We start from the raw sequence: 72089 nt of genomic DNA, 5'->3' as shown, positions 1-72089 counted from the left end.
CACTTGCTTTTCTTTTACATATTGAATTTTCAAAGTCACTAATCCCCAGAAGAAATTTCACCGGAATACTCACTTAGTTTACATTTCGTATAGAAATAGCTTTGACCCCTTAACTATTTGAAAAAATAACAGCATTATGCCATGGCAAAACAAAAAAAAATTTTTCTATAAGAGGACCTTTCTTTTTAACCAATGACCTGAGTTAACTGGCTATAAACCCCATAATTGTCACTAATTCATTGACATTAAACAAAGTTTTAACTTTTCACATTGATGGGGGTAATACATGATATGTAAGGGGGAAAAAGTAACAATTTCTTTACTTTCAGTGAGTTAGAAATTCTGGGAGTGAGTGAGACTACGAAGTAAGGTGAATACATAACCTTTTGGTCCCTTAATCGTTAGATTACAATTAGTGCTTTTTCTCTTGGCCTTTAGGGCTAAGAACTACAAGTTCAAAGAGATGTTTGTTTTGAGGAGGGCGTTTCTAATGGATCCAAAGTGTAATCCAGATTGTGGGTATGCTGGTTTAGAGAGTGCCTTGCTAATGCAATGCTTTCAGCTGTGGCAGCAGAATTTCTTTATCTTTGTTGCTCACCGGATTTGCGTTAGACTGACACTTTTAACATTCATCAGACCGATAATACCGCAGTGCACAAGGCACGCTCATCACTGCTCTATTTGCACAGTTACACACTAATAAAGGGCCTTTTCATTCAATTTTTCTGCCTGTTTAGCTAAAAGTCACTGTTAATGTTTTTTTTTCTTTTTTATCAGTAGCACATCTCCTAACTAACGTTCCTTAGCCTATAATAACTAATGGTTCTGGCCAAAATCCTGGTTGAATGGTCTTTCAAATTCAGACTCATAAACGGGTCAAGTTGGATTAGGAAACAAAGCCCGATACATTCTGAAGACGGACAGAACAGCCCCACTCTTAGTTGTAACTGAATTCCTAGCACAGCGCCTGCCACATAGATCCTCACAGATATTTACGGAATGCATGCCTGGATAAATAAACAAAACTACCAGCGTGGCATGACCTCCAAATGCACAACAGAATGAGACAGCTCAGAACTAAAAGCACAAAAGCACAAAATTTACCTTTACTAGATTCTATTTTTAAAAAAAGAAAAAGAAAAGGGTCTTCTTGAAATTTGAACTTCCCCCAAAGCAATTGGTGAATGCTATCTGGCCACATTTCTCTTATTGTGGCCAGACCTTATTCACTTTTCCTAGTTGTAGTTCTATTGGAATAGATTTTATGTCTCTTTGGTAACTATTAAGGGGGGAATCTTCTTTGTACCCGTAAGCCCACACTGGAGGGTACATCTGTCCTTTCGGGGCTAGCTCGAGGGCAGACACTCAATATGATTCTCATTCTGGATGTTCGGAAACATAGCCAAGGCTGTCTTCACTAATTATGGGGCATTTGGAAGGTTAAGTAACTCAGCTGTGTGCTTTTTCCATTCATGCATTGTTGGAATGGAAGGAAAAATAATTGAAATACTTACGGACATATTCCCCCATCATTTCCTTTCCCCATTTAGTCAGCTACTCTTTCTCCACTCATTGCCTCAAAGAAGGAATATGACAGGGGAAAGCAGAGAAAAGACACCTTTTTTTTTTTTTTTCCCCAGCAATTGAGCTTTGAAGGAACACAGAAAATTATGTGAGGGAATATAGCTGAATAAGAGCAAGGGCTTCCCAGGCTGCAAGAGAAGGCAGGTCTGAGGGGACCTGACAGATCTGTGGGAATCATTTTGGTGGATCTCAAAGAAAGGAAGCCCTGCGCCAGCGCCTGGGCTCAGCCTGGACGGGGGAGCAGTGCCGGGAAGGAAGCTGGACAAAACCCCAACCAGGTGTGTCGGTGCCAAAGAAGAGATCAGCACCTCATCTCTCAGGTAGAGCCTCAGAAAGCAGGGAAACCCCAGAGAAGAAGTGGCTTTGGAGAGTCTCGCAGCGTCTCCCACTGTGGTGGGGGCTGCAGTCTGAACGAGTCCCAGGGGCCAGAGGTTGACCTACAAGCAGGTTAGAGACCAATTCAACTTGAAGGTGGAGAAAAGAGAGAACACACAGGAGAGGGGACCATATGGAACGATGGGTGTCTCAGCAGATGGTAAGTGTGGGAAAAAAGACATTGAGGATCAGATAAACTGTCCCTGCCCCCCCCCCCCCGCCCAAACACACACCTCCCCCCCCCCCCCAACTCTAGTGCTTGGATCTCTAAACACCTCTGCAACTTAGAAACAATTACAGGTAAAACTTAGGGAGGATCTTAGAATCGCCTAGCGTTTGTTCTACCACCCTTCTAGAAAATGGGTTTAAAAAAGAGATGCTCAGTTGTAGAAAAATAAAGCTGTTTCTTACACACTTGCATTTGTAGGCTAAGATTTAGACCCACTGCATTTAAGGAAACATGAACTGGTGAGCCTTTACTGAACACTCATCATGTGTACACCCAACATCGTTTTAAATGCTTTATGTGTATTAATTCATTTAGAATAAAAGCCTCTATGTTTATGAACTTTGGTTTTACTTTTACAGTGCCTTTATATAAGAACATTAGAAGTACTATAGTGTATATCTGACAAGAATAATTTCTGTGTTATTATTCAGAGCCTGCTCATTATTATGGATAAATTCTAACATACAGAAAAGTATAGAGCATAATATAAAGAATTCTCAAGTATCAACCTCTCCACCTTAATAATTATTAACCATGGAGAATCAATCATGTCTCCTATTTTGAAACACATTTTAGACAACACATCATTTCATTTATATGTATTCATTATGTATCTCTAAAAAGCAAGGCTTCATTTCATCAAATATGTAGTGTTCCAATATTTCCAATTGTCTCATAGATTTAAAAAAAAACCACATTTGTTTACTTAAATCGAGACCCAAACAATGTTCACACATTGCATTTGGTTGGTATGTCTCTTTTACTGTTTAGGTTTTCCTTTCCTCTTTTTACTTTCCTCCTTGAATTTTATTTATTGGAAAATCCATGTCTCATCTATCCTGTAGATTTTTCACATTCTGGGTTTTGCAGACCTTCACCTAATCATTTAGCCTGTTCCCCTGACCACTGCTGATTCCTGTGGTTATTGCTCATCTTCAGTCTCATTTTTTGTCTGTTGACTCCATCCTTTAAGCCATACATGTACCTACATATAATAGAGCCCTGGACAAAAACAAAACAGCTATGTAACAAATTTTGAAGAAAGGACAAAGTCATCTTTGTTGTGAACGATTCTAAAGCTTTCACCTGTGAAATTTTAATCTCACTGTTCTATTGAATGAGCATTGCCCCCTTTCACCCCCATGCTGTAGTCTAACCAGACATTTATTCACCAAAGACTCACCACTTGTCTCCAAAATTTGTATTTAAACAAAGGTAAACATTACCACACATAAAGCATTAATTTGTCTTGGCTTTTGTGTCCCGCTCCTGTGTTTCTAATTTCGTTTTGTTTACCAGACAATGCCTGGTGCCCTGGGATCTGCGATATGCTAATCTGTTCCCCACTCGCTGTGGGATTGAGGTCACCCTCAGGGAGCAGGCTTTCGTCTGATTAGACATATTGAATGGCTGGTTTATTTCCATTCAGGCCGCTGTAGAGAAGACAGACAGTGGCCACTCCCCTGGGAGAAGGTGGGCCTGATACTAGTCAGCATTTGATACACTCACAGCTGAGAACTCCTGAGAACAAAGAGGGAGGGAGGGACGGAGAAGGGAGGGCACTGTGTGGGATTCAGAGCAGGTAGTTGCAGTTTAACAATCAGATAAACCATCCACACGCAGACATCTTGTGCATGAATGCCTAATGGTACAATTGTTATTTTAGATTTGGCCTTTTGGGTGAAAGTAGTATTGACTTAAATCCACTCATTTGGCCTCAACATTCTGTCATCTCTCATGCTCTTTAAAGCCTCTCCAAACTCGGTTATGTGAGACGTGTATATACTAGACAGCTAAACGCATCCTTAAACTGGCTTTGTTATAAATAATTCCCAGTTGCATGTAGCTTCACATGTATTTTATCTTTAGGGAGAGTACAGTTATTTTTATTGCTTCTGAGTTCCAGTTTATGACATGAATTTGCAAGCAGAAAAAAAAAAAAAAAAACTTGAAGAAATGAAAACCCAGAACCATACGACTGGAGAAAGTGCATTTTGTGTTTGAATGTCAACTTCTGAAGGAAAAATTTGATGTGCTCAGAAGTACAAAATGGTGAGCATTACTGGATCCACTATCCAGACGGGCATCTCAGAGGTTGTCACTCAGTCTAAAACCCTTGTGGGAAAAAATGAATTAGCTCAACAATTAAAAATAAGCATGCCCCATGCCTTTTAAAGGGAATGGAAAGTAGATGCTGGGGAGGGAGGGCATAATAATATCTAAATTTATAGTCTTGGCAATTTACAAAATGCTCTATCATTTTAAGACATCCTTTCGGAGTGTGACATTATGCTCATTTTTGAGAGAAATAAATGAGATAAAGGGAGATTAAATGACTTGGCCAAAAGTCACATAGTCAAAAAGTAATAGGTTGGAAAGCAGGTGTTTGGATCTCCTAGGTGGCAGACAAATCCTAGAAGACATGATTGTAGTATATTCAGATTAGAATTTATTCCATAACCAATGTGGAGTCCGTGAAATAAATTTCAATGGACTTAAGGCATGCCCCTCCCCCATTATCCCACCACAGAGTCTACGTATCTCACTGCATCAGCCTCCCCATGCCCTTCCCATTGCTTCCCAGTGAGCTCCGAGCTGCCTTTTCTGGTTCCTGTAAGGACAATAGGAAGTGGCTCTTCCTCCTCTCGTCCCTTTGGTGCACAGCTTGATATCTGTGTGCTAACTTACAGGGTAGCCTTCCATAAGTGGCTTCTCTTCACCGGGCTTCATTTTCTTAATCCTTAAGATTTAGACTACTATTTACATGTTCTATTTTTTTTTTTTTTACTATTATATAAAATTATTTAACAAAAACGTTTGTTTGGCTCAGTGGATAGAGCGTTGGCCTGCGGACTAAAGGGTCCCAGGTTCGATTCCGGTCAAGGGCACATGCCTGAGTTTCGGGCTTGTGTAGGGGGTGTGCAGGAGGCAGCCCATCAATGATTCTTTCTCATTATTGATATTTCTCTCTCTCACACTCTCCCTTCCTCTCTGAAATCAATAAAAGAGTAAATATTAAAAATGTTCAATATAAAAATGTACACGACCGATTCTTGTATTGTAGTCAAGCAGGCGATGTAGACAGGGCACACGTGGAGGCAGCTGACTTCTCTGGTGAACACAGCCATTTCTCATACCTGTTCCGGAGCTTCTAACATGATGGTACTATTTCCTCGTATCATCACCACTCTAATATTGTTCTGCTGCCCACTAGTTACCATCTCCACACATTCATCTATCACAGATTCATAAAGGGATCAAAACCCTGCAATAGTCCTTGGACATGTCTGCCATCATTTGGGTTGGGGTTCAATTCCCAGTCTGGGCACAAACCTAGGTTGTGGGTTCCATCCCTGGTTTGGGGCGCATATGGGAGACAACTGATCTATGTTTCTCACATCAATGTTTCTCTTTTTCTCTGCCCCCCTTCCTCTCTCTCTAAAATCAATAAACATATTTAAAAAACAACTTCAAAGGATAATGGAAACAATAGCTACCATTGCTTGAGCACTATTTGCAGTTAAGAATTGCACTGAAATCTTTTGCATGCATTGTTGCTACCTCAACACAGCCTATAGCAGTGGTTCTCAACCTTTCTAATGCCGTGACCCTTTAATACAGTTCCTCTTGTTGTGGTGACCCCCAACCATAAAATTATTTTCGTTGCTACTTCATAACTGTAATTTTGCTACTGTTATGAATCGTAATGTAAATATCTGTGTTTTCCGATGGTCTTAGGCTCTACAGCAGCAGTTCTCAACCTGTGGGTCAAGAATGGAAGTAGCAGAACTCAAGTCACTACTCTTAAATATTTGTAATGCTCAGCCATCTCCCCTCACTCTGTAGGTGGCTTTGTCTGGAGCCGTGGCAGATTTGGAAATGGGGGAGACGTGAAATATGTTCAGAGGAATAACTTTGCCATGCCTTTGTCCTCACTGTTGGCATTTTGTTAGTCACCGTGGAAGTCATCTAAGAACAGAAGAGAATGGATCCATTTTAGAGGTCCTTTTGACTATAACACTCTAAGACCTTTACAATATCTGGGATAGCTTTACTGTATATGCAGTAATCTCAATATTTATATTCCATTTTTGTAATTAGAAAAACTTGAATATCCATTTAACTTCACTCTAAGAAGCCAGATCCAAAGAAGAAAATTCAAGTGATTTCTTACAAATGGATATCTGCCTTTTTTTCCCTCTCATATGAATATTAGCATTCCCGTTGCAGGAAAAATCCTGCAATAGGGTTTCCTGCTGCACTCTACCCCGCCCCACCTGCTCTCCTCCTTTGACCCCCGCCCCGCCTCCGCTCCTCCCTTCTCCTCCCCCCAGCTTGCTTGCTTCTCCGCAGCTTTGCTCCCTTCTGCAGCTCTTGGCTTCTTTCTATGCTGTCTTGATATGCAAATTAGCCGCCATCTTTGTTGGGGTAATTTGCATGCTCATCCTGATTGGTTGGTGGGCGTGGTTTGGCTGGTGGGCGTGGCTTGGTTGTAGCAAAGGTGTGGTCAATTTGCATATTTGTCTATTATTAGGTAGGATTGGCAGTAATGTTAATACCACATATTTACATAGGTTAACCTGGTTCTCCTAGAACATGTGTTTTGGGATTTGTGTGGAAAATATTGAAGTTGGTACTTAATAGACATCATTAAAATCATTCTAGAGTACCTCAAAGCACTGGAAAATGTCAACAAGGAACAGGATTGGTTGGCTTTGAGGGCCCCGGGCAGGATCTGCAAAGGCATTCCGAAATCCCAGCACTACAGTGGTTGGTCTAAGTAAGAGTAGAGGGAGGCGGGGAAGAGAAGGGGAGTGGCCCCAGGCGCCCTAACTCAGTGTTAGCTTCCCAGGGGGAGGAGTATTGTCTCTTTCTTGCTCCCTCCATTCAAAATCCCAGGAATGAATCTCCTTGGTTATATGTCTGTCCCTAAACCAATTTCTATGGCCAGAGGGATGTAGTATTCTGCATGGTCAAGACTGGGTCTCAGACCACCTCCAAATTTAGGGTAGGAATCAACTCCATTTAACAGCTTCAGAGAGAGTTGGGGAGAGGCACTTTCCTACGGAACCTGTTGTGGGGTCGAACCCTGGAGTCAGAATAAGACCACCAGAGGCTGCTGATTGATTAAAAAAAGCAGGCAAGGATTTATTGAACTGGCCAGGACGGCCGCGAGAGCACCACACGCAGGTGGCCACACTCACGACCACCCCGTTTCAGGTGTAGGCAGTCTTTTTAAAGGTCCAAACCACAAAAATTTTCCTTTGTTCTAAATTCTAAATTCTAAATGTTGGGAACAGCCTGCAGGGCCGCTCCCAGCCACATCCTGCTGGACATTGGAATGTGGCCCTATCTTGCGAAAGCAGGTTTTTACAGCAGCAGAACCAAGCGGAGTCAGTAATCTCTAAAGGTTATCTACAGTTTCTACTCCTGGAGCTACTGAGTCAGTGGGAATCAATCTCCTGTAGTCCTGGTCCACAGGCACAGGAAAATTACCTCTGTGAGTCTCCAGGTCTCAGTCTGGAAGCTGAGGTAGCTACCCTATTGTTTAAGCAAGTAAGTGGGTGCAGCAGCCAGAATAGCAGGGTTAACATTCAAACAGCAGTTTTTACCCAAGTATGGTTGCTACCATGCTTCAGAAACCAGGATGTTATTACCAGAAGGAGAAGTAGATGCTGAGCAAGCAAGAGCAAGACGTCTTCTACCTTCCCCGGGTGGTAAAGGTGGAATTTCAGGCACCAAGACTCTTGGATAAGGGAGATATTTTTGAAGTGCTTTTTTTGGGTCCTCCGATAACAGCATGTTACCACCAGCCTACTTAAAGAGCCATCTGGTCTGGGTTTGACTGTTCTATCCATATGCTTACAGTTCTAACTGAAATCCCTTGGCTTGTAACATCAGGTAGCAGCATTTAAATATGCTGAATTCTAAAAATGTTGAGATTATAAATAGTGCATCATATTTTATAAATGCAAACAGCAGTTCGAAGAACTTCAGCATCTCAATCCCTCCAGCAGGGTTTATGGCTTTTCCTGTTTTTTTGTGTGTGTGTGTGTGTGTTAATTTTGTAAAGTTGAAAAAAGAGCATATTTTATGATCAACAATTATTCTTACACAAAACAAATGACATAACAAAACATTTTGTACAGATAAAAACTTCAAAACGCTTGTTTTTGTTTATTTTATTGTTGACACTATTACAGATGTCCCCCATTCCTCCCCGTCTTACCCACCTCCATCCAGCCCCTGCCCCTCCCCTCCCTCTCTAGCTATCACCACACTGTTGTCTGTGTCCATGGGCTATGTTTTTGAGCTAATCTCTTCATCTTCTTTCATTGAGTTCCCCCAGACCCCTCCCCTCTTCCAAATCTTTTTGCTCCTTAAGGCTATGTTTGTTTGAATATTTTAGAAAGTCTTTGTGTGTTATTTCCTGCACTAGGTTGGCAGAAAGTGTGTGATATTTAAAGTGAGTTAAGTTAAAGCTCTTAAGAAAATGAAAAGTGAAGGGTATTAATTGTGTTGCTCTGATTTGAATATATGTCTTGTGTTGCCGATTTGCAACATTTAAATTATATTCCTTTTATACTTTCTGAAGTTTTACTTTATAGGGCTTTGCTTAATATTATTTTTTAAAAACGTTTTATGTATTATTTTATTTTTATTTTTAATGTTTTTTAGATGATTGAACCAGGCATTGAAATTTATTTCACGGACTCCACATTGGTTATGGAATAAATTCTAATCTGAATATACTACAATCATGTCTTCTAGGATTTGTCTGCCTCCTACTTTTCCAGGTGCCTATTCCCCCTTTGGTGTTTTATGAGGGGTATCTGTTATCATTTATCCTGCATTCCTTTATCTTTGGTGAGAGCACCAGTCTCTTAACTGCTCCTCCCTTACTCCACGTGGTCCTGGTGGGAATAATTGTGTTAGCGCTGCCTTTGGCAGAGGACTTGAGTAGTTAATCCAGGCTAGGCTGGGAATAAAGAGGCTGAGGAATGGAGAAGCCATGAGATTGGATGGACCATTCATGTAGATATTGAAATCACCAAGAATGATGACAGGAGGATGGAGGAGAGAAAGACAGGAAACCTGGGAGTGGCCCAGAGGACAGGGGAGAACACAGCAGGGAGGCCTGCAGGGAGGTGCAGTCTGATGACAGGAGCTTCAAGGCAGCTGATGGGGGAGCAAGAAAGGGACAATGGTTTGGAAGTGGAAGTGAGGAGCGAGAAGGACATCTGTACCACCTTCTGGCCCATGATACGTGAGCGAGACTGGCCACCACTCATGGGGCTGCAGGGAATTCCGTGTCCTCAAGGGAAAGCCAGGTTTCCCCCAGAACTAGAAGGTGCAGGGACTGGTCAGAGAAGAGTGTGGATAGAGGGGATTTTTGTGAGGACAGAGCAGTATGGGGATAAGGATTTGAGTGATGAAATTGACCCGGGAAGCTTGGACATCTTGAGGTCACTGGAATAAACATCAAAGACAAGATGAGGTGCCCTGAGGGCAGCATAAAGAGAGGAGATCATTAATTCTTGGAACTTGACTTAGGCACTTCTTAGGTGAGGAGAGAATCCAGTTGATCCAACAATGCTGTGCATCCTTCCTTCATAACTCGTGTTGGCCCCCTTTTCAATCCCCACTGCTTCTGTCTGTGTTGACTTAGGTACTCATTAGTTCTTCCCTGGATTATTACAGTTGCCTGCTAACTGGTCTCCCTCATTGATGTCGCCTCTCCATGCTCCACATTTCTGCCAGAGTGCTCTTCCTAAATCATGCATTTAATCAGGTACCTTCCCACTCTAAGCTCTAAACCCATCGATGACTGTCCTATCGTTTCAAAATAAAATCCAAACTCCTTGCCCTGGAAAGGCCCCTCACGGAGCTGAGCCTCGTTCTGTCTTGCAGCCCAGGGGACCCCACTCCTCCACAGGCTGAGGCTGTTCCCTTTGTCTGCAATGCTCAGTCCCTCTTTTCCCCTGATTATCTTCTATTCCTTCTTTACAGATATAATTCAAATCTTTGGTGGAATGGACAAAAAACTGGCAGTCCTGGTTATTCCAGAGAAGGGACACAGGGCGGCCTGGGAGAGCTGTGGGAGACAGGGGTAGAAGGGAAACTCTCACAGCGTGCCCTTTTTTTATATTTTGAATTTTATATTATGTGAATGTATTGCCTCATCTTTAAACGTAATGAAAACTTAGAAAAAATTTTAAAGCATCAAATGGACAAAAAAGATACACTTAAGATTCTCTGTGGAAAGTCTTCCCTAACTTGACACTTCCTGCCACTGTGCCTTCCACATTTCTCTGTGTAACATGTATCACTCGGTGGGTAATTACCTGTAAGCAAGTTAACAGTCTTAACTTGAAGTCTCAAAGCTCCTTGAGGAAAGGGACTTTGTCTCCTTCACCTTTGACTCTCCAGCACCCTGCACAGCACAGGTACATAGTGGGTGCTCAGTACAGGTTCGTTGAATTAATGAATGAATAGAACTTCTGCCCCAAAGAGACACAAAAGACATGTAAGTAATCCCACTTGCTTTACAGATGAAGAAAATGAAGCCCAGAAACCTTTTTTTGTTAAAGATTAGTAGCAGAGCAAAATGAGAACCCCAGCTTTCTAGAGTCCAAGCTTGGGTCTAGAGTAAGTCAGACTTTCAATCAAAGGCAGTGATTTTTCAACCAGTGTGCCACAAGAATTTTTAAAACATGCAATACCTGACTAGTTAAGGTCCCTGACCTCTTCTTCTTTAGATTGTCAAGTCAAAAAATGACAACAGCCAACACAACAGTAGCTGTCGGGTGTGAGTGAGTCAAAAGCATGTATACCTTTTTTTTGGTCAAAATATTTTGGTAAAAAAAATATATGTTTTGGTGTGCTGCAGAACTTCAGTAATTAGTTTATGGGTGGCATGAAATGAAAAAGGTTGAGAATTGCTGATCTAAAGTAACAGAGTGGAATGGAGTATACCCACTTATTTTGACTTAAGTCCCTGGATTTTCAGGAATTTTCTAATTTCCAGTAAACTACCCATTTAACCTCCAAAGGGTTAAATTTGAGTTTGAGAAGTATATGTCCTAAGTAGCTCATAGACCAGGTTTATATTGACAGAGAAATCACAGGAAAATCTTCTGGCACGTTTATTTCTCTTAAAAGGTGTATTTTGTGTTATTGTTTTCCTGAAACACACACTGTGTGGTAGACACAGCTACATACAGTGTCTTTAGAGATAAAAGAATAGCATAGGAAAAAGTGGTCTACTCGGTTCTTGTTTGTTAGCATTTGCTGAGCATCCAGGGCATAGAGAGCACTGATCAAGGGCATTTTATTTTGCATGTCGGCCTTGTTTGTATAGTATGTGTGAAATGGTAGTGTTCCTGAGTATCTGGACCAGATTGTAAGTACACCAAGGAGATCTGTGGTCAAGATCCATGGTCTTCAAACTTTTGCTCACATACCTCCCTGAAAGAATTTTGAAAAACTTATATTTTTATGTTGCTACCTATAATTTTTCATCATAAGTTTGCAAAGGGTGCAATTTCCAGAATATTGCAATTCATGATATTTTAAAATAAAGCTGTTAGCTCACTCTTTTAGATTTATCCCAAAGAATCTAAATCTCACATAATTTATTACCCTACATTATTTATTTTAAATATAGATGAACTACTCATTAACAGAAAATTTACATTGCTCTTTCTCCTTTTTGAACTCATATTTTCACTTCATTTCCCTCCTAGGATGCTATCTTACTGCATATTTTCATGTTTGACAAATGTTTATTGATCATTATATCATTCTTTACAACAGATATTATAACTACACTAGAGACCAGGTGCACAAAATTCGTGCACGGAGTGGGGGGGTCTCCTCAGCCCAGCCTGCACCTTCTCCAATCCAGAACCCCTTGGGGGATGTCCAACTGCCAGTTTAGGCCCGATCCCTGGGGATCGGGCCTAAACTGGCAGTCGAACATCCTTCTCATAATCCTGGACCGCTGGATCCTAATCGCTCACCTGCCTGCCTGCCTGCCTGGTTGCCCCTAACTGCCCCTCCTGCTGGCATGATCGGCCCCTTACTGCTCCCCTGCTGGCCTGGTCGCCCCTAACTGCCCCACCCTGCCAGCCTAGTCACCCCTCACTGCTCCCCTGCCTGCCTAATCACCCCAACTGCCCCCCCCGCCGCCCGCCCCCCCCTCCCCCCCCCGCCAGCCTGGTCGCCTCTTACTGTGCCCCCCGCCGACCTGGTCGCCCCCAACTGCCCCCCTCTGCTGGCCTGGTCGCCCCATGCAGCTTGCTTGTTCAGCCTGCTTGTTTGGTCATCCCTTACTAACCCCCCCTACTGGCCTGGTCGTAGGCAGCCATCTGTGAAGGTGTGAGGGTCAATTTGTATATTACCTCTTTATTAGATAGGATATTTGCATAATTTTTACTTTCCTGTGACTGTGAGGTTTTAGGTGTTAAAAATGGCTCTGGTGGAAGTTATCCTTAAAATTGTTAGTAATACACAATTGATGAAACAGTAGCTATATTGCCAATTGATAACTGTATTTTTAAACATAAAAATAAGATTTTATTGAAAATACATCTGTTAATGAAATGGAAAGGGCTTTTTCATTCCCAGTGGATTGATGGGTGAATATTATTTATAGCTAGTATGGGACTGAGTTCTGCCCCAATTCTATCCATGCATTTGTTCTTATAGATGTAAATGCTGAGACACTTTGTTTACAGAAAGAAGTAGAATGGAATGGGAGGAATTTGTTGTGGCAGTGTTACTCAATTCCTCAAACTCCCTTCAATTATATGCCAAAAATCATGTGATAATCTATCATTTAAATTATTTTTGATACTTTGTCAAGTGACAGTTTTGTTTCCAGCCATCATAGTCATTCCTTTTCTCAACATTAAGAATGGCTTCTAATTTTCTGTGTTTTGTGCACCTGGGGTCAAAGCACCATGGTAAGATGTGGGATCTGTGAGAAGAATGCCTTTCTTTTGTTAAATGGAAAAATGACAATTGTGAAAAGGGGTGGAAAAGAGACCACGAGCATGTTCTCAGGCAGATATGCTTTAGGAAAATGTAGAAATGAACTTGAGGATGTGAAATTGATTCCCTTAAAGTCAGCCAGGCTCTGGACCACCCAGAGAGTCTTCATGTGTGTGGGCAGAGGGAGCTATCCCAGTTTGAAGATTTCTCTTAATTAATCAGCAGGCATTTGAACAAAAATGGTTGGAGAGCAACAGAGATTAAGGCAGTCCTGAACAGATTGGTGATGACATGGAGGTTAAGAGAAGAGCTCTGAAATTTACTAGCTGGGTAATCTTGGGCAGATTATTTACTAGTAACCTTGCCTTCTTAATTCTTAATCAGGAAGTAAAGGCAATAATGACACCTACCTCATAGGTTGTTGTGAAGACTAAATGAATTAATACGTAAAGCACTTAGAACAGTGCTTGACAAGAAGTAGTCACTCAATAAGTTTTTCGTATTAATACTAGGAAATAATTATATGTGACGTAAAGATGAAGATAACTCCTAAATAAGTTAAAGTTCCATATATACTTTGCCATTGCTGAAGCTATTAGGTTTCATTTGTAAGTTAAATAAAAAGTACAAGTATTCACAGCAAGTAGGGGAAGAGCCAAGATTCTTATCCAGCGTTTATACTGTTAATGTCTTGCCATGCTGACTCTTGAAAAACAAATGCAACAAAAATAAATAAAAATAGGAGATATATGAGCTGTGAAGCTATCCTTTCTAGATCAATGGGTAGCCTGTGTCAGGTAAAATTTACAATATGCTTATTTCAGAGCAGCAAGCAAAGTGATATGTTCTTTCCTCATCTTCTATGATCACAGAAAGTTCCATTTGGAACACCTCCCCTCCCCCTACACATACATTTATTACTAAATATATCATCCAACTTTTGGTGCTTAGAGGTTCAGTTGCCTTGCTACTGTTACAGGGGCTGCAGGCAGATCATGTTCAACAGTTTTATCTTTGTTAAATGAGAATTAGAGGTTTTTTCAATTCCATTTTATTTCTCCACTATTTCTAATTGCCCCCAAACCACCTCATTGTAAATTTGGGTTTTATGCTTGATAGCATATACCATAAGTTGAAAAATTCAACAAAGAGCTTGAAAACCCTCATTTGAATAACAGCGACTTGACTTCAGGAACAGCTGCTAAGATAAAATAAATCCAAGAGAGCTCAGCAACCAGACCCAATTGCTTTTCTTTTTAAAGGGACAGGCAGATTTATATCGGATTGTAAGTCTTAAATGATTGCTTTAAATCAATACCATATTTTAATTGATATCAAATCTGAATTTTTATATGGGCATTTTACCCAGTATATAGAGGATTCTATTTCACTATATTTCAATTTGAACAGTTATTTGATGACAGCATTGATAGAGATTTACAAAGCCGAAAATAAAATCCATCAGGAATCAAGCCACCAGATTTCTTTTTCACTGAGAATGCAGAAACATAAACTTCACCTACCAAAATATAAATAATAAAATCAAATGGAAATTTATAACTAAGAAAAACAGAATTGCCAGTTTCAGAATTAAAAAATTTGAATTGTTTTGTTTATTGCAACCCCTCAGCCTTCTGTAGTGTGATTCATATTACAGAGAACTCAATAAAAGAGTTGCACAAAAGACTGGGTTGCAAATAATGATACATAAAAATCTTTTAAGAAAGTCTAACATTAAAATGTAATCTTATAGGATTGATAAATGATAAAAGATTATTTGTTCTACAAAGACATCATTCATCATGCAAAAAGATTATCGTAATTTTCTTTTAAACATCTAATTTCACTAGTATATTTAGGACATGATTTGATTTCTAAATATATATTTTTACACATGACTTTTGCTAGAAAAGATCTATAATATAAAGCAAGTACTAGCAAGAAAATATAGTACAATATTCTGAGAATCTCAGCGTAGCAAATCATTTTGTGAAAAGATATATATATATGCTTTAATTGTTCTGGCCTAGTTAAATTTGTATGTATATATGTTAGAGAAATGTTACTATCCTAGATATACATTTATAATTCAAAACATACAAACAGTTTCACATTTTCTCTGCTTCTCATTTAATGATTCCAGTCAATCAATCCTTTGTAAATAACTCCCATATTTCACTCTTTCTTTGGCTCTTTCCACTTGGGACACCTAAGTGTATTATACCAATAAAATTAAATATCACACCCTCAGATCACTTTATGAGAGGTTTTTTTGTTTGTTTGTTTTTTTGGTGTATTATCAGATAAGATGCTTTTAACTGCAAGTAACAAACAACCTAACTAATCGTGACTTAGGTCACAAAGCATTTATTGTTTACTAAACAGAATGCCGAGAGGAAGGAAGCCACAGGTTAGTTTGGGAGCCAGTGATGTGAACATGGACCCAGGAGGCTGAGCCAGTATTTCAGCCCAGGCAGTCCGACTCAAGTGCCTATGGTACAGGCCACTTCTCAGCATCATTTAGACTGTCATTATTGTCTTCCTGGGATACTTCGAGTTTCTGTGGTGAGCAGGGAACTTATATCCCTCAATGGCAATCATTGGCATATGGAAATCATTCAATAAATATTCATTCAACCATTGAGGAAAATTTGAAATAAGAGGGATGGAGACTAAGACTATGTAAAATAAAAGGGTACCATGGTGCAGAATTAAATTAGAACTATTCAAGTTGATGCTAGACCTTTGTGCTCTGTGGTTTTTAAATAAATTTCAGTATAACTGAAAAAAAAAAAAACATTTTGGGTCATTTATAGTGAGTTCCCTCACTTCCTTGTAGGTCTTTTGTTGGTTGATCAATACTGTGGGTTTAAATGTGCAAGTTTAGAAATGTAGACTGAGCTAAATTGCTCTGTATAAGAAAGGTTTAGAGACCACTTCAGTTTGCAAGTTTAGGTGTGTGTGTGTGTGTGTGTGTGTGTGTGTACTGGAAGGGAATGGGCCTTAAGCAAAACGTGGCAGCAGGAGGAGAGACCCAAGAGGAGATATGTAGGATTGGTGAGGTTTTCAAAAGTGAAATGTTATGCACTGTGTGATGGGACCCCATAAGATTTCAGTAAAAATAAAAAATAAAAAGTATACTATGATTGGATATTGAAGAAGATGAATTTGTGTCAAAGACTTTGGTTTAACATGGTCTCGGTGTTAGATCAGAATTCAAGACAGTCCTCCTGAATGCTCAAGATGTTCAAAATGATTGCCTATTGTGGGTGTGCGCATGTATGTGTGTGTTCACCGCATTTATTAAAGGAGAAATTCTGCTTTTCTCTTGGAAATACAGAATTGGAGGACTCCTCTGGTTGGTACCTGACCATTTTTCTATGATAGGACCTTATAAACTATTTGAGTGATATATGCATAATCAAGTTTTACATGGCATATTTTAAAATTAATAAAGCAATTTGGGGACAAATGGAGAGTTGGACACCAATGTGTTAGAGCTTGACAAACTTCTGTCAGGCATTCTTGCTCAAAAAGAACGCTTTCAAAAGAAATAGTGGGGCAGAACACTCAGCAGACCAGACAAAAATCTAAAGTACTGAGTGCCTAGAAGATGAGCAGGCATGTCTCCTGTTGTGTGAGCTTGTGTCTGGCGGGGTGAGTTAGGGCAGGGTGGGGCGGGGCAGGGTGGGTAATGAGGAAGGATAGTTTTCTTTTCTGAGAATTTTCACCAGGTGGATGTGGGAGGAAAAGGCAACTGCAGTGGCCCGTTTATCCTGCCAACCCAGCCAGCGCTTTGTAAGTGGCACAGGACTGTCATTTCAAGCTGGACTACTACTGGCCCAGAGCCAAAGGAATTGGCCAGGAATGAATCATCCTTGGAACTGCAGCATGTTGCAGAGATTCCCTCAGTGGCCAGAGGAGCCAAGCCCAGCTCACCGTAAGGCCGCCTTTAGAAATCAGGAAGCAGAGCTGGTGGCCTGGTGTTGCCGGGTTTGCAGAGTGAAGGCTGCCTCAAGGCCCCGCTCCAGTTCTTTCTCCTCCACGGAGTACGCCCTGATCACTTCGGCCCACGTGTGGGCCTCTGAGGTCTTGCAGCTCTTGGAAGCTGTGCTATACTATTTTGCAGTTAATTACTAACAGCCTTAAATTTATCTTGTGAGTAAAATGAGACCATGGATAGGGAGTCCCCAGCACAGTATCTAGCAAGATTTTGTTTATACGTCCTGGCCGCTGCTGGAAAGAGAAGTCCTCGCCAAAGCACAGAATGAGTGAATGAATGTGGGGCCATTAAGGAAAGGTGACTCAGCCCATCTATTATGGCCTACAGGCCCGAACAAGAAATGCTCTTCACTAGATCCAGAAATTGTTGCTGCTATTGAAATAATCCAGATGGCATGAATTACAGAAAGCTGTAATAAAAGCCCATTATTATCCAGATTTGAATGTATGTGTCAGTAGAAGCTGTGTGGCCTGAATGTTTGCTGGGGGATTTGAAACACTGGTTTCTGAGAAACACATAGAGTAGATTATTAACACATGTTAAAGTCAGAGCCTAGTTATTTCAGCAAAATTAAGATATTTTAAAATTACAATATGACACACTTATAAAAATTCATAAATAACAGAAGTTAATAAAATTAAAAGTGGGTGCTCCTTCTTTCCTACCCACCTCCCACCCAATTTCACTATTAACGGTTTGGTTACCAACCTCCAGTGCAGGCATAGAGGGGCTGGGGCTACAGAGGCAAAAACAGCCAACCAAGTCCCTGTCTTCACGGGGCTAACGTTCTGGTGGGAGGATACAGACCATAAGCAAGCAAACAAGCAAACAAAACCAAGCCTGGGAAGCTAGCGTTATACATGGAAGTGGGATCCAAATGCTGAAAAAGAATCATAGTCTTGAACCCTGTGGGAAAAGCCTTCCAGGCCGACTGAATGGCAGGTGCAAAGGGCCAGGGGACACAAAAAGGGGCTAGCCAAGGTGGGAGTTCCAAGATGGGGACAGGAACCAGCCAGACTAGTGAGCTAGATTGGGGAGAGAGTTCAATTTCATGCAGATAAAATGAGAGGCCATTCAAGGTCCTTAAATACAGGAGGCTTGGGGAGAGGAGTGGATTTTCACTTTTTAAAGACTCTGATGTAATGTGGGCTAAAATGGAAGTCTGCAGGCAGATTGGAAGAGATTCATTCACACAAACATACAGAGTTTAAAAAATATATATGCTTTTTCTGAAACTTGTTACCGGTGCACATTTTTAGAATTCCTCCCTGAAATTATGTTCAGAGTCAGTTTACCGCCTGTCTTAAACAACCAAACACATCTTGTTTTCTGAACTTTCCCTGTCCACCCAAATGCAGTAACCTAGTCGGCAAACACAGGTTTGGCATTTCAACATGGCTCTAGAATGTATTAATCAGATTTGTCTCTGACTAACTTTTGGGTTGTTCCAAAAATTAGATTTATTCTCAAAGAAAGAATTCTTTTCAACAAATTCAGTGCCTACTGATGTGCTTATCTTTTGAGCAACATCATTGTAATAAGTATACAGTAGCCTGCCAAGGTGGTTACTCTGAAATTAAAAACAGTTATTTGGAGTTATGTTCATTTATTTACCAAATAATTATTGAGCACCAGGCACATCAGTTAATAGCAAGCAAAATCTATGTCTCTGCTGGGATTACATTCTAGTAAAGGGAGATGGACCAAACAAACAAACAAACAAAATAAGTAAATGCTACATTATGGTTGAAGATGACATTAGAGGGAGGTAAGAGATTTGGGAAGCTATGAGGGGGGATTCCAATTTTAAATAATGTTGTCGGTTGGGTCTCACAAAGAAGGTGACTTTGGGTAGACTAGAAATGGGAGAGGTAAGTAATATAGATGTTGAGAGGAAGGACATTCACACAGAGGGGACAGCTAGTGCAAAGGTCCTGAGGCACTAATGTAGCTGGCAAGGTTGAGGGAAAGTGAGGAGGCTAATGGTTACTTGAGTAAGGGAGAGGTTATAGAACACGAGATCAAGGAGGGAAGGAGGTGGAGGGCAGGTCATAAGAATCTTGTAACACATGGAAGAATCTGGGCTTCAACAATGAATGACAGGAGCCAAAGCAAAGAAATGACATGATATAAATTATATTTTAAAATAATTACTCTGACCACTGTGGTATACATGGAGTAGAGGTGGAAGTTTTGATGTGTTTTAGAAAACAACAACACTTGATATCACATTCCCTTAATTTTGCTAAAAGAGGGGAAGGTAGCTAAAGTAAAGCATTAAAAAGTATTCCATAGAGCACCTCTTCCCTTTATCTTTCTTTACCATGGCAAAGTTCTATCAAGCCCAATTCCTCACACTATTTTCAGGCCGACGCCCAGTTCCTTATCTTGTTCTATATATCAGTCAAGATCTTCTTGGCTGCAAGTAACTGAATACCTGACCCAAACTGGCTTAAGCCATAGTCCATTTAGTAGCTCAAATGTGAAGGTATACAAAGCCAGAGTAGGTTAATTTTGCCACTCAGTGACCTCTAGGTTGTCTTTCCAGTTTTTCGGGTGTTGTTTTTTTTTTCAACCTTTTCTCTTATTGTTTCAGGATATGCCATCACAACTCCAAACATGTCTTGCTCAATAGAGGATGTCCAGAGCCGGAAGTAAGGAAAAGACTTCTTATGGGCTCTCAGGGCTACAATCTTTCCCCTGACTCCCCGCCTTCGCCCACATACATACACTTCCCATTATGTATTCACCAGAGTTAGGTCATCTGCTCAGTTCCTAAACCATTGACAAAGGGTGTCCCTAAGACTATCTCAGGAAGTCTACAAAGTCAAAACTATTTTATTTTAATACTAAAATGTTACTTTTTACTCCCATTCTCTTATGAATGTACAGTTTTCCAAAGGCTACCTGAGATAGTACAACAGATTGAACGCAACAGATATGAAAATCCAATTACCTTCCATTAAGCCAGACATTAAAGATATTTAAAAGTTTTTAAAGTAATACCACTCTTTTTTGGAAAATAGTTATTTCTATTAGCTTGTGCTATTTATGTAAAATGTAATTTTATTATTTTAAGCCTCATCTGAGGATGTTTATTGTTTTTTGTGTTTTCTTTTAAAGCGCGTGCGAGAGAGAGAGAGAGAGAGAGAGAGAGAGAGAGATGTGTGTGTGTGTGTGTGAGAGAGAGAGAGAGAGAGAGAGAGAGAGAGAGAGAGAGAGAGAATGTGTGAGAGAAACATGGATCAATTGCCTCCGGTAGGCGCCCCTGACCAGGGATCAAAGCCACAACCTCGGTATGTGCGTGATTGGAATCAAACCTGCGACCTGGAGGACGCTCCGACCAGGAGCACCCGGAGCAGGGCTTACTATTTTGTAAATAAATACTTTTAAATTTCTAGTATGGTAAATATCAATAGATATAACCCACATAAACAAAAGCCCTTTGCAGGTTTTTTAAGAATAAAACGTGTGCCCTAAGAGCAAAAGGTTGAAAACCGTTGATTGATTCAGACAGATCGGATTCAGCCTTGGGGCTGGGGGCGGGGCCGAACGTTGGGGAGTTGACTGCAGCCTGGCCCAAACCCTAAAATCTGATTCTGTGAGTGGTTAGGTCACAAACGGGTGTGCTGGACGCTGCATGTTTTACCGTAATTCATCCATCTCAAATCAACTCTTCCAGCAGCTAATCAGAAGGGAGCTCTCGCTTTTGACTGTGAGGAGGTGAAATGGTCAAACTAAAGGCTTAAGTGTTATTTCAAAGACTACCTGTCACTTTGAGGTGGTTCTTAAGATGGGAAGGGATGTGGGGGTTGATATTGCAAAACCCCTTTTTGGAGCAGAGGTATTCCCCCCTCCCCAACATACACACGCCATCAGTACTCTGGGGTAGGGAGTAAGGTAAATATTGCTAATAATTGGTTTCTTCTTCCACACCAGCACTAACAGCGTCCTTAATGATGGGCCCAGACGGGTTATTGGGCTGTCCTTCGCCTAAAGGCAAGAGCATCCAGCAGGGACTCCTGCTCGCTCGGGATGTCCTTGGACGCTGAAGTTGTCACCCAGGCGTGCTCACTTTCTCGCCTTGATCTTTCATCCAGGATTGGGGACATGTGCGTGTAAATTGGGAGGGAGGGAGGGGACACTCGTCCCTCCCTGGTTCTTCATTGTTAATATTTCTTTTTCTTGTCTCATATTTTGGTATTTTAGTTTCAAAATGCTCTCAGGAGGCTCCTTAAAACACCAAACCTGTCTTTCCCCCTCTTGAGTAAAATAAATCCCTTGGCCCACCCACCTACCCACCCACCCACACACACACACACACACACACACACTCTCTCTCTCTCCATCAGAGTACATCTTTGTGTTTATAACTCTCCTCGTATGCCTGCGATCCCCCATCTGATCTTTCCTTTCCAGGCCCCTCTTCCCCCTGGAGAACTTCAGGCTGACATGGAACAGGGGACGGGACGGGGGAGGAGCCGGCCTGACCCCGGCTGCGGCGGCAGCAGGCACACATGTTCTTTTCACATGTGTTGCTGGGTGGGCGTGAGACATTTCTACATAAACTTCGAGACCATAAGTGCCATTTCTTAAGTCTTCCCGTTGTCTCCCGCCTAGGTCATTTTCTGTGCCTTCATTTTACACCTAAGTTTCTCCCGGTTGGGGTGGTTGGCATCCACGGTTCCCGACGCTTGAAACCCCTCTCCCCTGGGTCTGGCCTAATTCCGGGTGCCGGCTGTTGTCTGGTTTCTTTCTCCACTTTTACCAGCGCACGTGGCTCTTCGGGGAGCTTCCCTTTTGCTCCCCGTGTGCGTGTTGGGGTTCCCTGGGGCCCCGAAACACGTGCTCGCACGCAACCACAACCCCCTTCCCCGACGGGGCCCCGAGCCCCGCGGGCGGGAGGAGGGGCGGGGAGCAGGGCCGGGCGGGGTGAATCGCAGGCCGGCGGAACAGGTGCCGCAGCCGCAGCTGCGCCCGCATCCCGCTCGGCCCCGCGGAGGAGGTTTTCTTTCGCTCGGGGGGTTTTCGGGGGCGGGGAGGGACGCCCGGCCCCCACCGGACCAATGCCGGCGGCGGTTGTTCGTCGCTCAGCAACGAGCGGAGCCAATGGGAGGTGGCCGAGCCCGCGGCGCGGCGGCGCGGGGGCGGGGTGGGAACCTGGCGAACCTGCCGAGGCGGGGACGCGGCCGCGAGGGGCGGAGCGGGGCCCGGCGGGGCCGGGGAAGGCGGGAGCCGGCGGCAGAGGCGGGGCCGCCGCGTGCCGCGCGCCTCTGCGGGCCCTCGGGGCTGCGCGGTCCGGACCGGGACGCCGAGCGGTGTCTCCCCGCGGCTCTCGGGGACGTGACGGTGAGAGCCCAGCCCCGCGGCGGGGATAGTGACGCGCCCGCCTGGGGAGGGGCGACGGCGACGGCACCGGCAGGGTCGGGGGCAAACCGGCCGGGGGTCGGCGCTCGCGGTGGGGTGGGGGGGGGGTGGGGGTGGCGCGGAGGTGAGCGTCGACACCTGGCTCGGTGCCCCGCTTCCCTGCGCACTGACCAGCGCGGCGGTTTGGGCCGTTGGAGGAGCGGGCGAGCGTTGACCCCCACCCCCGGCCGCGCCCCGGAGGAGGAGGAGGAGGAGGAGGTGGGAGGTAGGTGCCCGCTCGGGGACCGCTCCCGCAGGCGGCCGCACGGCTGTGCCTGCACCCGCTCCAGGATGGAGAGAGGGTGGAGCCTGGCGTGGAGGGATGAGCGACGCGGGGACGTGGAGGGGGGTGGGGGGGGGGTGGGGGGCGGGATGGCCAATTTGGGGTTGCGGTGTCTGCAGAGGCTGCGGGGCGTGCGGGGCTTGGGGATTTGCTAGCTCGAGCCCCGCGAGCTGTGGTTGGAATTGAGTTTCTGGGTGGCCCGTGGCCGCCGCAGGGGAAGAGCACCCCGATGATGGTTCAGTGTCGGGGGGAAGAACTGACATCATAAGGGGGCAGGCCTGTGGGAGAATATTTCGGTGTAGAATTTTAGAGTGAAGCAGAGTAAACTGAATTAGGAGCTCCCTGCCCCCTTCGGAGCCTGTGCCGATCGCCCAGTTGTGCAAGTCATTTGGGCCCAGGAAATGGAATCTGCTAAATAATGTGCCCTCCGCACGTGTGATACGGGAATCTTTAGATTATTACCTCACTTCAGGGCCCGTGTTTATGATTGCTAATTCATCATTACTTGCAACGCTGATAAGAGTTCTTGTTGAATCTGAGCGGAATTGCCATTTCCCTTTTCTGGACTCAATAATGGGGTGAGGATTCGAAGAGGCACTCCTCCGAGGGTGGCTCAGCATTGTAAAAATGTGTGTGTGTGTGTGTGTGTGTGTGTGTGTGTGTGTGTGTGTGGCAGGGTGGGGGTGTTCCTGGAATTAGAAAATGCTGGGCTTCCCTAACAATTCAGATTGGAGTCCAGGTCTAAAGTTTGATGTGAGTTGATGGGTGCCTTGGGATCCTTCAGACTGGGGAGGGATTGCTTCCCTGTTTAGGTAGAAGAAAATTCTGGCAGCCTTGACCCTGACCTGGAAAGGCAGGGTATGACTTAACACAAAGGATACTGAACAAAATTTGGAAAGAATGAGAGACCTGGAGAGAGAGAGAACAAACATGCCTTTACAGTTAAAATTTAGGTCAAGCTGTCTTGAAATTTAGACTTACATGAACTTGGATTCAGTCAGCAAAACTTTATCCATCCAATCCTAGAACTACCTTAACTTTAAGGTCTAGGAAACTTAGGTTATTCGTTCAGACTAAACAGGTAAAAGCTAATACTTAATTTGACACTCTGTTCTGCCTGCTGTCAGTGAAAGTTTCACAAAATGGTTCTTTGAAAAGAGGATGAGGGAACTGGTAGTTAAGATGAAGGCTCTTTTAAGTGACTGGCTCGGTGGGTCTTTTCAGCCAAGTCACTTTATATCCTTCCTTCCACTTCTCTTTCCCCATGTGCACAATGAAGATAATGAAGCCCAAGGGTTAAGTAACATGAGTGAAGCAGCTTGAAGATAACTGTAAGGACTTAGTTATTCTAGGATGAAATGTGAAGATCTCTTCATAACACATTGTACCTTATGACAAGACTTGCTAAAGAATACTATGTTCCAAACACACTGAGGTGTTATATGAGAAAACTAAAATGTTAATTCAGATGACTTGCCAAAGGCCTCAAGGCCAACACGAAATCATATTATATTCTTGGCCTATCCAAAATCCTGACATAGCTATCTTGGGATGGCACAAGTTTTTTTGTTTTGTTTGTGTGTGTGTGTGTTTAATATATTTTTTTTATTGATTTCAGAGAGGAAGGGAGAGGAAGAGAGGAATAGAAACATCAATGATGAGAGAGAATCATTGATCGGCTGCCTTCTGTATGCCCTCTACTGGGGATCGAGCCTGCAACCCGGGCATGGGCCCTTGACCAGAATCGAACCCGGGACCCTTCAGTCCCCAGGCTGATGTTCTATCCACTGAGCCAAACTGGCTAGGGCTGGGTATGACACAATTTTTATAAAAGGAGGCATTTGAGTATCTTCTATGTAGTATGTACCTAGAGATAAAAATATGAGCAAGATACCTGCCCAGAAGTGTGTAATTTTAATTCATTTCACATGCTTAAATTGGAGCAATTTCAAAGCTTTTTAAGTGACTTTTTTCCCCATATAATTTGCCAGTGAATATATATGCCTTACTGGTTTGACCAGGTCACAGAGAGGTTTTGATACTCTGTGGGTCTGTTTTGTGTCTTTGGTGATGATCATGGCTAGCTGCTAATGAAGGTACAAGTTGTCTTGAATTCATGAATCTGTAGATTGAGATAAAATAGAAAAGTGCACCATTCATTATTGAAAATGGAAAACTACCTAAAATTTCACTTTTGATAGTGGGTTAGTATTATATAGCACCAGCAGATTTACTGAATTATGCATTAATAACTTATAATAATAAAAGCATAATATGCTAATTAGATCTGACAGCCGAACGACCTTCCGACGCCATTCTGGATGTCCTTCCGGACAAAGCCATGGTGGCGGGGGCCAAGGCAGAGGCGGTTAAGGGCAACCAGGCAGGCAGGCAGAGTGGTTAGGGGCGATCAGGCAGGCAGGTGAGCGGTTAGGAGCCAGTGGTCCCAGATTGCTGGAGGGATGTCTTTGGCAGGGATCAGGCCTAAACCAGCAGTTGGACATCTCCCGAGGGGTCCCGGATTGCAAGAGGGTGCAGACCGGGCTGAGCCTCCCTACCCCTCACCCTGTGCATGAATTCTGTGCACCGGGCCTCTAGTTCTTTTAATAAATATTTATTAAACACTAAGCCTCTTCTTGCCAGACCTGAGGATAAATATGATGAGTGTTCCTTGTAGAAAGTTTGTTTTAGGAAATTTATAGTGTAGTAAGGGAGAGAGCAAAACAGAAAGTAAAAATTGCAAGTATGGGAAGGCTTTAGAAAAGAATTTCAGTTCTGTCCTGATGGTGATGGAGGAGGTGGTGTCATAGTTAGTGGCATGTTCTGTACCCTTGGGGAAGTACAGGTGGTTTGATAGTTAGAACCAGGTGGGGTGGGTTAGTGATAAGGTTGGAAAATCTTATCACTAACTCACACAAAGTGGTACGACCTTTGACCAGTAGATGATAGGGAATCTATAAAAGGTTTTATCCAAGGGAATTATGTTTGCTTTAGAAGTATTTGCATCAAAACCAGTAATTGGAATGATCCAAAGGTGTTCTGAACATAGACAACCTAAGTAATATTTCAGAGACAACAACCCTACACAGCAATTAAAAACTTTTAAAAAGGCAAAAATGATTATTCATATAACCAACCTTTATTTAGTACCTTTTTGTTTGTTTTTGTAATTTTTTATTGAGGAATAATTGACAACATTAATTTCAGGTATATAACAATGATTCAATATGTGTATACATATTGTGAAGTGACCATGGTAAGTCTAGTATTGTCTGCTTTTAAGATTGGGGGGAATAGAGATGCAAGGATAAATAAGAGCCCCATTTTCAAGCAACTTGCAATTCAGTAGGAGAGATAACACAATTATAATGCAGTGCAGAATCTGAGTGCCATAAGAGCATAAAAATATCAGATCCTAGCAGTGTAGGATTCTGACATGAGAGAAGGCAGAAATTCAAATTAAAAATAGTTCTTAAATAGAAATTAAACTGCAGCTAGTTTAACAATCAGTGCAATCTTAACTAACATTTACAGTTCATGTATTAACCCTTACTTCATATATTGCCCTCTTAACTCTGTGAGTGAAGTTTTGGGCTTGACCACCACTACTAGTTAAGGGACCTTGGATAAGTTACTACTTGCCCGTATCTTCTTTGTGTCTTGGTTGTCTCATCGGTATATTAGGGATAAAAATAACTACTTCATAGGGTTGTGATGATTAGGTAAGATATAGTAATATCTAGAATAGTGCTTGGGAAAATAGCTTACATTTACTGAGCACTTTATATTTCTATTGGATATAAAATGCTATAATTGAATAAGAACTTTTTGTCTCTAGTGGATCTATCCATGAGCATCTGATAAAGCCTCTACATTCAGAGAAGCCAAAATGTTTAGTTTAACATTTTGTTAAACTAAACTTCTGAACAAATGATCTTTGTTTATTGTCTCCTTATCTTATTTGCTGATCACTTCTCTGAATCTCATTTCCATTTTTACACCTCAGCTTTATCATAAAGTCACTAATCTCCAAATCCAACATATTTTTTCTATTTAGATCTTGCCCTTTCTATGGCATTTGTTGCTTGTTCATCATTCCCTCCTCTTTAAAACTTTTTTCCCATGGCTTTCCTAAAGCCTGCCCACCTCTCTATTTTTATTTCTTATATCTAGGTCACCTTCACTCACCTGTTACATGTTGATGTTCTCTAGGTGTTCTTTCTGCTTCCCCTTTTTTCTGTATGGATGCAACTACCACATGTATGCTAAATCTGCCTTGATGTCTATTGACCTTCAGGCCCTAGTTTAATCCCCATTTGAATGTCTCATGGCAGCATCTCTAAACTCAGTGAATTCTACATGGAGCTCATTATCTTTACACACTTAACCAAACCCAGTTTTATGAACCTTACTCCTCTATTCTCTTTATCTAAGTGACACTATTTTCTGTCTGGTACCAAAGACAGATTTTTACATGAAGAATAAATGCCTCCCCTTTGATTTAGCTTCTGAAGTATTTATCTGTCCTTCACTTTCTATTTATCTGTCCTTTCACTAACTAAAAAATGACTTAGTTATTACTGGCTAAGTCAGTGAGCCGTGCCTGAACATCAGCTGCCCAGTTTGCTATAATATTTTTTTTTTGGGGGGGGGGGGGAAACTACTGAAAATGGAGCCCATTTTGGAAACATTAAGGTGGAAGGAGACTACTAGATGAATATTGTTTTAAAAGTTGTAGCACTACATAAAATTATGTAGAGAGTTTGAGTGGCCAGAAGATACTATAACCAAGATGGGTACCAGTCATTGCATGTGCATTTTACCTGCGAGTTAGTGGTCTGGGTTACAAAGGTCCCAGTCTTGGGTTAGTCAGTCTATTGCCAGTTGATTGTAATCTGGTTATTGTGCTTTCCTGTCTAAAAGATGGCACCTTCAGCATTACTCTTTCTATTCTATATGCAAGTTTTCAAAATATCCTACATAGGATCTAGCATATAAAATAAATCTTCAATAAATACAAACCATCATCAAATGTATTATTTTTTAATGAGGAGATGGGTTTGGAAAATTTATATCACTTGCTCTGGATACTTTTTGAGTGTCAAGAGGAGGCCAAGGTCGGTGAGGCTTTGGAATCGTAAGTATCTAGTTTTTATTCTTACCTTCCAGATTAAATAGCTGGGTTTTTATACCTGCCTTCCCAGTTTGTATCTGGATGAGTTAACTAATCTCTCTGAGCCTCATATTCTTCCATCAATAAAGTAGTATTATATCTACTTCATACTAGGGCCAATGTAAGGATAAATTACATAGCTGATGAGCCACATCTCGCTGCCGTAGAGGCTCAAGGTGGTGATTTTTTTCTCTCCTCCAGTTCCACTTAGTTAGCTAGTACAGGAGTTCTTTGCAAATTTGTGGTTGCTTCATGGATCCTCTGAAACGAGCCCAAACCGCTTGTTTTTATACTTGTGAGGAGGGAGGGTCATTGGCTCTTGGCTCATGACACAGTCTCATAATTGGTCCATTTATTTAGTTTTAATAATATAACTAGAGGCCTGATGCACAAAATTCATGCAAGGGGCTCAGCCATCACAGCCCCGGCTGCCTTGCAGTCCCATGGCCACACCCCCTGGTCGTTCTGGAAGGTTGTTCTGCTGTCCAGTCTAATTAGCATATTAACTATTTATTATATAGGACTAGTAGCCCTGCGTATGAATCTGTGCGCCAGTAGGTCGCTGCTGCCCTCCTGTAGCTTTCCGCCCGCTGCCCCGCCCTCCTGTAGCTCCCCCCCATTCCCTCTCATAGCTTGGTGCCCTGCCCCCTCCTGTAGCTCTCTGCCTCCCGCGTGCTTGCTGCCCTGCCCCGTCCTGTAGCTCTCCACCGCCCACTTGTAGTTCGCTGCCCCACCCTCCTGCAGATCTGTGATCCGGTCGTTATGCCTCACGGTGTAATGGATAATTAGCAAATTCCTCTCTTATTATATAGGATAGGCACCACCTAATAAAGCTAAGACCTTGACAGTAACCTTGATATAACCAGGGGGGCCCCTTCTTCCCTTTTTCCTGCTTCCCTAACCTGAGGCAACTATTTACTGAATCCTGTATTCATCATTTACTTGGTAGCCTTTAAAATATATTTTTATTGGATCTTTAAGTTTTCCATATATACTATACAATTAAAAGTGTATGTTACATGCCCTGTCTTTTGAGACATTTTCCACTTTATAATACTTTAATTCACTTAAAATTATATTGCTGAGGTTCATCTATATTGAATGTCATTGAAATTTTCTGTCTGCTGCATGACATTCCATTTTGCAGAAATACCATCGTCTCACCATTTTCCTTTTGAGGGGTGTGTGGTTGCTTCCAGGGTTATGCTCTTGTGCTAGTTTGCTATTGTGAAGAGGGCTGCTGCTTATGTTCACATCTCCTGGTGTACACATGCAAGAGGTTTTTTTGGATTTATACATAAAAGTGGACTGGCTAGGTTGTAGAATATATGAATAGGATATATGAATTTCAGCTGCCATACTGTTTGTTTTTCAAAGGTTCTCCCCACCCTCCAATCTATAATAATAAAAGCTTAATATGCTAATTAGACCGGATAGCCAAATGACCTTCCGGACGACCTTCCGGACGAAGCTGGGGCTTCGAGGGCAGAGGTAACCCCCCCCCCCCCCGCCCCCGCGCAACGGCTGAGGCAAGCCACCACAGCTGTGAGGGCCAATCATAGAGCCTCGGCAGGGTGGGCAGGGCCTCCTTGTGGGCAGCTATCAATGGCGGAGCCCCAGCCAATGGGCAGGGCCTCCCTGTGGGCGGTGATCAATGGCGGAGCCCAGGCCAGGTGGGCAGGGCCTCCCTGTGGGCAGCGACCAATGGCAGAGCCCCGGCTAAGTGGGCAGGGCCTCCCTGTGCACCTGATGGATTGTGGAGCCCCCCATCGATTGCCTAAAATAGGGAGGCCCAGGCTACCCAACCTGCGGCACAGTGGTGGTGGGCGGGGCCTCCCTCTGCTGGGCATCAATCTGGGGGCTCCACAATCCATTGCCCCACAGAGGGAAGCCCAGGCCACCAACCAGCGACGCTGTGGTTGGTGGGCAGGGCCGGCCAGCTATCGCCCCGCAAAGGGAGGCCCAGGCCAGCCAAGCGATCATACCCCATGCCTTTCACCCGCAGAGGGAGGCAACTAGTGGAAGAGGGGGGGTGGTGCCACACAGATGGCAAGCAGTGGCAATGGCGGGGGCAGGGCCCACTGCCAGCAGCCAGGGGAAGGTAAGCCCTGATAGGCCCCTCCCCCTCCAGCCCCGCCCCCAACTGCCTCCCCACCCCCACCCCGACTCCTGACCCTGACAGAATATGTCTGAAGACCAACTATTGGCACAACGTGCCTCTGAAGCCAAAAGAAGCCATTGTCGTCGACAGATTGTGTCTGAAGAACAGCCATCAACAAGTACTACCAATACTGGTAGGAACCGCCTTCACAGTGAAAATGAAGTAAATGAGGATGCAATTATCGAACATAGTTGTGGTGGAATGACTGTTACATGTCAATTTTGACCATCACTAAATTTCTCCGATGAAAAACCATCTGATGGAAAATTTACCTGATGTTGTAGTAAAGGTAAAGTTTGTCCAAATGATATACATTTTTCAGAATACCTGGCATATTTTAAAAAATTAATGATAAAGATTCTGATAGTAAAAGTTTCATGGAAAATATTAGTTCAATAAATAGTTCTTTTGCTTTTGCTTCAGTGGGTGCAAATATTGCATCACCATCAGGATATGGGCCATACTGTTTTAGAATACACGGACAAGTTTATCATCATCCCGGAACTTTACATCCTTTGGATGGTGTTTCTCGGAAGTTTGCTCAACTGTATATTTTAGATATGGCTGAAGCGACGAGTAAAAGATTAGCCCTATGCCAGAAAACCAAGGTTGCTCAGGAAGACTCATGATCAACATCAACAACCTCATGCATGTAATAAATGAATTAACAAAATCATACTAGATGCTACATACGGTAGAAAAGGAAGCCCAATCTGAAGCAGCAGCGAAAGGTATTGCTCCCACGGAAGTAACAATGGCGATTAAATATGATCATAATAGTGATCCAGGTAGATATAATTCTCCCCATGTAACTGAGGTTGCCGTCATATTCAGAAACGAAGATGGAGAACCTTCTTTTGAAAGGGACTTGCTCATTCATTGTAAACCAGATTCCAATAATCTAAATGCCACTAAAATGAAACAAATCAGTATCCTGTTTCCTACATTAGATACCATGACATATCTTATTCTTTTTCCACATAGTGAAAAAGGCTGGGGAATGGATATTGCATTAAGACTCAGAGACAATAGTGTAATTGACAATAATACTAGACGAAATGTAAGGACACAAGTCACACAAATGCAGTATTATAGATTTCATCTCTCTATGAGGGACATGTTCAATCCTATTTTAAATGCAGGAAAATTAACTCAACAGTATATTGCCAATTCATATTCAAAATTGGAAGCCAATTGGATAAATTTCATTAAAGCAAACCAATCTAAGTTGAAAGTTGAAAAATATAGTGGTTTGATTGATTATCTCACATCTGGATCTGAAAATGACAGTGTGCCAATTAGTAAAATGATAATACTTCCATCATCTTTTGAGGCTAGTCCCAGAAATATGCAGCAGCGATATCAGGATGCTGTGGCAATTGTGATAAAGTATGGTAAGCCCAATTTATTCATAACCCCAAATGGGCAGATATTATAAACAATTTAAAACACTGGCAAAAAGTTGAAAACAGACCTGACTTGGTAGCCAAGAGTTTTTAATATTAAGCTTAATGCTCTTTTAAATGATATATGTAAATTCCATTTATTTGGCAAAGTAATAGCTAAAATTCATGTCATTGAATTTCAGAAACATGGACTGCCTCACGCTCACGTATTATTGATGTTATATAGTGAATCCAAATTACGAGCAGAAGATGACATTGACTATATAGTTAAGGCAAAAATTCTGGATAAAGACCAGAGTCCTCGACTTTTTCAGATTGTGAAATCAAATATGGTACATGGACCATGTGGAATACAAAATCCAAATAGCCCATGCATGGGAAATGGAAAATGTTCAAAGGGATATCTGAAAGAATTTCAAAGTGCAACCATTGGAAATATTGATGGATATCCCAAATACAAACGAAGACTTGGTATCACCATGTCTATTGGAAATAAAGTTGATAATACTTGGATTGTCCCTTATAACCTGTATTTGTGCCTTAAGTAAAACTCATATAAACATGGAAGTCTGCACATTGATTAAAAGTGTCAAATATTTAAATACATCTATAAAGGGCACAATTGTGCAAATATTCAAATTTCTGAAAAAAAAAAATCAATCATGACGAAGTACAGGACTTCATTGACTCCAGGTATGTGGGCGCTCCTGAGGCTGTTTGAAGACTTTTTGCAATGCGAATGCATGACCAATCTCATGCAATCACAAGATTAGCTATTCATTTGCCAAATGAACAGGATTTGTATTTTCATACTGATGATTTTGCTGAAGTTATAGATAGAGCTAAAAGGCATAACTTGACTTTGATGGCTTGGTTGTTATTGAATAGAGAAGATTCTGATGTGCATAATTATTGGGAGATTCCACAACATTATGTGTTTAATAATTCTTTGTGGACAAAACGCCAAAAGGGTGGGAATAAAGCATTAGGTAGACTGTTCACTGTGACCTTTAGAGAACCAGAACCATATGACCTTAGACTTTTGCTTCTGCATGTAAAAGGTGCGTTAAGTTTTGATGATCTGCGAACTGTAGGAGGTGTAATTTGTGATACATTTCGTGAAGCTGCTAAACATCAAGGATTATTAATCTACGACACTATCTGGAAAGATACAATTGATGATGAGCTCATCCTTAATATGCCCAAACAACTGCAGCAACTTTTTGCATATATATGTGTGTTTGGAAGTCCTTCTGATGCAGACAAATTATGGGATGAGAATAAATCTCATTTTATTGAAGATTTTTGTTGGAAATTACAACGAAGAGAAGGTGCCTGTGTGAACTGTGAAATGCATGCCCTTAATGAAATTCAAGAGGTATTCACATTGTATGGAATGAAATGTTCACATTTCAAACTTCCAAACAATCCTTTATTAACGAATAAAAATACACGTGATGAATCGTATAAGCGACAACAGGCAGAGGTTTTGGTAAATTCTCTGAATGATGAACAGTTGGCAGCCTTTCAGACTATAACTTCAGCCATCGAAGATCAAACTGTACATCCCAAATGCTTTTTCTTGGATGGTCCAGGAGGTAGTGGAAAAACATATCTGAATAAAGTTTTAATACATTTTATTAGAGGTCATGGTGGTACTGTTTTACGCACAGCATCTACAGGAATTGCTGCAAATTTACTTCACAGTGGAAGAACCTTTCATTTCCAATATAAATTACCAATTCCATTAAATGAAACTTCAATTTCTAGACTCTCTAAAGAGTGAAGTTGCTAAAACCATTAAAAAGGCCCAACTTCTCATTGTTGATGAATGCACCATGGCATCCAGTCATGCTATAAACGCATAGATAGGTTACTAAGAGAAATTATGAATTTGAATGTTGCATTTGGTGGGAAAGTTCTCCTTCTGGGAGGGAATTTTTGACAATGTCTCAGTATTGTACCGCATGCTATGCGATCAGCCATAATACAAATTGGTTTAAAGTACTGTAATGTTCGGGGATGTTTCAGAAAGTTGTCTCTTAAAGCAAATATGAGATCAGAAGATTCTGCTTATAGTGAATGGTTAGTAAAACTTGGAGATGGCAAACTTGATAGCAGTTTGCATTTAGGAATGGATATTATTGAAATCCCCTGTGCAATGATTTGTAACGGATCTATTATCTTTGGAAATACTATATCTATAGATAATATTAAAGTATATCTAAACGTGCGATTGTTGGTCCAAAAAATGAGCACATTCAAAAATTAAATGACGAAATTTTGGATATACTTGGTGGAGATTTTCACACATATTTGAGTGATGATTCCATTGACTCAACAGATGATGCTGAAAAGGAAAATTTTCTCATCAAATTTCTTAATAGTATTGCTCCTTCGGGAATGCCGTGTCATAAGTTAAAATTGAAAGTGGGTGCAATCATCATGCTACTGAGAAATCTTAGTAAGTGGGGGTCTTTGTAATGGTACTAGATTTATTATCAAAAGAGTGTGACCTAACATTATTGAAGCTGAAGTATTAACAGGATCTTCAGAAGGAGAGGTTGTTCTGATTCCAAGAATTGATTTGTCCCCATCTGACACTGGTCTCCCATTTAAATTAATTCGAAGACAGTTTGCCATGATGCCAGCATTTGCGGTGACTTAATAAATCACAAGGACAAACTCTAGATAGAGTAGGAATATTCCTACCTGAACCCATTTTCGGACATGGTCTGTTATATGTTGCTTTCTCTCAAGTTTGAAGAGCGTGTGACGTTAAAGTTGTAAATACTTCATCACAAGGGAAATTGGTCAAGCACTCTGAAAGTGTTTTCACTTTTAATGTATACAGGGAGATATAAGAATAAGTTTAATCAGTTTATCAGCCATTGTTTGTATCAATGTTTTTATTGTTTTCATGTTTTTGTTGTTTTCATATCATATTTTTGTTGTTTTCATATCATGTTTTTGTTTTTATATCATGTCTTTGTTGTTATATCATGTTATTACTGTTTATTAATTTATATATTATTTTCATATACTTTTTACTAATTTTCTTTCATCTCTAACACTTATAGAGAAAGGGCAAATAGCAATATTAAAATATTTCCTCTAATTCCCCTTCAGTGTGCACAAATTTGTGCACTGGGCCACTAGTCCTATATAATAAAAGCCTAATATCCTAAGTGTCTGGTCGTCTGGTCATCCATTCAACCAATCAAAGCATAATATGCTAATATGATAAGGCCACTCAACCACTCACTATGACGTGCACTGACCACCTGGGGGCAGATGCTCAATGCAAGAGCTGCCCCTGGTGGTCAGTGTGCTCCCACAGGAGGAGTGCCACTCAGCCAGAAGCCGGCTCACAGCTGGTGAGCATAGCAGCAGTGGCAGGAGCCTCCGCGGCAGCACTAAGGATGTCCGACTGACAGCTTAGGCCATCCCCCATGGGCTCCCGGACTGCGAGAGGGCGCAGGCTGGGCTGAGGGACCCTCCTGAGTGCACAAATTTCATACACCAGGCCTCTATTCTATATATATATATTATATATATATATATATACATACATACACACACACACACACACACACACACACACTAATAAAAGAGAAACATGCAAATTGTCACTTCGCTACGCCCACTAGCCAATCAGAAGTGAGTATGAAAATTAACCCAACAAAGATGATGGCGGCCCTGCCCCCCCAGCCTCTCCGGGCCTCTGGGAAGCATGCTCGCAGGCACGGAGTGGCCGGGCGGGGCTGGACGCCTGCTATGAGGGGGAAGGCGGGGGGCAGAAGGAGCTACAGGAGCGGCACTCCACCCAGAGCAAAGACAAGGTGGCGGCCAGAGCCAAGGCCTGGGTCCTGGGTGCCAGAGGAAAACCGGTGCCGGCAGCCAGGGGAAGGAAGGCCTATTGCATGAATCTCTTCGTGCAATGGGCCTTATATATAAAAGCCTAATTGACCAGTTGCTATGATGCACACTACCACCAGGAGACAGATGCTCAACACATAGGATCAGGCTCCCTCCTGTCTGGTTCAGGCCTGCGGGAATCAGGCCTGTGGGGATCGGGATCAGGCCTGAGGGGATCAGGCTTCCTCCTGTCTGGATCAGACTTGCGGGGATCAGGTCTATGGGGATCAGGATTGGGCCTGCGGGGATCGGGCTGCAGGGATCAGGCCTGTGGGGATTAGGCCTGTGGGAATTGGGCTCCCTCCTGTCTGGATCGGGCCTGTGGGGATCGGGCTCCCTCCTATCTGGATAGGGCCTGCGGGGATTGGGCCGAAACTGGCTATCAGACATCCCCTGAGGGGTCCCAGTTTGCAAGAGGACACAGGCCAGGCAGGCTGAGGGACCCCACTGGTGCACGAATCTGTTCACCAGGCCTCTAGTATTTAATAAGCCTTAGCCAGGTGTTCCCTAGGACTTTCATTTTCAACCTTCATTTAGTACTTTGGAACACTTAAATTATTATTGGAATCCATTCTATAGCACCCTTAGAAAAGAATACCCTTTTGGCATTCCGTAATGTAAACTACATAAACAGAATACTAACTTAGACTGAACCACAATCTATAGACTACAACCATGCAACCATGTTCTCAAACTTTATGCATCAGAATCACCTGAGAGTCTGTTAAAATACTGTTTTTGGGGTTCCACCCCCAGAGTTGCTGAATCTGTAGGTCTGAAGTAGGACTTGGGAGTTTGCATTTTTAACAAGTTCCTAGGTGCTGTTGATGCTCCTGGTCCTGGAACTGCAGTTTGAGGACTATAACCAGTGATTGAATTTGGGCTAAACATTGAAAACTATCACAGAAAGCTGGTTAAACTATTACGGAACAGATTAATGAATACTGTTTAAGTTTCTTTGTTATTTCCATTTCCTTTAATAGATTTTGTTATCTGTTACATATTTTAGGAATGAAATATCAGTAAATGGCTTTTGGTTTTTATTTTATTTGGACTTAGCTGACTTTCAACTTTACAAAGTAAACTAGATTTAAGAACAGTATTTCTTTTTTGTTCTTTTTCTTAGTAATTCTCATGTAAGAGTATGATTGCTGCTGTTCTTACCTCTGCCGTGGAAGAATTTGAAATAGTTATACTGTCTGTAAATTGCCATGCTCTTGATTCATACACTGAATCACCTTTCTGTTTTTCTAAGCTGGCACCAGTCAAGATTCGAACAGTGTGGTGATAGCCAGAGGGAAAAGGGGTTGGGGGTAGGTGGAGGTGGGCAAAGTGGGGTGGGAATGGGGACTGAAAGAGACTTTGCTTGAGGTGATTGGTGCACAATGCAATGTGCAGATGATGTTTTGATTTGTACATTTGAAACCTGTATGATTTTGTGAACCAATGTCACCCTATTAACCTTTTGCACTCGGATGTCGAGATTAAAATTACTCTTTGAATGTATCAATAATTTGAAATGTAAAAAAATCCAAATAAATAAGTTTGTATGAAAAGAAACTCCAGTTTTTTATTCTACTGTCGCGCTTTGTAAAATCTGGGGTATTTAAAAAATTAAATCCCAAGTAGAATAAAGGAATCGAGAAAAAAGCAAGCGAGTGCAAAGGGTTAAATTCAAAATTTTTAAAAAGCCCTTGTAAGTTTCAGCATGGCTAAAGAGTTGATTCTTGTTTATCATAATATTACAATAGCATGTTTTCCACTAATATGTCATTGAACTTCATTGACATTCATTCAGCAAACTTGATTGGGTTCCTGCCATGGGTCAATAATGATATCTCATAATAAAGCAGGGTACAAACAGTACAATGACAGGCCCGCTGACCAGAAACTCAGTTTAGGTGGAGAAGGGGATTTCATTTTAGTTAGATCTGTACTGTGATAGGGTAATGCAAAGTGTCTGGAAGCAAAAAGAGAAGGGAATGGTAGTTTGGGGGGAAGCTTGGCAATTTGGCTTTCTTTGAATTGCTTATTTGAATTTAATGTTTTGTCTCCTTTTATACAGTTCATATTCCAGTTACTCAGTTGGAATAGTTACTGTCTGATTGTAATTTAGTCTCAAGATGAGGTTGTAGAGAAGTGAGTACCTGTGTGTGTGTTCAGTTGATAAAGCAGCTCACATATTGTATATTCCCCCCTCTCCTACATTAAAGCCAGCAGGGTGTGATCATTAAATGTGCTGACTGCCATGGTTTGACTCTTGGCTTTGTCACATTCTAGCTATGTCACCTTGGGCAAGAAAACTCTCTGGGTCTCAGTTTCCTCATTTGTAGGAGGGGGAAAATAACTGTTTGAGGTATTTTGAGATTGAGTGAGTTACTGTATGTTTTTATATGCTTTAACTTGTTCCAAGTAAATGGAACAAAATAAATTTTGTTTCTATTGTTAAAATTAAGTAGAATCTCATTGGTTAAACATGCAGTCGGGAAGACCTTGTGCACATTTTGTTTTAAAAATGTGAAGAAGAAATTTTGCTTCCTGAGCCTCGCATCCACTGAAGCCACAGCACGTGATGATTAAGAGAATGGGCTCTGGAGTCTGGGGTGGGGAATATCCCTAGCTCTGCCACTTGCCAGCTCTAGGACCTGGGCAAATTACGTACCTTCTGTCCTCAATTCCTTATCTGTAGAAAGGAAATGCTGTAATACACAGGGTGGTTGTGAGGATTGACTTCCATAATGTATGCAGAGCATTTAGAACAGCACCTAGCACATGTTAAATCAGCCCCCTGTGTCCTAGGTACACTGTGCTTAGTTTTTTACCCATTACCTCATTATGTACCCTCAACCACGCTACAAAGGAGATCGTATCACTCTGTTTTCCAGGTGAGGAAACTGGCTCAGAGAGACTTGGTCAGGATGTGACCGCAGTCTGTCTGACCCAGGCCTGTGAGGCTTGCGTTGTTTGCACTGGCCTTTCCAACCTCAATCCTCCTCATGCCACAAGCTCAGCAAGGGGACAGATGATTAAGGGAATACCAGATTTTGAGTCTCAACTGTTCAGATATATATTAAAATTTTATTTATGAATAATTTATTTCTATTATCTACATATATAAGAACTATATTTTATTATAAAGGATATACTATAGAACTATTTATTACTTACTACAGTGCTATGCCTTGGATTTATGTTGTGAGTGAACTCATGTACCATGTACTTTCTATATGAGGTCATGTGAATACCTCAGTATAACTAGAGAAGCCTTTAGCCTTATCCTTACACACGTGTCCACAAACACACAGTAATTATTACTGAGTTCTACCATGTCCTATATGGGTGTACATGAGAATAAATAACACAAAATCTTTCTTTTTTGAAACACATAGAACTAATTCTTACATATTGGTTTTATATTTGCTTTCATATTTTTAATTAGCTACTGTCACTCTATGATTTGCTTTTTAAGGAGATGCCTACATAGAAGAGTGACAGCAGCTGGACTAAATGTTTCACTGCTGAACTGGTTCCTCAGGTATCCTGGCTCTGGCAACTGCTATGGGAGATTGGATGACGGTTACAGATCCAGGTCTGTCTTCAGATGATTGAGTTTAAAATAACTGTAAGCCAAAGCAGTTGTAAAAGTGATTATTTTCAATAACACTATAAAATAATTATCACAAATATTGAAGATGTGACTAATGAGAGACACAAATAATTGTAAAATGTCTAATTTCCATCTTCAGTGAAATTATTAGGGAGAGCCAAGGATTGTGCCATAGTTTGTGGGGTTAACTGCTTTGGGTGGATGATTGATCACTTGATTGTTACTATTTTTGAGGAAATTTTTATGCATTTGAAATAAATTCATTGGCTGCTTCAATACATTTCTCTGATATATTTTTTTAATTGCATAAATTTTGAGTGCATAGACAAGTGATTTTTGTCTATTATTTTTAGAAATCTAAAACACTGCAAAGTAAGGTTGCATATTGTAGCTTAACATGCCTCGTAAGATCACCACTTTCTAGTTGTGTCTTTTTGAGAAAAAGTACATAGTACATAGTTTTCATATAAAACCAATTTGGTCTTAATTTGAAAATACTTAAAATATTTATGTAATTCAAAATCTTTGGTAATGGAGATTATATTAACTTTGCATGCATTTTAATATATTACTTACATAAGTGCCTTTTATTCTTTCAGAAAGCAAAAATATCTCTCAATATACCTCAGAAACAAAGATGTCTCCATCAAGTCTATATTCACAGCAAGTGCTCTGTTCTTCAATACCTTTATCAAAAAATGTGCACAGTTTTTTCAGTGCCTTCTGCACAGAAGAGAATATTGAACAAAGTATTTCATATCTTGATCAGGTAATGGTGGTTTTTTTTTTGTAAGAAGTATTGGTATAAATCATGTTCTATAATATTGAAGTTATGAGAACACTTATCATTACAAGTATATTGTTGTGCATTGGTCCAGGACTTGTATTAGATTTGTGGAGAACCTTGGTGATCACCTAACTAGATACAAGGTAAACATTTTTATCTGGAGCAGATTGGCCTCCCATCTCCCCCGGGGCTCCTCCACTGGGAGTCTCACCCTTACTTTACTGGTGAAGAAACCTGCGTGCCTCACTAAGTGACTGCAGGGCAGAGGCACAAAGAGCCCACTTCTCTCAATTCTTTTTCTTTGGGATATTTACTGTTTTCTTAACTGTCACAGGATAGTTTTCTCAGAAAATATGTCTTTTGTTTTTTTACTAAGTTGTCTGGTAACCAACTTTTAGAAAAATGTTTTCTCCTACCAGGAATTGACTACTTTCGGTTTTCCTTCATTATATGAAGAATCCAAAGGTAAAGAGACAAAGAGAGAATTAAATATAGTTGCAGTTTTAAACTGTATGAATGAGCTACTTATTCGTCAGCGGAAGAACCTTCTAGCTCAGGAAAATGTGGAAACACAAAATCTGAAACTGGGAAGTGATATGGACCATCTACAAAGCTGCTATGCAAAACTCAAGGTAGAAATTACACCAATCTGAATTTCAATGCCATTATTATGTAATTTGATACTATAAATTTTCTTAGGCTTTATCACATTTTAGAGTTAAAATTTTTTTTGTTTTGGCTTTTTGAAACAAGTAAGTAAAAGTGGACTTAAAGTGATTTCTGCAAATCCACCATACTGCTTCCTAATATCCATAATTGACAACATTGATTTCATGAACTATTTAGTGACTTGCTGAGTCTGTAGAAAGTTAGCTTAGGAAATATTATGTCTGAGGAAATAAATAAAGATTCCCTCACCCCATTTAATCTTGCTTAATAAAGTAGATGTTTAATTTACAGAAGTCTTATTGTGAGAGGCTGCATCAGTTAATCCAAGAAAAATATTCTAGAGGGCATCTGTGCCAAAATTGCTAAAAAGCTCAGTAATGGGAGCAGGCCTCATGGCTTCTAGCTCTAAGGAGTGTCTGGGCTCTAGAGAAGACCACAGAAGAATGCTTTTGCAAACTTGCTTGTTTCTCTGAACAAAGGAAATATTTTCCACAGGGCCATTGACCTGTTACATTAAAATACAGAAAATTTGTTGCCAGCTTCTACTTGCTTTCATTCTTTTATTTTTTTTTTTTTTAATTTCTTTATTGATTAAGGTGTCACATATTTGTCCTCATCCCCCCATTCCCATCCCACCCCTCTCCCCATGCATGCCCCAATCCCCTGTTGAACTTAACCGTTGGATAGGCTTATATGCATGCATACAGGTCCTTTGGTTGAACTCTCCCCCTCCCCCCCACCCTCCCCCTACCCTCCCCTATCCTCCCTCTGAGGCCCGATAGTCCGATCGATGCCTCCTTGCTTCTGGTTCTGTTCTTGTTCCTCAGTCTATGGCTTTCATTCTTTTATTTCATTCTTTCATTTTATAAAAAACTAGAGGCCCGGTGCACAAAATTCGTGCACAGAGGGGGATGGCTCCCCCTCAGCCCAGCCTGCACCCTCTCCAATCTGGGACCAATTGGGGGGTGTCTGACTGCCCTCTCACAATCCTGGACCGCTGGCTCCTACTCGCTCACCTGCCTGCCTGCTTGATTACCCCTAACTCCCCCTCCCCCCCGCCCGCCGGCCTGGTCACCCCTAACTGCCCGCCCTGCTGGCCTGGTTGCCCCTAACTTCTCCCCCCCACCGGCCTGGTCGCTCCTAACTGCCCCCCCCCCCCCCCCCCGTCCTGGTCGCCCCACACAGCCTGCTTGTTCAGTCGTTTGGTCGTCCCTCACTAAGCACCCTGCCAGTCCGGTTGCCCCATGCAGCCTATTGGTCATTCGTTTGGGTCATTCCTCACTAACCCCCCTGCCAGCCTGGTCGTAGGCAGCCATCTTGTGAGTGCATGAGGGTCAGTTTGCATATTATCTCTTTATTATGTAGAATTCTTTGTTATTCATTTATTTGAGGAGTTCAAAAATCACAGTATAGCGGGAACTTACATTATGATTGTATAGTATGAAGGATGTAATAGAATCAGTCCATGGCAAAAATTTTTTCTAAAGATGCTACTATTTTGGGTTTCCTTATTTGAGTGTGTGTGTGTGTGTGTGTGTGTGTGTGTGTGTGTGTGTAAGTTTTGAATCTGCATACTCCCAGAGGATCAGCTTCTCTTTAGTTTTTCTCCTGTTGGTCCATGCCTCTCTATTTTTCTTCCTCTACTCCCTCAAGAACAGATAACAATTTTTTAAAACCCATGCCCAGCCGAAACCGGTTTGGCTCAGTAGATAGAGCGTCGGCCTTCGTACTCCAGGGTCCCAGGTTCGATTCCGGTCAAGGGCATGTACCTTGGTTGTGGGCACATCCCCAGTAGGGGGTGTGCAAGAGGCAGCTGATCAATGTTTCTCTCTCATCAATGTTTCTAACTCTCTATCCTTCTCTCTTCCTCTCTGTAAAAAAATCAATAAAATATATTAAAAAAAGAAAAGAAAAACCCATGCCCAGCCAGCATGGCTTAGTGGTTGAGTGTCAATTTATGAACCAAGAGGTCACGGTTCAGTTCCCAGTCAGGGCACATGCCAGAGTTGCAGGCTTGATTCCCAGTGTGGGGCATGCAAGAGGCAGCCAATCAATGATTCTCTCTCATCATTGATGTTACCATCTCTCCTTCTCCCTTCCTCTCTGAAATCAATAAAATTATTCTATATAATAAAGAGGTAATATGCAAATTGACCATCACTCCAACACACAAGATGGCTGCCCCCATGTGGTCAAAGATGGCCACCCCCATGTGGACACAAAATGGTCACCACAAGATGGCCAGCAGGGGAGGGCAGTTTTGGGCGATCAGGCCAGCAGGGGAGGGCAGTTAGGAATGACCGGGCTAGCAGAGGAGGGCAGTTGGGGGTGACCAGGCCGGTAGGGGAGGGCAGTTAAGGGCAATTGGGCCAGCAGGGGAGGGCAGTTAGAGTCAACCAGGCTGGCAAGGGAGGGAAGTTAGGGGCGACTGGGTCAGCAGGGGAGGGTAGTTGGGGGCGACCAGGTCTGCAGGGGAGGACAGTTAGGGGTGACCAGGCCGGCAGGGGAGGGCAGTTGGGGCAATCGAGTCAGCAAGGGAGCAGTTAGGCATTAATCAGACTGGCAGGGGAGTGGTTAGAGAGTGATCAGGCTGGCAGGCAGAAGCAGTTAGGGGCAATCAGGCAGGCGAGCGGTTGGGAGCTAGCAGTCCTGGATTGTGAGAGGGATGTCCGACTGCCGGTTTAGGTCCGAGGGATCAGGCCTTAATGGGCTGTTGGACATCTTTTGAGGGGTCCTAGGTTGGAGAGGGTGCAGCCTGGGTTGAGGGACCACCTCCCCACCCCTGACCCGTGCATGAATTTCAATCACCAGGCCTCTACTGTTTAAAAAAAAAACCCTTAATATCTTGACTCTCCAAGCTCTGTTGGAGAGTAACAGAATCTCTGTAATATTTGAAAATCCTTTAGTAGAGATTGCACAATAATGAAGAGGCCTGGAGTGGCCTATATGTGAACACTGGGCTCATTTGGTAATTGATTTAGAGAAGCATCTTAGCTCCTCAGCAACACCTGCCCCTAGAAGCCCATCAGTGCCTAAGGCTAGTTTATGTTGTCTTCTAGCTCATGTGCAGTAATAACAGTATGTTCCCCCTTTAATATTTTTAGGTTTTTGTATATCCTATATGCCTCAGGGATAGAGATTATCCAACTGTGTATCTTGGCAGACTGGGGAACTGGTTTGCGGGGGGGGGAGGTGGAGGGCACAGATGGTACCCTCCAGGCATATTAAAAGCCTGCAAGTTGTGGATTCTACTTTAATCTTAATCAGAGATACCTATAGAAGGTCTAATGAATTAGACTGAGTCAGAGTTTTAAACCCTAGATTAAGATTTAAAACTTTTATATCTGAGCACTGTTGGCCAAGTGTCTTATAAGTAGCTGTTGAATAATTGCATAATGATATTGGTAATTTGGAGCTATGAAGCCTTTTCTCTAAGAAGTAATAATTTATTAGGACTATCCAGAGCATGGAATATTGTTCAGCATACCTTCTAATTTAGGATTTGACCTGGGTCAAAATCAGGTATTTTGGGTCAGCTGTGGACAGAAATGTGTGTTCAGTGGGAAGAGTTGCTGATCTATCTGAAGAGTTTCTAGGTCTAGTATATGATTCGTTTAATTTGTTGAGCAAAATTTATTGAGTATGTACTAGGCATTGGGTTTCAAAGATGAGTGAACCCAGCCCTATTTGCAAGGAGATTGTAGTCCAGGGGAAGGAGATATATGAACCACAGTTATTTGCTTTACTGATTATTCTTGGTGGTAACAGCACTTTATCTGAGATTTGAAGAATGCATAGAAATTTGCTAGTGTTTGGAAAAGACATTTTAGGCACAGCATATAACCTGTATAAAAGCTTGGAGGTGTTGGAGCACATTGTACTTTCAGGGAGTCATATAGCTCTGCAGGGGCTGAAGTATATGACGCAAGATGAAGAGTGGTGAGCAGTGAGGCTGGGGTCCAGGCCCCAGATGATGTGAAAGGCATTGTGCAGAATCCCAGAGGCTCCGAGGATTGTAAACGGGAGGAATATATCACATAAATATCAACCTGGCAGTAGATGGAGAAATTATGGGCGGGGGGGGGGGGGATTTCTGTTTGGAACGGAAGTGGTGGGGCCGCTCAGGAAGCCTGGTGGAAAGGACACTGTAGCAGGCTTAGCAGTCCCTGACCTTGGAGGTTCTGGACTTGAACAAAGGTAGTATCAATGGAGATAGTAAGAGTGAGATAGAAAGACAACTTAGGAGGTAGAATGGGTAGAATTTCATGAAAAGTTGAATTTGGGAAATAAGTCGTGAATATAAGATACCATTCAGGTCTCTGACTTGAGTTTGCCAAGGACAGTGGTATGATTCACAAGAAATGCAGGAGGGCAGTGTAAGATTTACAGGGAAGATGATGAGTTCAGATAGTGTTGATAATGACTGAGGGAATCTGTCATTTGACATATGGGACATATCAGCTGGCCCACAGGCTGTAAAGTCAGCCATGCTAACATTTTTGACAACCTTAGAATTATCCAAGTTTAATAGTCCTACATCTCTGAATCTTTTTTTTTTAAATATATTTTATTGATTTTTTACAGAGAGGAAGAGAGAGGGATAGAAAGTTAGAAACATCAATGAGAGAGAAACATCGATCAGCTGCTTCCTGCACACCCCCCACTGGGGATGTGCCTGCAACCAAGGTACATGCCCTTGACCAGAATCGAACCTGGGACCTTTCAGTCCTCAGGCCGACGCTCTATCCACTGAGCCAAACCGGTTTCGGCTCTGAATCTTCTTGAGATCCATTGTGTGAAAGTCGTTATTTGTGTCAATCATGATATAACTTGAGTGGCTCTGGTATTTTATAAAGATAAAGAGGATTTTTATAAATGCTCTAGTGGCTTCATGCACAACTTGACGCAGTTTCTATAAAAACGTGCAGAATGAATTGAAAACGGGCATCTTGCCCCATACTGATTCCAGGATTGCTGCCATTTCTCTCTGGGGAAATCTTCAGTTTACCGCCTGCAAGGGAGAAGTGGTGGCACGTAGTGGTCCCACCCTCTCTGAACTGAAGTGTTCCACTCTGCTTGCTCACCAGGCTTCCTCACACTTAGCTTTGAAGCATTTTTGGCTCTTTCTCAGAGAGTGCTATAGAGGGTTAAAAAAGAATTTAAAAAAATATTCAGTGGAATAAAATACTCACTGGAATAAGTGAAGAGTCTTTTAAGAGATCCATTTTGAAGCTCTTTTGAATAGACATAAAATTTTGGTACATAAATAAAATTTGATACTTAAATTTAAATAAATTGTAGGACTTTATAGTGTCGAGTTTTATAAGTGCTTTAAAAACATTTTGTGTACTTCTAAACTTCAATTGTAGTGAACAAACACTAGTATGTATAGCTTGTTTTTACTAATCTTTTAAGAATTCACTTGTTCTGAAGCTATGTTAATTGTAATCAAAATTGCACATGAATGTTGTAGGAACAACTGGAAACCTCCAGGAGAGAAATGATTGGGCTTCAGGAAAGAGACAGACAGTTACAATGCAAGAACAGGAATTTGCATCAGTTACTGAAAAATGAGAAAGATGAGGTAAGTTGTCAGTTATTATAGATAAAGTGTAAGTGATTTTTTTAATATAATTTGAGGTGAACATTAGAGCCACTTCATTTTAAAACAAGCGAGGACAATTTATTCATCCTGTGTCAAGCTGTATGGTGGACCCCTGTGTACAGTATTGCATCATGTTTAACTGTGGTCAGGAACCCTCCCCACAATCCCCTCTGCCAAGTGGATCCATTTGGGTTAAGCTTGTTAGTCGTAGCTCGTGGCAACCAATGTCCTCTACCACCCACCCTGGGTGCACAGGCACTGTCACTTCTTCTCTGGCACACGGTGCTCTAAATGCAGATGGTTTATTGTCTGCCACACCTGGACTTCATATCAGGCCTGCTGCCTCTTGCACCCTCTTAAATATGATATTGTTCATACAATCAAGCAATTAATTGATTAACTGAACACAAGTTATTGTTTAAAAACACAATTCACATTTAAAAATCTAGTTTATGAGGCTAAAGATGTTATAATTCTAATCTCATTTCTACTTTAGTGGTTACTCAGGATTTGGATCTATAGAGTTAATGCATTTGAAATTATTTTCAAATTTATGTAAGAAGAAACCATTATGTTTTTAATGCTGTGCAGTTTGATCCTTGACCATGTGATAACTAAAAGTAGAATACTTAATATAATTTCAGTGTTGTATATATTGTTTTAACTATAATTAAGGACTGTTAGGGGAGCGTATTTATTTAAGGACCTTGCAGTGATTTAGACAATTATTTTACCATATTTGATTATTTAATAGTACATTTAGTAAGTGCTTAATGAAGTATCTTAACCATAAGGTTGCTTATATATTTCCTTGAGTTCTCAGAAAATTTTGACTTGATCTGTTGATTACATGTAAGTGATTTGAAAATAGTTCACCTTCAGTAAGGATTAAGTTAAGCATGATCATCTGTAGCGGGTATTAAGGATGTCTGTGTAGCCTGGCTGGTGCAGCTCAGTGGTTGAGCATTGACCCAGGAACCAAGAGGTCACCGGGTTCAATTCCCAGTCAGGGCACATGCCTGGGTTACAGGCTCCATCCCCTGGGGCGGGGGGATTGTGTGTGTGCAGGAGGCAGCTGATCGATGTTTCTTTCTCATCAATATTTCTATCTCTAGTCCTCTGCCTTCCTCTCTCTCTAAAAAATCAATAAAAACATATTTATATATAAGAAAAAAGAATGTCTATGTAGCCCTGGCCAATTTTGCTAGTGGTTAGAGTGTCAGCCCAAGGACCGAAGGGTCTCAGGTTCAATTCCCCGTCAAGGGCAAGTTCCTCGGTTGCAGGTTGGTTCCCCAGCCCCTGTAGGAACCAATCAATGTGTCTCTCTCACATCAATGTTTCTCTCTCACCCCTTCCTTCATCCCTTCCTTCTCTCTCCCTTCCACTCTCTGGAAGTCAATGGAAAAAATACCCTCAGGTGAGATTAAAAAAGAAAAAGGAAAAAGAATATCTATGTAGAATAGAACTTTCTATTAAGGGCTGCCTGAGAAGCCATAGAAGAAATGAACATTTACCACTAGTGTCCGGCATTTAATAGATACTCAGCAAATGTTTGAATTGGATTCTGCTGTTTGTACTTATTCTAATTTGAGAACTGTTTATGGTCAGAGAAAAATGAACCTGTCTACCTGCTGCCATGAACTGAACCATGGCTAATTTGCCTTGTCACAGGTTGATAAGGAATAAAGTGATTCAAGTCATTCATATAAGGAAGTCACTACAAATGATCAGGTGAATGCTTGTTTCAGATGAAGCTTTAATCACTGTAACACTTCCATAAATGAATTTCTGGCTTCTAAGTGATCAAGAGCCATATACGCAGGGTGAAAGGTGTAGAACAGCAATTTTCAACTGGTGTGCCACAGGGATTTTTAAAACATGCAGTACCTGACTACTTAGGGGCACTGACCTCTTTTCCCTTAGATTGTCAAATAAAAAAATGTGCAACACAATAATAGCCGCCCAATGTGAATGAATCAAAATTATACTCATTTTTTGTCAGATCAGCAAAAAACATTTTTTTTGGTGTGCTACAGAATTTTGTGCCATGAGATAAAAAAGGTTGAAAATCATTGGTGTAGAAGATAATTTAGAAAGTTAGCAACAATGGAAATTTCAGAATAAAAAAGAAAAGTTGGATGTGATTCATTTAAATGATATTTTATTTTAAAATATATATTTTTTATTGATTTCAAAGAGGAAGGGAGCCGGAGAGAGAAATAGAACATCAGTGATGAGAGAGAATCATTGATTGGCTTCCTCCTGCACGCCCCACACTGGAGATCAAGCCTGCAACCCGGGCATGTGCCCTCACTGGGAATCGGACTGTGACCTCCTGGTTCATAGGTTGACACTCAACTGATGAACCACACCGGCCAGGCTAAATGATATTTTAAAGAGTGATTTCCAGTGGTTATGGAGAAGCAAGAATAATCCTAGATTATTTTTTAAACTATTTTATGGGAAAGGGAATGCTAGGACCGTTTTTCTGTTTTGAATTGGTGAATTTTAATTGGGTTTATCAATCCTAAAGGGACACATTTGATAGAAATTCTTTTTCAGGTACAAAAATTACAGAATATTATTGCTAGTCGAGCTACTCAATATAATCATGATATGAAGAGAAAAGAGCGTGAATATAATAAACTAAAGGAACGTCTACATCAACTTGTTATGAACAAGAAGGATAAAAAAATAGGTAAGAAGTGGCTGGCTAAGACAGAACAAGAGGAATAAATAAGCTAATACTATGTTAAGAAATAAATGTAAAAGCATTGAACACAATAATTTCTGAAATGTTATTTTCATGCTTTATACAATTTTTAAAGATGGTATATGTCCATCTTTATATAGAAATTGAGGCAACTGGTAAGGGAAAAAAGAGTTAATTTTACTTTGCTTATTACTTGCATATAAGAATTGCATTTCTTGTTAACATGGTAGGTGTGGGTTTATCTATAGAGGAGAAATAAGCCAGAGGACACACACTAATCTTCCATAATAAAGAACCAATAATATTAAAAATCAGGATCAGTTGTTTAGATCAGTAGAAGTATGTTTTTGAGAAAATAGTTCATCAGACCAATAATTTGTCAGTTTGAGTTTCTTTAAGTTGAGTTGTGCATTTTGAAACAACTATTCAAAAGATTGAACTATGAAAGTTATGTTTATATTTGTGTGGACTAGTATTTTTTTAATTAATTTATAATTTACTTCATGACAATATATGAGTAATTTCAAGTAAATAGCATAGATTGAGAAGTAGATCTACACATACACAGAAGTAGAGCTACACAGATAGTTTTGCTGGCCTGATAAGATTCAGGGGACAGGGAATCTGTGTGTTTACTTATTGAAGCATAGTGGACAGTAGGCTGTCCTGTAATCTGTATTATACAGTTGCACCCCTAAGCTGTCTTTCTAAACTGAACTTGGACTTGCATACAACAGCAGATGTTTCCAGCTGTCACCTGGTGGGCTCTGCCTGCTGCCAGCCAGCGAATCAGTGTTGACTGTATCAAAGTGTAATAAGCAAGACAAGGTTGAAAATCTCTAGGTATTCTGAGGTAATAAATCTAAAATTGCACTTGGACACTCATTGGTTTTTAAGGTTGGTTAACCTTGTGTTCATTTATGAAGGAAATAAAATTAAAGGATGAAATGCTAGAAGTATAAAATGTATCGCCCAGTTAGAGAAGTTGATTAAAAATTTTACTCTGATAACAGAGCCCTTATTTTATGGGGGTCTGGCTGTTTCACCTTGTCCAAACCCAGTTGGAAGTGACAGGTTCATAATAATTTTATCAGCTCTAAAATGACAACTTACTCTCATCTTTCTTCTTATGTCAACTGCTTCCGTCTCCGTGTGGTGCAGACAAGGCATTAGTGCTGACACAGGGCCTTCCTTGATTGACTCGTTTACCGATGCTGCTGCTACAGGGCTTGGCACACTTCTTCTGTGAAGTTCAAATACTAAATAGTTTTGGGCTTATGGGGTCTAACCGATTCTTCTCTACCAATGTAGCGCAAAGGTAGCTGTAGACAAAATATAAGCAAATGGTGTGTCTGTGTTCTAATAAGACTTTATTTATAAAATCAGGCAGTCAGCATGTAGGCCCTGATGATAACATTAATGATAATAAGATAACATTTATTAGGTATTTTCTGTGTTAAGTGCTTTAGCATTTCTTTTGTTCTTCACAACTTCTCGTTGGTGTATACTTTCATTATAACTGTATCAATGAAGAAACAGGCTCAGCAGTTAAGTAACTTGCCAAGATCTCAGTGCTTATAAATGATGAAACCGTAATTTGAAATCTGGGCTGATTGAGCCCAAAACAAATTTCAGTCTATACACCAGGTTGACTTACGTCCCTGATGCGTTATGGAATGTATTAGGGTTTTAAACACTTAAACGTGTGTGGTGAGGATTGGTTTTTTTTTGTGTGTTCTTACCTGTAGCTATGGAAGTTTTGAATTATGTGGGGAGAGCTGATGGAAAAAGAGGCTCTTGGAGGACTGGTAAAAGTGAAGCAAGGTAAGGTCCAATCTAAATTGATAAATTTAACCAGACTCTTCTTTCTATGCTGCATTTTCATACTGACATTTTCTTTTTCAGGAATGAAGATGAAATGTATAAAATTCTCTTGAATGATTATGAATATCGTCAGAAACAAATCCTAATGGAAAATGCTGAACTTAAGAAGGTTCTTCAGCAAATGAAAAAGGAAATGATTTCTCTTCTTTCTCCCCAAAAGCAGAAACCTATAGAAAAGGCAGATGATAGCACAGGAACTGTAAGTGGCTCTTTCCTTTCAGATTGCTAATTAGAACGGTTGAAGCAACAAATAGGTATTCTCCATGGAGACACTGTTGGTATTTTGGACAGGACACTCTCTGCTACCAGTCACCGTGACAACCAAAAAAATGTCCCTGTTTCCAGACGTGTCCTGGGAAATGATGGAGATTATTTTCTGATGACATAATATGTGCCAAACACTGTAATGGTTTTTATAAGCATGGTGTCATTCTTATTGTAATTTGATGCTTTTGATGCTATACAGGAATTATCCCCATTGTGTAGATGAAGACACCTGAGGCACAGTGGTCAGCCCAGTGTCACACGTGACCGAACCAGGATTTGTGTCCAAGTCCTTCCTCCTCCAGAGTTCATGTTTGTAACCACTGTGCAAAATGTTCTTTAAACATTTTATTTCGAGTACTGTGTACTTAAGCAGGCTCTGCTTTTCAGAGAGTGAAACCTTTGCTAACATTAGGAACCAAATAATCATTTATTTCGTAAATATATTGAGTACACAATTTTCTTTTCCAGTCCCTGGAAAGACAATTCTAAAAATATTTTTAAAATATATTTTTATTGATTTCAGAGAGGAAGGGAGAAGGAGAGAGAGCTAGAAACATCAATGATGAGAGAATCATTGATTGGCTGCCTCCCACATGCCCCCTACTGCCTCCCTGGGGATTGAGCCTGCAACCTGGGCATGTGCCCTAACCAGGAATTGAACTGTGACCTCCTGGTTCATAGGTCAATGCTCAACCGCTGAGCCACGCCAACAGAGCAGAAGTCTCTAAAAAGATTTTGACTTTCCCTCAGTCTTTGTTTGGGCTGCTATAACAAAGTATTGTAGACTGGTTTATAAACAACAGAAATTTATTTCTCACAGTTCTGGAGCCTGGAAATCCAAATCGGTGCCAGCAGATTCGGTGCCTGGTGAGGGCGCTTTTCTTTGCTGCAGATTGCTGACTTGTACATGGTGGAAAGAGAGTCGGAGAACTCATGGGTCCCTTTTATAGAGGCACTCATCCCTTTCATGAGGGCGCTACTCATGACCTGATCACCTCCCAAAGACCCCACCTCCTAATACCTTCCCATTGGGGGTTAGAATTTCAACATATGAATTTTGAGGGAGCACAACATTCAGTCCATTGCATCTGCAAGACGCACTTTTTGAGAGAGACACACATATAGAGAAGTTATAATTCTATAGTTATTGTAGAGCTATGATAGGTTAGTGCAGTGTGTAAAACAGAACAGATAAGGCAACTAAGGAAGGCATCATAGAGCAAGTGACATTTGAGTAGGCTCTTAAAAAATTAGTAGGAGTTTTTGAGGTAGAAAGCATGGGAAAGCATTTGATGAAGGGAGAATAATATGTACAAAGGTCTGAAAAAGCAAGTCATATAATGGTGGAAGTTCTTTTAACTTTATTGCTTTACATAGAAGTTTAAATTATGGATTCAAGATGCATGACTAAAATCTGAAACTAATAGTGTTGGTGGAAAATGTTAATTACCAGCAAGTTACCAGGACTTATTTTTGTATTCCCCCTGTTTTTAAAGTTTGCATTACACTGCTTCCCTTTTACGAAAAAGCTAATTAGTACGTGTTTTCACTAACCAAAAGAAATCCAAAGAGAATTTTCGCTTTTAAATTAATAGTCATTGCTTCTTCACTTTACGACATTTCAGTTTATGGAAGGTTTCATAGGCACACTCTGCTTTCGGATATTGGGGAGACTGGTGTTTACTTGTATTAGAGATTCGGCCTGTGCCCATCCCACCTCTTACCTTTCTTTTTTATCTTCTTCTTTTAAAAACAACATTATCTGAATGTTCTTTTAAACTCTACAATTAGGGGCCTCCTTGACACCTTATATTTAGTTAACCTTTTTCTCTCAAAGTCTCTCTCTTCAGGTCAGTTCTTAACATTCACTTATACCTCTCCAGGATTAGCAGAGTTCCCATTACTCCTGTGGTTGCTTAGCTTTTGGCCCAACCTTTACTAACCTCTCATTACCAGCTTTTATTCAGCAGAAGTAGTGGTAAATAAAGATCTTTCTCATAATTAAATTCCCCTTCTCCCCAATTACTTAGCCAGCGGTAGTATCTGTGTAATTCATAATTTAAATATTTAGGGTTGGAGAAATAATCTTTTAAGTATGTTTTCTGTTTTTAAAAGTATATTTTCTGTTTTTCTACATCTTTTTTCTGTTGAAATTGAAGTAATTCAATTGGAGCATTATAGCAAGAGGGATAAGATGTAATGTTGGAATATCTAGGTAGCATCCAAGTGTCATTTATTTTTTATTTTGCTTACTTAATTGTAGCCAAAATTTATACTCAAAATTCACATTAAATAAATTTTTTATTTTCATTTTGTGATTTTAGAATTTCAACTTGGAAATGTGTAGCAGTTTGTTATTTTCAAATAATGGATTTGCAGTATTTTTAAAATATATAGAAGAGAAGGGATAGCTCCTTGGAAAAGTTACTGGCAAATAGCTTTGGAAGATTGATTGGCAATAACCAGAGTCACAGTGAGCTACACCCTGGGCATTTTCCCACTGGCTCCCCAGGGAGACCTTGACCTCTGCAGCCCATCACTGACCTCAGACTGTTGATGCAGTTCTTCTGACTCAGGACTGTTTTATGTAGATTCAGATTATTATGACATACTCATTTTAATATCCTTTCTGTATGTTCTTTATTCTGCTTTGATTCTACTTGATCAAATACAATAATTAACTTTGTTACACTTTCCTATGATTTAATGTCTTGGTAGAATTCACAAAGAAAAATAACCTTCAATTTTATTTTTAAGAATTATATGAGAAAAATAGAACTAACAGTTGCTTTTACTTCGGAGATTATTTCACAGGTTTGTTTAAGCAGCATAAGATTGGAGACCACTGTTGATCTAACTTTACCTCACTTCTACTTCTTGGCTGTGTGACATTGGGCAAGTTACTCTTTCTCTAAGCCTGAGTTTGGGAGATTAATTAACATGTGAAAGCATCTAACACGTTAGACAGGTAGTAACTTCCTCACACAGCTCCATGATGCTGGTCGCTAACTATTTGGGTTCAAATTCAGGTTTGAAGAGACCTGAATTGGGGAATTTCTACCTTCAATATTAATCGCTTTTTCTCAAAATACTTATGTTAAGAACTGGGTCATATATGCTTAAGATACAGCACAGAAATGATTTTGATAAGTAGTTGACAGTCTGATTACTACTGCCTATGTGCCTAAAGCCATTTTAAGATACTGGTCTTTATCTCTTGTAGGGTATCTCTGATGTTGAAGAAGATCCTGGGGAACTGAGCAGAGAGAGTATATGGGACCTTTCCTGTGAAACTGTGAGAGAGCAGCTTACAAACAGCATCAGGAAACAGTGGAGAATTTTGAAAAGTCATGTAGAAAAACTTGATAACCAAGGTAACTACTGCCTAAATGCATGCAAAGTGAGTAGTGACACTCAGTACACTTAATTTTCAGTCATGTAAAAGCCAGTTTGGTGGTTTAAAAAGCAAGACTGCCTACTTCTAGTCATGAGGTTGAATCTCACTGAAAAAATGTACTTGGCCCCCAGAGTGCCTCTTTCTCTGAAAAGAGGACGTCATGATTCATGTACTCTGAGTGCACTTGGATACAGTGATCAGTCTCTACTAATCCTGGAAATCAAGAAGCAGTAACTATCATACAGTATAAATAAAGTAGTAACCATCATACAGTATAAATAAAGAAGTAGTAACCATCATACAGTATAAATATGAACTTTTGGTTATTCTAGATACATGCATCTAAGATCCTAATAATCCACTTTTAAATTATTTTCAAAATAATAGATGTTCAACGCATTTGTGTCAGGAAGTCTGTAAAGTAGAATATCTAGGTCTCTGTTCCCTATATGTAACACTTAACAGTTCCGTGCAAATCTTTTTAGACTTTTCTCTCTGCATTTGCAAAATATTTATTTAAAAATACACATACACAAAAAAACAAAAATTGAATATTTTAAACATATTTTCCTGTCAGTACAGATAATATAGATAGATTTACATTGATGAATATATCCTTAATATTTTATATTTATTAAAGTTTACATGCTTTTAAATCAAGAAATTAAGTTTCTGCTCAATAAGTGGTTTGTTTTTTTTTAATTATTCTAAATTGTCAAAAATAACAAACTCAGTGCCAGTTGTCTTCAAGTAATAAAAAACAATCAGCAGGCCATGTGGAGGGGATCAATGGGGGTAAAAGGAGGCCATCTGTAATACTTTCAACAATAAAGATACATTTAAAAATAAAAAATAAATAAATAGCAATCAGCAAACTTATGTAAGTACCAAAATAAGTTGACATGAGATTTTATTGACTTGGGTGAGTCTTCATTGCCTGTTGGTAAATAGCAAGTATGTTTGGGCTTCCTGTTTGTCGAAGTCTAAACCAGAGAGTGAGATTTGTAGCACTGCAATGATCTTTGAAGAAGTGTCAAAAGAACGTAGTTTATGCAGGTCAGTTATTTTTCTCTTCTGTGAATATAGGTTGTCCATTTTGAATTAGGATATAATCTTGAATAAATATGGATTACAAAGTAAATGTTGGCAATGAAGGTCTATTTGTGTGGCTATCATTTAGTCCAAAAAGGGTGCCAATTTATAATTGTCATGAACTCCTTATAGTTGCTTTGCTTTTTAAATTTTTCAGGTGTTTAAATAATATAAATTTAATATAGCTTATGAATCTTTAAAGAGCACAGGAAAATAGTAATCCTTCATAAAATCTATGGGATTCCCCAAAGAGAAAAGTTTTGAGAGCCTTGATTTTTAAGTGTATGTTCAAAAGACACCATAAGCTAAGTGGTGACTGTTAAACTTATGTCAAATTACTATTTTTATGTTAGTTTCAAAGGTACACCTAGAAGGTTTTAATGATGAAGATGTAATTTCACGACAAGACCATGAGGAAGAAACCGAAAAACTTGAGTTAGAAATTCAGCAGTGTAAAGAAATGATTAAAACTCAACAACAACTTTTACAGGTAAATGTGAGTTACTTTTTAAAACGATTCTTCCTTGAGAAGGACCAGAATGTTACTGAATCTTACTAGATTTTTATTCCTTTATTTCATAAGCTCTGTAGTATTTGACACTTGTCTGATCTAAGGTCTCTGCTTCCTAACAGGTAGATTTCATACCATTGCTTAGTTGGTCTTGGCCAGTTAGAGTAGAATCATTTGGGGAATGGCACACCTCAGTCGACGTTCTCATTCTTCCTCATTTCTGTCCAGCCCCTCAAGTTTGACCTGCCCTCCCTTGTTTTGTTTCAACTTGGTGGAGGGTTGCAGGGGCCCTCAGGAACTTACTGTTTTAAAATCTAATAGCAGCAGCTTGCTACTACATGTGATGACGATACCACTTCACTGCTACGAGACTGTTATTTGTTGGAAGAAAAGGAGCGCCTCAAAGAAGAGTGGTCCCTATTTAAAGAGCAAAAAAAGAATTTCGAGAAAGAAAGACGAAGCTTTACGGAAGCTGCCATTCGCCTAGGATTGGAGGTATTTTAAACAATTGACTTTCCTTGTAGAGCTTTTGAGAATTGTAGGGAGGCCTCAGTAGAATGCATCTAAGTTCTGTGTTCTACAAGTATTTCATCAATAACTTGAAATGAAAGAGATGCTAAGCATTTGAACTATAGAAGGATGTCTTTTTGCCTTTACCAGATTTGGGGATTGAAAATTTTTTAAAAAAAACAGCAACTAAGCATTCATTATCCCTTTTGGATTAGCTTTCTACTATTAAGTGTTTAGCTTCACAAGAGAGCTCTTTTGGGCATATGTCATCTGTCACCTGTCAATAGGTAGTGTCAGAAGAAGAGATTTGTGCAAACAAGAGCATGTTGTTGTTTTGTTTTTATAAAAGGAAGTGTGGTAAAAAGTGAAATTCTGTCTCCTTCTGGGCCCTCACCCGGGGATGTGGGCCTCCCAGTTAGCAGTTTGGACTATGGTGTATGCATGTCCTCAGCTTGTTTTTGTTTGTTTTTTACTCAGCAGTGTATCACCTATAGATTTCCCTTTCAACCATTATAGAAATAATGTCAGGACATGGCTTAAAAATAAAATCAACCCATACACAAAGCTAAAAAGTGTAACAAACATTAATATTTCAAGAAAAAAAGATTTTAAATATAATAGAAGTAATCCTGTTATTTACAGATTATTGATATTTCCTACAACTTTTGTAATATTATACTAAGTTAATACAGTTTTGGTAATATATTTAAAATCTGTATTATGGTTTTTAAAAAATATTTTTTTCTGTCCTGAACTATCTGTTACCCATGATCATTTCTCTTTGTCTTTTTTTTTTTTCTTATGCTATTAGTTTTCTTCAAATGTTTAGTGATTCATTATTCTGTATTACTATTTATAAGTGAAAAACTACATATGTTGGTCATTTTAAATAGCAATTTGCAAATTGTGAAAGTCAATTTCATCAATAGCTCTCCTTCTCAGGAAACGAACAATTGGCACTAGCATTTTCTCTGTTTTATAGGATCACCTCTGTTTCTGAGCCCATCTCTACCTCACCCCACCCCCTCCTCTACTTTGAGATGCTCTTGCTACTTTGTATGCCACTCCCAGTTCTCTGCTTGGGAATCCCTTTGCCTGTGGTCACTAGAGGATGGCAGGGCCAGTGAAGGATAGGAAGGAAGGAAGGAAGGAAGGACCAGAAACCTGAGTGGCGGGGAGAATGTAGTTTAGGATTCGGGAGCTGTGCAGAAGGGGGAGGTTTGACATGCGCCCCCTTGTGGTTTAGTGGTGCTGCTCGTGCTGGTAGAAGGTTGGAGGATGACAGCAATGTTTGATGAAGCCTTACCTCCTTTTCTCAAGTGATTAATTTACAATGGGTATTTTTCTGTTGTGATTTTATATTTATAATGTTCTGTATATTCAAAAGTTATGCTCATATTCTGCATGTTTAAAAGTTATGCTAATATGCTGTTTTTGCATTGTCCACTTGAACTTATTCAAAATTAATGTGAAAAAATAGTGATTAGTTGGTTTATTAGATGAAAGGAGCGACTTTTTATTTTTTAAATGAAATTTTTCTTAGTGTTCTTAATTCATTTGACTTAATTACATATATGGTAGCCAGAAGGCAAACACAGATAGCTACAGAAATCATGTAAAATGGCAACTACATGAGCATTGGAACATTGATCATATTTCTTTGGTTTGCTTATTGTGACAGAGAAAGGCATTTGAAGAAGAAAGAGCCAGCTGGTTAAAGCAACAGTTTTTAAATATGACTACCTTTGACCACCAGAATTCAGAAAATGTGAGACTTTTCAGTGCCTTCTCAGGAAGTGAGTATTTCATAAGCTCTTTAATCTGAAAATGCATGTAAAAATACTGTAAATTATTAATATAAAACTTTGGAGAGCACCAGTAAGAGCTTTCTAACTAAAACTAAAAAGTCAACTTCAATATTTTATTTACTGAGTCAAATGGGAATGACAGGAGGGCTGAGTATTCCAAAGACAACTTTTGTTGTGTAATAATGTCAAGTTTTTGAAAATTTACTACAAACAGAAGTATTTTAAAACAATCCTTTTAACTGTTTGTGACAAAGATTACGGGATGAGCTAGACTCTCATTCTGTCTCACACCTTACTCAGAACTACAAATAATTCATCATAGTTAACCACCTTCACTATATTGCCTTTTTTTGCCCCACAGGTTCTGACCGGGACAATCTTACAGTGCACTCAAGGCCACGACAGAAGCCCTACAGGGTGTCTAACGGGTCTACAGTTTGTACCTCTAAACTCACAAAATCTCTTCCTGCTTCTCCTTCAACTTCAGACTTTTGCCAGACACGTTCCTGTGTATCTGAACATAGGTATTGGTCTATAGGTCATCTTCTCACATATACATAACATCGCTAGAGTTGCATTGCTAAGGAAAAGTTGGCATGTTTGTAGTATTAGCAATAGTAGAGGGTTTGGAGAGGAATTCAGTAGATGCATTCATTCATTATGCAAATATTTATTGGGTATCCATTATCTATAGACAACTATTAGGCATCAGGAGTACAGTTGTGAACAAGGCATATACAGTCCCTGTCTTCTGGGAGCTAAATGATAGAATGTGATTCTTTTTATTTCATATCTAAAATACAATTTAAAATATAGTCTTGTTTACAGGAATGAATTAATATTTTAAGTACTTAATTTTATTAACTAGAAGAATATTGTTTTGAAATTTTTTGTAGAGCACGTATTTAGAGTTTCTTTTCGTATGCCCATTTCATTGGTGTTGAAGGGCAGAGCACTGCTCATCCTGACTGGTAAAGAGGGTCAGTACCCAGGATGATGGGGTCGAACAGCTGTCCCCTGTCCCAGGAAACCCACATACTGCTATTAACTGCTGCATTTTGGGTTAGTCCTCTAAGGTTGTTAAATTCATTTTCTGAGTTCTAATACCAATTCTTTAGCTCACAACCTATTCCAAGATTAGCTTTGAACTAAGCAGCTAGACCATTGCTAGTGCTGCAGAGGAGCAGAAAGGAGCTAGGGGCTGCGTGGGAAAGTGCCGGCGATCGCTGTCCTCTGAGAGGAGGAGACAGGGCCCAGGGCCCTCCAGTTTGGCAGGCGCCTCAGGAAGTCTGCACACACTGGCCTGTGGTAGAGAGGCTTGTGTGGAGCGAAGTGCTGAAGGCAGTAGCCCTTGAAAGAAGAATTGTTAAATAGATGAATTTTAAAACCAAAAATGAAGCTTTTAAAAGGACAAGACACTATAACTTAAAGTTGACTTTTGAAAGGATTAGGACTCTAAGTAAATACTGGGGCAAAGAAGAGCTGAGGGCCTTCCCAGCAAGTATAGGGACCCTGAGGTGAGGACACTAGTGTGTTTGTGGATGTGAGCGGAGTTAGCAAATAAGACCAGGAGGTGGAGGGAGGGGTCATATCCTTTAAGGCCCTGGGTGAGTAGATTGGGAGTAAACATTACTATGTATAAGCTCAAATATATATAAATACTAGAGGCCTGGTGCATTTGTGCACTCAGTGGGGGGTGGGGGGGTTCCTCAGCCCGGCCTGCGCCCTTTCGGTCAGGGCATATGCCTGGGTTGTGGGCTCGATCCCCAGTTGGGAGCACGCAGGAGGCAGCTGATTAATGATTTTCTCTCATCATTGATGTTTCTCTCTTTCCCTCTCTCCTTTCCTCTCTGAAATCAATAAAAATATCGTTTAGTCTGTATTTGTAGGTCAGATATTCTAAGGGCAATGCAAAAGCATTCAAGTCTTTTAAGCAGGAGAGTGAAAAAAATTAAGTTTCAAAAATATTACTCCATATTATGTAGGAAACATTCTCAGAGACAGTGATATAAGCTGGGAGACTCAGTTAGGAGGCATTAGTGGAACAGAGGTGAGAGATGATGGTAATGTGGATGAAGGTCAGAACATGAAGGTAGAAATGTTTGGATTTAGGATATATTTTGCAGTTAGAGCCAAAAAGATTGACTGATGGGTTGGATATGGGAAGTGAATGTTTATTTAATTTATAATAAAAATAATGTAAGCAAGAGTATTTTCTTACACAGAATGTTATTGAAACATTGAGATTTGACCAATCAGAACTATATATATATATATATATATATATATATATATATATATATATATAAATAAATTCTAGTTACCACTTACAAATAATACTTTTTGTATCTATAAGAGAACATAGAATAGTTGCCACAATTATTTTTACATATTTTAAATTTTTACCTTTTTACATAATTTTTTTGTTATGAAATATTTGACATAAATATTTCTTGACGACATTGTTTTGTGTTTAATAAAAGTCCAGTATTTAGTACCTACATCATAGGGTGTTGTGAAGTTAGGTGTCAATATTTGTTAAAGCACTTAACTTAAAACAGTACTTGGTCCATTGTAAACCTTTAGTAACAGGCTATTAAAATAAAAATAACTGTAAACAAAAATAGATTATAAAAAGGCTATTCTGTTTCTTGTACTCCAAGGTTTTGCACTATACAACATCAATCGCATAGAAACAGAATTTTGACCTTAAATTTCATTAAGCTATTCATAGTTACTGGCCTCGGAGGATAAAACATGGGAGAGAGTTGTGTAAATGGCTGTCAGTTGCAGCTTGATGTAGTTCTTGAAATTTTATATTATGTGGTAAATTTGTGTTTTTGCTCCTGAAGCACCTTGTATCTGGGTTTCGTAATAAGGTTACAGCAAAGTGATTAGGAGTATTTGTAGCATCCTCATTGCTCCTTCACTACAGGATGGAATTGTACATAAAGGCTGTGCCTGGGTTCCATGCAAAGTAGCTCTGTACTAAGTTGGAGATTTCAGTTGATCATTGACCTTATCTGAGATGGCAGGAATTCTGAGGGCTGAATTATACGCAAGTTACTTTTTTAAAAATATATTTTATTGATTTTTACAGAGAGGAAGGGAGAGGGATAGAGAGTTAGAAACATTGATGAGAGAGAAACATCTATCAGCTGCCTCCTGCACGCCCCATTGGGGATCGAGGCCACAACCCAAGTACATGCCCTTGACTGTAATCGAACCCTGGACCCTTCTTTAGTCCGAGGGCCGACGCTCTATCCACTGAGCCACACCAATTAGGGCCTCAAGCTACTTTTTTAAAAAGCAATTTTAATTATGTTTTTTGTTTCCCTTTTTATTAAAGCAAGTTAATTTTTTTTAAGTTTGTCACATTCTAAGATTGAGTTGGTAAACCAAAGTCAGAAAATATGAACATTTAGGAAAAAATTTTTATGAAAAAAGTTACATAAGGTTCATTGGTTCAACCCCGTAGGTTTGAAAGTGACCATTTAACTAGATGTCATTGTTTTGAGGCTGGTTGCGGAGTATATCTTGCAGATTGTATTGCTGACGGTAGAAGCGGTGTCTGTGTTCAGACACTAAGGTTGTTACCACCTGACAGTTAATTGAGCACTGTTAGTGCTTAGTGCATGCTAACTCATTTAGTTCTCACCCAGTCCTATGAGATAGGCTGTGTTATTATGTCTTTTACGACTGAGGAAGCTGAAGAACAGGGAGGTTTAACTTGCCAAAGTGGTCCAGCTGGGTTATGGACTGGACTCTTAACACGTGTGTAGGCTCTCGTTAAGGATCTGTGTGGGTGAATGGATGGGTAGATGAAACCGGGCCTGAACAAATGCACAAGTACTGAAGGAAGCCACAAAGAGATTAGAAAATGGTGGCAGAAAGATGGGGCTATGGGAGACACTGACTTTCAAAACCCACATGCTCTCTGTCTACCTTGGGCTTGGTGCGTGCTAAGTTGGGCAGTGTGCTTTAGAGTTAGACTAAAGAGATAAATAAAATAAATAGGTGGACAGGATAAAAGTGAATTAGGCCATTTTAAAGACTTCTTTGTTCTTGATCAGCGTGTCCTCAAAATTTACTCAGCATGGGACAAGGAATCAGTCAGCCTTTAGACATTGAGGCATATCTAAAATATAGGAGCAGATGATTATTAAGACCTACGTTTCTTTCCCCCTACAGTTCAATCAATGTGCTAAATATGACTCCAGAAGAGACTAGACCGAATCAGGTTGGAGGAGAATGTGCAAATCAGAAGTGGAGCGTGGCTTCGAGACCTGGGTCACAGGAAGGGTGCTGTAGTGGGTGCTCCTGGACCTCCACAAATTCTCACGTAGAGAAAGATGGCTTACCTTAGCCGTGTGGACCGGAACTTTTGTCATTAATACGTTCATCCAACTGCACATCTAAATTGAAACAGGGTGTGTCATAAAGTTGGTCATCTCTAATAATTTAAGATGGTCTGAGTTGTTTGTTTGGACTTCCTGTTCTTCCCCCAAAGAACTAAAATGTTAAATCTATTTAAAAGGGTATATAGGTTTGGATATGTATTTTTAGTAACAGAAGCATCTGGTTCTGTGAATAAAGGAATGTATAGCTGTTTGGATGGAAACAAAAGCACTAGAGTGAGTTTCCTCTTATAGGTATTAAAAATAGCACTTTTAGTAAACAGACTGTTGTAAATGTTTTAGTTTTGTCCCATATATAGTTGGCATTGAGAGTTTAGCCTTTACTTGAATGTATACTGTAGATTTTTAACAAAGCAAGTTCTATATTTATTATGTTTAGTGTGATTTGAAATTTGCTCTTTCATGTTTTAAATAAAGTGAAATTTATGTTTTGTACATAGATATACATGATTATGTTAAGAGGCTTTAAGATCAAAAAGTTTTACACATTCATAATTATAGTATTTCATGCCAATAAAATTTTTATTAGTGGGATTTTGTTTACAAGTGTATTAGAGCCATTGCCACATTTCGCTTAAGAATTTTTTGAACTCATTAGAGCAATAAATACTTAAAAGGTATTCCATGAAGCTCGTTCTTTAGATAATTAACATTACTAACATACATTTTTGAGACTTCTGCAGCATTTGATTTTTTTAAATATATGTAGGATATCATTTTTCAAAGAAGTATTGATTATAGAGTAATAGAGGCAAGACAACAAAAGTACCTTTGAATACAGCAATTTAAGACTATTGGCTCCAGATATTTGGATAATAGGAGATGTTAAGATATTTAAGATGCTTGGATGCTGATATTTTCTTTACTAGATGGGTACCAGTACTACACCAGCTGTACCAGCTAAGGCTTTGTATAGTCGTCAATAACTTTTCAATGATGCCACTAATGTTAAGGAATTCTGACAATGTACAAACATCAGATTTTATAATCCAGATGTTTTCTGGACAGACTAGTGTCATGTCATTTTCAGAACTGATTGCATGTTTCTTCATATATATTATTATTGATAGTAGTAATAATAATACATGCAGACCTAGGCTCTTTCCAGGGTTCTCATCAAAAGTTTAAGTGCCTAACCTTATTTGTCTGTACATAGAAGCCTGCACAGATCCCATCCTTGCTAGATATTGTAGTTTAGGCCCATTTCTAGCAGTTCAGACACTAACATATACTCACCCTGTATGCTGTTCCATTTAAATTTGTCATGTATAAAACAAAGTATTTATGTCATTCATTCACTATATATTATATACACACAACTCTTTGGAATTGTGTCACAGCAGCCGTTTTTTTCTGGGTTAATAGAATAACATTGCGTATCTTATAAGATTTATGTAACTACTCATGAGAAAGTAACCACATACTTATAGTCTCAAAAAAATCTAGCTCTTGCCCTGGCCGGTGTGGCTCAGTTGGTTGGGCGTCTTCCCGTGCACCAAAAGGTTGCCAGTTCTATCCCTGGTCAGGGCACATACACAAGTTGTGGGCTCGATGCCCAGTAGGAGGTGTGCAAGAGACAGATGATAGGTGGTTCTTTGTCATCAATGTTTCTTACTCTTCCTTCTCTCTAAAAGTCAATAAACTATTCTTAAAAAAATCTAGTTCTTGAACAAAAGTAAATTAGTCACTCACTCCCTTTAGCTCGATGCATGGTCATTTCTTTACCATTTAAAACACTAGAAAATGATACATTTCAGAGACAGTACCATATTCCAAAGGAAAAAATAGTTGGGATATAGTTCTTTTGCTATTGAGCAATAATAACATCAAAGAAAAGCAATCAAATTTTTAGTCAATGAAGTATTTGTCAAGAATTCTTACCCACCCCAGGGGTTTCCATGATATTCTTTGTCAGAAATAAACATTCTAATTTTTATAGTAAATCTCTTACTTCAGGGAGTATTGCATTCCATGACAATGGATTGCTACAAAGCAGCACCTGTTTTTTATTTTGTTTCCATTTCAAAATTGGTTGAATTCTCATATTGGGGGGGAAAAATTCCTTAAGACTTACCTTAAAAACTAAGGTATGCAAGAAATGGTATCATGAAAGCCAGGTTCCTTATACTTGGATAAAAGCATAGATCTGCTAGAAGTTGTGTTTTACTTAATAGTGTTAATTTTGCTGTCCTCCACATTCCAACTCCAAAATGATTCTCAGTCACACTAAACTTCCTAGGATGTAGACGTGGCTGCCATATTGGAAAACTGACTCCACACATAAAACACCTAGGATTTTATTTCCCTTTTCTAAGTATTTGCAATATAGTAACAATACAGCTGCACGCAGCCTGAGGTTCGCTGTGTTTGGACAGTGGTTCCACAGTATACTTCAGCATGAAATGTTTTCTTGTTTACCAATCTGTAAACCTGAAATATTTTGCACCTGAAGTTTTTTACATGGCATAGCCATTTTGAATTTTCAAAGCATAAAAGTGGCAAAGAAAATGTAAGAGAAAAACGTTATTTCCTACTCTTCAATTTTTGTATCTTCAATTTGTGATGAGAAATTTAACAGAATAACCATGCCAGAAAATTAAGATTAAAATTTAACTTAATAGGTATTTTCTTGTAGAAGCAATGTATTAAATGTTTACATTCATAGAACAGTATATAGCAAATTATTTTCCTTGAAATATTACTGAAATACTATTGTACTTAGAGTTCCAGGTTGCCTACTTTATTGGACTTGGTAAGCTTGGTTTTTGTGGGGAAGTGTATCCCACGGTGCATGGTGAGAAGTGCCCTGGAATCTAGTCTTGGCCTCCCCGGGTGCAGGGAGCAGGAGAGGTTTTGCAGTGTGGACTCCCCGAGCCCTGTGGGCTGGCAAGCCCCTTGTGTGAGTGCCTCGTTGAAAAATCTAAGTATATTGCTCAGTGTAAATCATGCTGTAATTTCTAGATTGGATTTTAAATAAGTATGGGTCATGGAAGCCTAGTAAGTACATTTTTCCAGGTGTTTGTCCTTAATTTTCTTTTCAATCTCATGATAAGCATTTATGAAGTTCCTGCTATATGTCAGGACCTATTTCTACATCCTAGTACATGGGGATCAGCAGACAACTAAGCACACTCCCTGCCACTGAGAATCTGGGAGTTGAGTGGAAGACTAGCTCTAGAAACCTAAGTTGTAAGAACAAGGATAAATGCTCTTCAGACATTGTCTGTTAATAAAACGTGGACTGATGGTTCTGCTCCAGGACTTATATAACAAGGATCCGGCTAGGCTTCCATTCCAGTTAGTCTTGGCATTATTTCCTATGGGAAGTACTACAGAATTGATATGTTATTGTTTTGTTTTGCTGCATTTTGTGTTTATTTTGTTTTCAACAAAATTTTGACCTGCAAAGCAGGGTAAGATTTTCTGCCCACAAAAACATGTATTGTTATCTAGTAGACAAAGTACTTCTAAAGGTTTGGGCCATGTAGATAAGGATATTGAAATAGGTTATTCTAGTCATTTTCTAAATACAGTGTTTTTTCAGGCTGGATGTAGTAGTAAAAGTGGAGTGAACTGTTGATTAAATTATTTATTTTCAGAAGTTTTGGCAATCTTGGTCCCTGGCATATGTCATCAGTTTGGCGGTAATAAATGAACAAAGTTCTCTACAAAAAAGTAAAATTGCTTGATTTGTATAAAAACTTCCACTTCGCTAGTTAAGATTTAAAAAAAATTTTTTTAACATTTACAAATAACTAATTCTGGGGTCTTAGTAGTTATTGTAATGCCAGTGATACATAAAGATCTGCAACATTCGTATATTTTATGTTCAGAAATTTACCCAGTATGTTGCTTAACACAGAGGAAATACATAATATTTGTTGATGAGAAATATAAAATGCTAATGAAACAAATAGCAAATCACTTTCTTGGCATAAACGGGTCATAAATTTCAGGTTAAAATCCTAACTTTTCTCAGGAGAGTAGGAACTTTTGGAGTTTATTTCCAACCTTATGTAGCTTGGTTTTCTCCAGAGTTTTAGGATAGACTAGGCCCGTGGTAGGCAAACTGTGGCTCGCGAGCCACATGCGGCTCTTTGGCCCCTTGAGTGTGGCTCTTCCACAAAATACCACGGCCTGGGCAAGTCTATTTTGAAGAAGTGGTGTTAGAAGAAGTTGAAGTTTAAAAAATTTGGCTCTCAAAAGAAATTTCAATCGTTTTACTGTTGATATTTGGCTCTGTTGACTAATGAGTTTGCTGACCACTGGACTAGGCCATGGTACAAATAAAAAACACAAAATTGGTGTGACTCTATAGAAATTTAATTCTTGTTCATGAAATGTTCAATATGGATTGGGAAGTCTTTCACCATCGTTATGACACCTGGAACACTGGCCCCAACGTCGTCAAAGTGGGGAAAGAACCAGCGGGCACGTGGCGTTGGATATCAGGACCTCACCTGAAGAGACATGATTTCCACCTTTATTGCTTCACTAAAAACGTGGGCCTGCGGCCCCAACCTAACTACAAAGAAGGCTGGGAGAGAAAACAGCTACTTGGTGACCAATGACAGCGTTAACACATTGTAGTTGATGCCTGATATTTCATCCATTCAGTGACTTATTTAAAAAACAAAACAACAGTAAAACATAGTACTCTGTGCAAGGGATTTATTGCTTGATTATTAAAGACTTCAAATATTCTTAATTTTTGTAAGGAATGTATTTGATTCCTTTACCTTCTCTAACCTTTTCATAATACAAAGTTTTTAAATGTTCCAATGGTAGTTTCACACAGTTACTAAAATATTTTGCAATGCATAGAACACACATTTCCTTTTGATCCAATAACTCTGTGAGAGATTATTAACTGATTTTAGAGCTGGTAACAGACTTCAGATGTGATGAATCCAAAGTCACATAGCTAGTAAGTGATAAAACAACAGAACTTAAAGCCCCAGATCTGATTTCTAAATTTCCAATGTGGTCCAGACTGCTACAGTGCCTTTCAGACGGTTTTTCAAGTGATATTGTTCCATTCTCAACCCCTCATGTGCCACCCTATCATCTACACCAAAGGTATTCATCACGTGGTCCGTGTGTAAGACTCGGCCTTGTTTTGTGATGGTTACTTTGGCAATTTTATTCAGAATTGGACCTAATCCTGACAAGATTAGGACATTAAGGCTCTCATTGAAATACTGGTTCAGTAGTAAATAATACTCTAAAGGCCACTGGGTGATCCAAGACACCTGGACAGCCTGCTTGTCCTGCCTCGGCAAGGTTAGCGTGTCACCGTGGCCCTCCGTCACTGCAGTCACAGTGACCACTTAGTTTTGTCCAAAGGTCCAGCAGCTTTCTATAGATATTTCATCTTCCAACAACTCCCTAGGTAGGAGCTATGATTACACTTACTTTGCAGATGAGGAAACTGAAGCAAGGAAAGGTAAAGAAACTTGTGCAGCATCACACAGCTAATATGTGATGGAGCTGGCATTTGAACACAGGAATTGTATGAAAATTATGGCGTATTCTCTCCTTAATCTGTTAAATGTCTATTTTTCCTTTAATAGCAACCCGAATGGCCTTACATCTATAGTTTTCCCTGATTCTGTAAGCAGGCAGTCTCCTCTCTGCTCTCAGAACTGAACTAACTGTCTTTATTCATTCTTCAAATGTTTATTGAGTACTGGGTTAGGACTGCAATGCTAAATGCTGGTTTGTGAGTGGTTTCTTCTCCACCTTTGCTAATGTTTAATCTAGATCCTTTTGCTGTAGTAAATCATGGCCATGAATAGAACAGCTTTTCTGAGCCTTTTCCAGTGAATCATTAAGCCTCGGAGTGGTCCTGCAGACCCAGAGAGGTCTGGGCTAGATACTGAGTTCTGGGAATTGAAACATATGTGGTTATTAAAGCTAGTAGTGGCCTGGTGCACGACTTTGTGGACATTGAAAGGAAATTAATTAGAAGAAATATTTTAATATCGCTATTTGCCCTTTCTCTATAATAGAAATGTCAACCAAATTCATGATCAACAATGACAGATCGAAACACATGCATGGGATTGGCACCAGTGAGAGCTTTATATGTATCGCGCATGTGCGAGTCAACTTAGCCTTTTGTATATATAAACTTGCTTAATTAGACCTGCTTTCTGATTTAGCTAAATTTTTTCCAGCCCAGTGAAGCACCCCAACTTCTCTTTCAGGTAATTGTCAGCACCACAGTAGTGAATTTCAACACGAAGCAGATTATTATTGTAGATCATGCAAGGAGAACAAAGGGTAAAATATTTAACTGCAGCAGTGTTTAATATTCTGTACAGTGAGAAAACCTGAAGTCATTTTCAAGGTCCACCATTTCTTACTTCTTTTCAGTTGGGTCAAGTTTCTAAGCTTTCTAAATCTCTGTTTTCCGGCTAATGAAAATAGGATTCCACCGAGTCTCCTAGCTACCTACTCCAGGACTTCTGTGAGAATCAAATGAGATGAGGCACGGGAAAACGCTTCACAAACATTTGGTTAAACTGTAAAATGTTTGCACCCGGCTATAAAGCAAGTTGTGTTCCTGGGCTGAAGAAACTCCAAGGAGGCTAGTTGCTAGGGAGAGGAAGCCAGGCGTTGCTATGTGACATCATTACCCAGTGCCCACAGTGACCATTTCTGGGCTGGGCTATGGGCTGCATTTTGCGCCATGGAGTCTTGGCAGTGTTGGCTGTGATTTGGTAGGATGTTGCTCTGGGGTGGTGGCGGGGCCTGTGTCCCACTTGGGGGAAGCTGAGGGTTACTTTGTCGGCACCAGGTCCTCAGTGCCATTTCCCTATAAATGGCCAGTGGGCATCACGGCAGCTTATGCATTGAGCATTTGCCTCCTGGTGGTCAGTGCGCATCATAACTACTGGTCAGACAGACACTTAGCATATTAGATATAGATAGATAGATATAGATATAGATATAGATATAGATATAGATATAGATATAGATATAGATATAGATATATTAGATATAGATATAGATAGGCATGCCTGAGGTCAAAACGTTAACAGAACAAGAAGCAGAAGGTAGTCTCAGACTTGGGTATGACTGGCATTTAAAAGGCATGTATGGAAGCAGGCAAGCCAGGATTTTGAGAATGAATATCAAGAAGTTGTCCTCAATCATCTTTAGGCAGGAGAGAATTTCAAGAAACTTCAGGCAAAAAGGTTGAATTCATTAAGAAACATCAAATGTACAACAAAAGCCCTTCTAGATTCAATAATAGTGGGTGAGGTGGGGTGGGGGGGGGGGTAATAGTAAGATATGTACACATATAATACCTCAATAAAAATATTTAAAAAAAAAATAGTGGGTGAGGCTGTTTCCTCCTTAGAGAAAGTTCAGGTTTGGCCCTGAGGTCAAATAATCACAAGAAAACTTTACCCCTGCCAAGCCATCACACTGCTGTGTGGCTGGGAAAGTTCTTCCTGCTTCCCCCTGTTTCTGACAAACCTTCACAGAATTGACAGTGATTAAGTTCACAAGAATGAAGGAGCTTCACCATTGGACCACTGGTTCAATAGTCATTGCATAATAGGGCCAAATAGATTCAAATCTTTCTGTACGGTATCTGCTACTCACACACTTTACCACCATCTATATATATAAAAGCTAAGCGACCAGAGCAACCGGAATGACCAGAACGACTGGTCACTATGACACGCACAGCGGCCAGCCAACCTCCCACGGCCCCTCCCCCTGGCTGGCCAGCCCCCATCCATGCATGAATTCATGCACCAGGCCTCTAGTCAGTTATAATAATACATCTTTGCAAATTCTACTCCAGATTATACTGAATTAGTGTTTTCTCAATGTCTTTGAAAATATTCTCACCTGTACTTCCATGTCAGCTATTGATAGAGGCTAATTCTTCTGTCACTTCAAACTTGCCATTGACTCCAAAAAAAAACAAACTCTCCTTCCCTCCCCCGCCCCCCCCCCCCCCCCCACACACACACACACATACACACACAACACACACACTGGGCAGTATCAGTAACAGCCGTTGACTCATCAAGAATCAAAAGCAGGTTCGGCCTGTGCACTGTGCTCCCTGCACCCCGCCGCCCTGCACTGGGCCCGAGGGCCCCGTGGCTGCTGAGTCCCTTGGTGCTGGCGCTGGGCGGCGCCGCGGCCCTGCTGGGCTCAGTGCTCTTCATCCTCTGGAAGACCTACTTCGGCCACGGCCGCGGCCGGCCAGGAGCGGCGCTGGGACCTCGGCGAGGGCTGGTGGGGCGCGGAGCCCGCCCGCCTCCCCGAGTGGGACGAGTGGGACCCTGAAGACGAGGAGGACGAAGAGCCGGCGCTGGAGGAGCTGGAGCAGCGCGAGGTGCTGGTGCTGGGGCTGGATGGCGCCGGGAAGAGCACGTTCCTGCGCGTGCTGTCCGGGAAGTCGCCGCTGGAAGGCCACATCCCCACCTGGGGCTCAACTCCGTGCGGCTGCCCACCAGGGACTTGGAGGTGGACCTGCTAGAGATCGGTGGCAGCCAGAACCTGCGCTTCTACTGGAAGGAGTTTGTGAACGAGGTGGACGTGCTGGTGTTCACGGTGGACTCGGCTGACCGGCTGCGGCCGCCCTGGGCCCCGGCAGGAGCTGCACAAGCTGCTGGACAAGGACCCTGACCTGCCTGTCGTCGTGGTGGCCAGCAAGCAGGACCTGAGCGAGGCCATGCGCATGGTGGAGCTGCAGCAGGAGCTGGGTGTGCAGGCTGTCGACAACCAGCGGGAGGTCTTCTTCTTGGGGGCCAGCATCGCCCCTGTGGGACCCGGATCTGAAGACCCTGGCACCGTGCACACCTGGAAACTACTCTTGGAGCTTCTCTCCTAGGCTGGCACCCCTGCTCACCCACCAGCCCTGGGAGCCCCAGTCCTGCTGCTCCTGCTCCTTCATCACTGGCCTGGGCCTGGGGCAGGAGCTGGTGGCAGCGCGTCCCTCTCTCCTTGCCCTCATCAGAGCCCAGAACCACGCAGAAGCCTTCCTGGTGAGGTGGCCCTGGGGCTGAAGTGGGTGGGGCAGAGGGTGGGCTCAGTGCTCCCTCCCTGCAATCCTGGTGGTTGAGGAAAGTGCTCCGTCAGGCTGTTCACTCCTGGCAATTTCATGCCCCTCCTCGCAGACAGGTTCTAGGCAGGACCCAGTGAACCCTGGCTCAGTTCCAGGTGGTCCTCCAGCCCCAGCTCTGCCCATCTGGCTTGTGGCCTTGACCAGTCTCTTCCCCTCTGGCCCCGGGGCCATCATTTTAAAAGGAAGGCTGT

At 40.7% G+C, this 72089-nt stretch overlaps 1 protein-coding gene, 1 non-coding gene and 1 pseudogene across 3 annotated transcripts; 2 read left to right on the top strand and 1 right to left on the bottom strand.

Annotated features, from left to right (window-relative positions):
- Positions 1-7344: 7344 nt before the first annotated feature.
- On the bottom strand, positions 7345-7405 carry MIR9282 (microRNA mir-9282). The gene is given in 1 exon segment (NR_129002.2): positions 7345-7405. It is a non-coding gene; the product is annotated as a microRNA mir-9282 (primary transcript).
- Positions 7406-22492: 15087 nt separating this feature from the next.
- SSX2IP (SSX family member 2 interacting protein) lies at positions 22493-62848 on the top strand. 2 transcript variants are annotated; one of them, XM_054721211.1, is made up of 14 exons: positions 22493-22535; positions 39003-39122; positions 39740-39909; positions 40347-40559; positions 46070-46180; positions 48764-48899; positions 50663-50738; positions 50820-50997; positions 54289-54439; positions 55908-56044; positions 56390-56560; positions 58257-58371; positions 58745-58907; positions 62575-62848. In XM_054721211.1, exons 2-14 carry the CDS (start codon positions 39092-39094, stop codon positions 62747-62749), a joined length of 1827 nt encoding a protein of 608 aa, XP_054577186.1. In that variant the 5' UTR covers positions 22493-22535; positions 39003-39091; the 3' UTR covers positions 62750-62848. The 2 variants fall into 2 exon arrangements, with proteins under 2 accessions (XP_054577186.1, XP_054577185.1); XM_054721210.1 differs by having other exon boundaries at positions 22516-22535; positions 56387-56560.
- Positions 62849-69822: 6974 nt separating this feature from the next.
- Positions 69823-71839, top strand: LOC129150314 (ADP-ribosylation factor-like protein 10; annotated as a pseudogene).
- The last annotated feature ends 250 nt before the right edge of the window (positions 71840-72089 follow it).

Source organism: Eptesicus fuscus, chromosome 9 (assembly GCF_027574615.1).
Source record: "Eptesicus fuscus isolate TK198812 chromosome 9, DD_ASM_mEF_20220401, whole genome shotgun sequence".
Taxonomy (NCBI): Eukaryota; Metazoa; Chordata; class Mammalia; order Chiroptera; family Vespertilionidae; genus Eptesicus; species Eptesicus fuscus.
Note: the sequence above shows the minus strand (reverse complement) of the source record. Positions and strands in the feature narration are given on the sequence as shown.

Bases quoted from the DNA above. Each gene is read 5' to 3' on its own strand.
- SSX2IP (XM_054721210.1), top strand. From the start codon at position 39,092: ATGGGAGATTGGATGACGGTTACAGATCCAG. The intron at 50,739-50,819 runs GTAAGGTCCAAT...TTTCTTTTTCAG, and splicing joins ACTGGTAAAAGTGAAGCAAG to GAATGAAGATGAAATGTATA. The intron at 50,998-54,288 runs GTAAGTGGCTCT...TATCTCTTGTAG, and splicing joins CAGATGATAGCACAGGAACT to GGTATCTCTGATGTTGAAGA.